The 58157-nt window shown below is 36.5% G+C and overlaps 6 protein-coding genes and 2 long non-coding RNA genes across 9 annotated transcripts; 5 read left to right on the plus strand and 3 right to left on the minus strand.

The window, feature by feature from the left end:
- Window positions 1-588: 588 nt before the first annotated feature.
- LOC147563990 (uncharacterized) lies at window positions 589-1518 on the plus strand. The gene has a single exon (XM_086662723.1). The coding sequence runs from the start codon at window positions 589-591 to the stop codon at window positions 1516-1518; it is 930 nt and encodes a 309-aa protein (XP_086518849.1).
- A 2329-nt stretch (window positions 1519-3847) lies between these two features.
- LOC147563991 (uncharacterized) lies at window positions 3848-5053 on the minus strand. Its single transcript, XM_086662827.1, has 5 exons — window positions 5012-5053; window positions 4550-4775; window positions 4295-4444; window positions 4013-4207; window positions 3848-3915 (listed from the first exon to the last, which is right to left on the minus strand). The coding sequence occupies exons 1-5, from the start codon at window positions 5051-5053 to the stop codon at window positions 3848-3850; spliced, it is 681 nt and encodes a 226-aa protein (XP_086518953.1).
- Window positions 5054-11696: 6643 nt separating this feature from the next.
- Window positions 11697-16987, minus strand: LOC147563992 (uncharacterized). The gene is made up of 2 exons (XR_015225866.1): window positions 12232-16987; window positions 11697-12160 (listed from the first exon to the last, which is right to left on the minus strand). It is a non-coding gene; the product is annotated as an uncharacterized LOC147563992 (long non-coding RNA).
- Window positions 16988-19598: 2611 nt separating this feature from the next.
- LOC147563993 (zinc finger BED domain-containing protein RICESLEEPER 2-like) lies at window positions 19599-24312 on the plus strand. The gene is made up of 4 exons (XM_086662928.1): window positions 19599-19670; window positions 22070-23328; window positions 23469-24168; window positions 24259-24312. The coding sequence occupies exons 1-4, from the start codon at window positions 19599-19601 to the stop codon at window positions 24310-24312; spliced, it is 2085 nt and encodes a 694-aa protein (XP_086519054.1).
- A 967-nt stretch (window positions 24313-25279) lies between these two features.
- LOC147563994 (uncharacterized) lies at window positions 25280-26407 on the plus strand. The gene is made up of 3 exons (XR_015236736.1): window positions 25280-25489; window positions 25642-25681; window positions 26145-26407. It is a non-coding gene; the product is annotated as an uncharacterized LOC147563994 (long non-coding RNA).
- Window positions 26408-29294: 2887 nt separating this feature from the next.
- Window positions 29295-30773, plus strand: LOC147563995 (GDSL esterase/lipase At5g45910-like). Its single transcript, XM_086665334.1, has one exon. The coding sequence runs from the start codon at window positions 29332-29334 to the stop codon at window positions 30625-30627; it is 1296 nt and encodes a 431-aa protein (XP_086521460.1). The 5' UTR covers window positions 29295-29331; the 3' UTR covers window positions 30628-30773.
- A 9612-nt stretch (window positions 30774-40385) lies between these two features.
- LOC147563996 (uncharacterized) lies at window positions 40386-49141 on the plus strand. Of its 2 annotated transcripts, none has more exons than XM_086642718.1 (9): window positions 40386-41075; window positions 41267-41881; window positions 43116-43215; window positions 44723-44788; window positions 45892-46006; window positions 46628-46710; window positions 47588-47649; window positions 47781-47877; window positions 48671-49141. In XM_086642718.1, exons 2-9 carry the CDS (start codon window positions 41565-41567, stop codon window positions 48731-48733), a joined length of 903 nt encoding a protein of 300 aa, XP_086498844.1. In that variant the 5' UTR covers window positions 40386-41075; window positions 41267-41564; the 3' UTR covers window positions 48734-49141. The 2 variants fall into 2 exon arrangements, 1 of the variants encoding a protein (XP_086498844.1); XR_015225867.1 differs by having other exon boundaries at window positions 40483-41075; window positions 47781-48151; window positions 48209-49141.
- Window positions 49142-49456: 315 nt separating this feature from the next.
- PQL3 (PsbQ-like 3) lies at window positions 49457-50925 on the minus strand. The gene is made up of 2 exons (XM_086642722.1): window positions 50347-50925; window positions 49457-49701 (listed from the first exon to the last, which is right to left on the minus strand). The coding sequence occupies exons 1-2, from the start codon at window positions 50815-50817 to the stop codon at window positions 49606-49608; spliced, it is 567 nt and encodes a 188-aa protein (XP_086498848.1). The 5' UTR covers window positions 50818-50925; the 3' UTR covers window positions 49457-49605.
- Window positions 50926-58157: the final 7232 nt, after the last annotated feature.

The raw sequence follows: 58157 nt of genomic DNA on the forward strand, positions 1-58157 counted from the left end.
TCGATGACATTAGGGAGAATCCGACCAAAAGTACTAAAGACATTGTCAGATCTTTCAAGAAAGACTATGGAATTCAACTCAGCTACTACTATTCATATAAGGCTCGAAACAGGAGTATTTCTTTGGCCTATGGGGAGGAAGCTGATTCTTATGCCAAACTCAATTGGTATGTTGATGCCCTATCCCGTTCTAACCCTAATAGTTTAATTGATCTTCAAGTTGATAAAGATTCCCACCGTTTTGTTCGAATATTTATTGCTCTTGGAGCATGCATCCAAGGTTTCAAGCACTGTCGCCCATTGATATTTGTTGATGGTACTTTTGCGAAAACGAAATACAATGGGTGCATTCTTGCAGCTGTAGCGAAGAATGGCAATGATGGTAAGTATTTTACCAATATTTTCTGTCCGGTACACAATTTTATTTACTTGTTTTTTTTTTATTTCCTGTTCTAACTACTGCCATATGTACTTTGCAGGTTTTTTTGTTATCGCCTATGCTGTCGTTGACGTAGAAAATGATCTAAACTGGACCTGGTTTTTTTGTAACTTGGCGAAAATGGTTGATAATAGTGAGTCTTTGACTTTTATGTCGGACAGGCACAATGGTATTATAAATGCAGTTTCCAACATTTTCCCAACCGCGCACCATTCATTCTGCGTTTGGCATCTAAGAAACAATTTGAATGTACGTGTAAAGAATGGTGCGAAGAAGTCGGACTATTTCCAATCCCTCATGTTTAAGGCGGCTAGAGCCCTTACTATATCGGATTTTCAGAAGTACACTTCTGAACTTGTAGTCATGGGTGGCAATGCTGTGGATGCATTTCTTCACTCTGTAAATCCGGAACATTGGGCTGATGTTTTCTTCCCAGGAAAAAGGTACGGTTTAATATGTTCTTCGCTCTCGGAATCCTTCAATTCGTGGATAAGGGATGAGAGAGTTCTTCCAATAACCGTAATGCTAGATATGTTGAGGATCAAAATTATGAACATGATGAATGCCAGAAGAACTGAGTCGGCAACTTGGGACTCTTTCTTGTGCCCTAAGGTCAACGAAAAAATGCAGTCTAGATTCAACGTTGCCTGTAGCTGGAAGGTAATACAATCAGGTAAATTTGTGTATGAAGTAATGTCCATGCCGAGTCACTCTGTGGACCTTGGGGCTCTTACATGCACATGTCGTAAGTGGCAAGTCCAAGGTATCCCTTGTGAGCATGCCATATTGTGTATTAAAGTGCATGGAGGTGATTCATCATCCTTTTTTGATCCCGCTGTTACAACGGATGCATACTGTAAGACTTATAGTCATTCCATAAATCCTGTCCCATCTTTCGATCAACCAACAACGTTTGAGGAAGCCAGCAAGATACTTCCTCCTTTAACCAAGAAACGTCCGGGCAGACCACGTTCTGTAAGAATTGAAAGTTCTGGAAACTTTAGAAAGAGGCAGCGGATATGCGGTAGGTGTAAGAAGCTCTCTTATCACAACCGTGCTTCGTGCAACGAAGCGATTTAGTGATTGAAATGGTTTTTATATCAGCAGCAAAAACTAGGGGCACTCTACAACTTTGAAAAGCATTTACAGTGTTGGGAGCTTTTCAAATTTTTGAAGAGAGTCACATTTTAGCCTTGTGCTGCTTTGATTTTTTTTGTATCTTTTGTCGAACTTAATGTATTTGTGTTTAAAGTCAATGTATTATCTTATATTTTGTTAGTGTGTATTGTGCTTGAACATAATGCATGATATGAAACTTTTAGTTTTATCCAGTACATTTTTCTATTTACCAGAAAGTTTAAGTTTTGTCCAGTAAATTTTTTTATTTACCGGAAAGTTTAAATTTTTCCAGTGTGGTGATTTTATTTTTTCTAAGTCAAGTCGAGTACATATTTTTATTTACCGGAAATTATTTTATGTTTTGAGAATATATTTTCTCGAAGGCATTTTTTCCAAGTTTTGTCTAGAACATTTTTTTATTTACCGGAAATTATTTTTTTTCCCCGGTTTTTTTTGGGACAAAACTTCTAAGTTTTGTCCAGTACATGTGGATTTTCCGTAAAATTTCTAAGTTTTTTTGGGAGAAATTTCTAAGTTGTTGTGTCTAGTACAATAATAGAGTTTTGTCCAGTACATGTGGATTTTACTCAAAAATATATTCAGTACAATTTGTTCTAAGTTGTGTTTAGTAAATTTTTTTATTTACCAGAAATAATTTGTTTTCCCGGGATTTTTTCCGAAAAATTTCTAAGTTTGGTCGAGTACATATTTTTATTTACCGGAAAGTTAAATTTTTCCCGGATTTTTGGATATTTTTTCCTAAGTTATGTGAAGTACATAATTTTGTTTACCGGAAATTTTTTGTTTTCCCGGCATATTTTATGGAAAATTATCAAGTTTTTTCGAGTGAAAACATATTTTTTTCCAATACAAATTTTCACAATAACAAAACCTTCCAAGTTTTCACAATAACAAAACTTACAAATTGTCACAATAACAAAACCTTCCAAGTTTTTTCCAGTACTTAGTAACAGTTAACAAACACAAACATAATTTTCACATAAACTATTTATGACCCTTCATTTATCACCCTTCTCCATACCTCCTTTGATTCATCCAAAATTTTGAAAGTTACTTCTACCCTCTTTCTTCTTGTTTTGTCTGCATAAGTTTCCACCTGCGTGCAGGACCCCGGGAAATTGGACTGGTTGCTTATGTTGAAGATATCCTCCAACTGGAGCATTACGTACAGTCCACAGTCTGGACTGTTTGATTCAAAAATAAAATGTGAGTTTAAAGAAACTCAATAAACTCAATAACTACTAAAGTAAGGAAGCAAAATTTAGACTCACCTATCCCCTTGCTGAGGGCAGTCAACCTCCTTTACATAGGATATCTTTTTCGTCATCCTTTCTTTAGCGTATTGCCCACTTCGTTTGCGCGTGCACTTCATCTTTATCAATGTCTCTGCCAGCTGCGATGCAAATTTCTTTGCATTATTGTTGCATTGCTTAGTCAGGTTAGTGTCACGCTGCAAAGAGTTGTAGTGCTTCCATTCATTTTCTTCAAATTCATAGACAAGCAGAGTCCAATGATGACCCTCGAATGAGTCATCAGTGTACGGCGTATTCAGTGGCGCACACAACGTTGTAGTATGATCTTTGATGTATTGCGCTTCCAGTCGTTGATTTAAATTGGCCTCAATACTTGCCTGACTCCGCTCTTGTTTTATCAAGGTCTGCAAACCATTTAAATTCAGTGACTACTATTTAAATTAAGTGACTACTATTTACTCAACACTCCGCTGATTTAAATTCAGTATTGGCCTCAATACTCCGCTGATTTAAATTCAGTGACTACTATTTACTCAACACCATTTAAAAATGAATTATATGTTTGACAAGGAAACTTACAAAAAGCAATGAAGATAGGAAAACAACTTCTTTGTTCACGTCTCGGGCGTCCTGTGCAAGGTGGTCCTCAAACCAGTCTATGATTTGCGAGTCACATCCCCGAACCATCATAAGTTCATCCAAATCTTTTGCTTTCAGGCAATGTTCTTTATCCTTGTTCCAGACTTCGAGGCTGTACATAGAATCCAATCCAGCCACACAATTATTTTCCAGAAAGATATACATTTACTATACAAATTGTTTACCATACATTTTTTTTTTACCAGACATTTAATTATTTACCAGTTACTGAGTTATTTACCTTGTCCACCCGTATGTCATGAATTCTAGCATTAGTGATTTTTCTTTCTCCTGGACGTAGGGCCATAACCCTCCCTGTCTCCAGTTACTTATTGGTTCTTTCACTTGTTTCTTCACTGTGATCGACTCTATATCAATCACAGGGAATTTAATGGCAGCTGCTGCTCTGGATGTTTGTTTTCGGGTTCTGGGGTTATCCTTGACCCTTTTGATAAGAGATGTTGGTTTAGCAATTGACCCTTTCTGTGTCTTCGATACTACTCGTTTTGGGGGGCTCACGTGTGGTGATTTAATTTTTCTACTTGTTCCAACATGATCCAATTTTTTGGATACTTCTTCCACCGATGCTCTCCCCATTTCTGCAATATCGGCGAAATTCTCTTCAGCTGTTTGGCAAACATCATCTCCCTGCTGTGGTGGTGGAGTCCACACAATAATTTGCGTCCCCAAGTTAAGATCAAAACTTGGGAAATCATTGCTGTCATCCTTCATAATATCTGTCAAATAATGTATATTCAGAAAAATAATGTTTTTAACAAACTAGGAAACTTAAATTATTTCACCACATAATTTGGCAACATTACCTCTCTTGGGAGGCATCTCTTTTTCATAAGTATCATCCACCCACCCTGCATGCTCACTAGACAAATTGATATGAACCTCATCTTCATCATCCATCTCATCATTTCCTTCTTCATCCAGCTTGGCTTTCTTTTTTTCCTCTCCCTCATTGCCTTCATCATTTAGCATGCTTATTATACTTTCTCAGAAAAAGAATAAAACTGAAAAAGAATAATATTTACTGAGAATATAAAATAAAATAGAAACTATTTCATTACCATCTTCATTGCCATCGCTATCATCTTCGTCACTGTCTTTAAGTTGATACTTATTACTCCGATCATTTTTCTTGTCCTTCCTTTCATCTTTCTCCTCTTTCTCATCTTTGTCACTTCCATCCTCGCTTCCATCTTTCTCCTTTTCATTTTCGTCACTGTCATCATCTTGTTCCTCATTATCATCTTTCTCCTCATCTTCCTCATTATCATCTTTATCATCATCTTCCTCATTATCATCTTTCTCATCATCTTCCTCATCATCTTTTTCTCCCTCTTCATCATCTTTTTCTCCCTCACTTTCTTCTCCTTCATCATCTTCTTCTCCCTCTTCATCATCTTTTTCTACACCCTTTCCCCCCTCATCTTTCTTGTCTTTCTCTTTCTCCTCTGTCTTCCCTTTCTCCTCTTTCTTCTGTTTCTCTTCTTTCTCTTTCTCTCCATCTTTTGGATCTTCCATCTTACTTTTTCCCTTACAATAACGTGTGCGTAGCTCCTCCACACCATCCGTAACCTCGATTAGGCCATCTTCTCCTCTAACCTGTTCTTCTACAGGAACTAAAAAGGTTTGAAGGAGTGCCTCATATGCTTTGTAAGAATCATCCCTATCCTCGCACGCTTCTCGCAGTTTTTCTTTAAGTTCATCATTTTCCTTTTGTAGCTGTTCAATCCTTCGAAGCAATTCATCTACCACTTCTGTGTTCTTTGGTGCTGACAACAACTCTTTTTCTTGATCAGTTGGGGGGTACACAAATGATTCACTGACCTGGTTTAATGTACAGTAAACCAAATTATTTACCAGGAACTAAACATTTACTAGGAAATAATTTTATTTACCAAGAACAAAACAATTTAATGGTTCCTTTTCTATTTACCAGAACAAAACAGTTTCACATTAACACTGATCAAATGTATACCTGTTCTGCAGTAAGATTTGCAAGCTTCTGGTCAAATGTCTCATCTATATTGGTCAAAGACCACCTCACGATCCTAGGCACCTCATCCCTAAACCTCTCTTGTCGATCAAAACATGTAGTATGCTCGCAAAACCACACCTATAAAAAACATAGAGTATGAGACACATGAAGTTAAGTTTGAATTTAAATGATAAAAAACATACTCACAGGAAGTAATACTAGGCACCCTGAAGCTTTCAGTGGGTCGTTGGGATACTTATTGATGTGATCAATTAGGAATGAGTGCACCGCTGTTGGCCAACACAAAGTTTGAATTTCTTCCATTGTATGCAAGTTGAAGAGAATACGCATTGGAACCTTGTAACCTGTTAGGGGAGCAAATAAAACACTCGCACAAATATACATGATGATCAGCCTGATGACATCCATGTCATCTACCTCTCCGTTGACAGCATCTCTCAGTGCTTTGGATATTTGTATGCATGATATCATTCCAGGGATTTCACCAAAGTACTTCATACAAAAATCTATTTCAGGCTGCTTTACTGATCGATTTTTAGGGAAGACTTCTCTCGCCTCTCTTGACAATGGCATACCTAGAATTAGGGCCACATCTTCAGGTTTCAGTTCCATTTCTTTCCCCGCCAACGTAAACCTTTCTGTCGAACTAGAATAGAGGCAGAGAATTTCAAAGATAGCCTTGTTGGGTTTGTTTATGTTATCCCAATCTATTTTGTCCTCAACAAAAGCCATCACCAGATTTTTAAATGGAGTCGCGGCTAACAACTCTTTCTGTGTAGTCGACATCTTTGGATATGTGTTCTTCATTTGTCTCCACGTATTTCGAAGGGCATACTTGTAAGCCTTCGGCACCAGTGCTGCCAGGTTGGGTGGTCTATTTTTCCGTTCACCCGTTGAGTTTCCACCTTCTGTTTTTGTTTTCTTTCCTTTTTTTTTTTGGCTGCTTTCTTCTCTCTCTGGTGCAGCTTTTCTCTTGCCTTTCCTTTCTCTCTCTGCATTGTCTTCTCTCTCTGGTGCAGCTTTTCTCTTGCCTTTCCTTTCTCTCTCTGCATTGTCTTTTACTTCTCTCTCTGGTGCAGCTTTTCTCTTGCCTTTCCTTTCTCTCTCTGCATTGTCTTTTACTTCAATGCTCTCAGTACTTTTTACCTGTAAAAAATGTAACCAGGAAAGAATGTTGTGTCACACATTACAACAAACACTTGAAATGCATGGTCATCTTTACAATAAAACAATTTACTGAACATATTACTGAACATATTTTTATTCTCATGAAGAAATCCATATCACTTGGAACAACATAATTCCAGTACAATAAAATATTTTCAAGGAACAAAACATTTTACAGTGAACAAAATTATTTACCAGGAATAAAACAACTTACGGTGCAAAATATTATTCCCATGAACACTAGACAAATCTAAATCACAGTAAAACAAAATATTTTCAAGAAAAAAATACATTTACCAGAATTTAATTTATTTACCAGGAATATTTTCAACAATAACATTTTTTTTACCAGAATATGGAACATTTACCAGAATAAAAAACATTTACCAGAAACATTTCAAGAACAAATGATTTTTTGTTCAGTTTCATACCTTCTTCTTTCTAGGACTAGTTCTTCTAGCCAGAATTTCTGCTATCGGTCTTTCCTTTACTGATATCTCTCTACTGGAAGTTGGTTCTATGATAGTCACACCCTTTGATTTCTTGTTCGTATCTTTACTTTTCACCATATCTGCGTCAAAGAAATGTAAGATTATACACAAATTTTATGGTTTCTAAAAACTTCTAGTGTTTCTAAAATCTTCCAGGGTTTCAAACAAACCATAAGAGATCATTTGTATAAACTTTAAAGGTTTCTAAAATATTGCGTCCCTAAAGAAAGATCAATCACCATATCTGCGTCAGAAAGTAAAGTTTTTCACAAATTTTAGGGTTTTAAAAATCTTTTATGAAAGAAACTTTTATCAAACAAGTTTAGGTGGATGAGATAGAAGTAAAACATACTTGAATCCCTTCACAAACTTGTAAGTTATTTCTCCAAACAGACTTGAATCCCTTCCTTTTCTTCAAAAAAACTTGAATCACTTTAGAAGTAAAAGTTGAAAGAGGAAGATGCAGGAGGAAGATGACGGATGAAGAAAAATTTGGAGAGAGAGTTTTCTTGAGAAGGAGCAAAGTTACCTGGGAAGAGGGACTCGGCGTGGGCAGAAGTTAATGTGGAAGTGACCGTTTGCAGGAAACGTCACTTCCGTCCCTCGAATCAGTCAGAAATCGCGCCAAAAAATTCGCCAAATCCCGGTTGATTTTCAATGGCAGGGGGCGTAAATTCGACGAACTTTAGGGTTGTTTCCGTCATTTTAAGTCCCGGCCTGACATTTTGGACCTCTCGTTTATTTATGGGCAACCGTGGACGCCCAGCCCATTTTGGGCCTCATTTTGGACGTCCAGCCCAATCCCTCATTCATGTTTCGTCACTTTACATTGGAGTAACAGTAATTATCTTGTTCCTTAGAAAAATCAATATGAAATCAACTACCTAATTCATTGACAGGATATTAATTGGTCAGAAATCTTATCTCCTGTCCAAACAAAAGAGATATGTCGAGTAAACTTGAGTCCAAAACTTCAAGGAAAAGGTTAAGTTACTATACCTGCGACCAAATCTTTAGAAAAACAATAGTTGATACAACTGAGATGGGTATGAAATGCTCCATTCTCTCCGAACCGACATACTGAACTTAGTCAAAATCCTTTACGTCTTTTTTGTTTTGTGATAAGTCATTCAGAGTTTCAGAAATATTTTGTTTCATAACAACCTACCTTCCAGAGGGTTACCTGCTAAATCAAATAAAGAAGCAACTTTGAAAGTCCCCGATCACGGGATGGTAACACGTCCTCATGGCAGCTTTTGCCAAAGCAATGAACCGCTTTCACCGACCAGCTGTTTTATAAATATAAGAAGGTATCCTCCTCATTTTAAGAAGCCCGTACTTCTCAACCTGCTCCAACATATATAATAGGGTCTCAACCAAAAACCAAACTCAACTACGAGAAACGAGAAGTAATAACTCCAAAATTTCTTGTCTCGATTGATTCATCAACACAGCCTCTGGTTGTCGTCTTCCTGACATAGATGTCATTCAAGGCCTCAATCGTAGCGAAGGCATTGCTCCAACAATGTATAATTTCACAAGAGGCAATTGGCCGGCAACCACCCAGAACACAAGACCGCTTAATCAAAATGAAGAGCGAGAACATTGGAATAGCAACAAATTATATTTTAACTAGTAGTAATTAAATAAGTACAAATGACTCGGTCACTCCTGTTAACATGTCAAACTCAGACAAGATTCATTGGATTCAGGTGAATCATTTTCAGATGATAAGAGAGAGACACCACCGTATTCTGTTGCGTATAAAATAAACTTCATGTAAACCAAGGAAAGTAAATCATAAAATATGCGAGATGCTGAGATCTAAGCACAAGCCTCCTAAAATATGTGCATGTCAGCAACCATAACAAACAAAGAGGATTTACAGAATCACAACAAACACACAGGCATTAAGTAAACCACTCCTTTTGACCCCGAATGAGCATCAAACAAGACAGCAAGTTGTTCTTATAGAAACAAGCAACTCCTCTGAAAGTCCATGATCATGACCAGACTGATCAGAAGTCGTCACATGGCATCTTTGAAATGACCATCTTTCTTAGGTACAAGCAACTATCCTCCTCGTTTTAAGATGCTCATGCTTATCAACCTGCTCCATCAGAAAGTATTAGGTCTCAACAATAAAACAGACTCCACTAGGAGAAACGAGAAGCAATTGGTAATTTGAACAATAACCACATGGCTTCTCAAGGCAATTCAAAGCCTGAAACGCATAAGATAATCAAAACTGTGAATCTCTTGATTAATGCTTCACCAAATTGGATGACATTTCCACTTCAACTGCCAATTACCTAAAGGTTCTAACTGAAAATATAATGCTTCACCAAATACAATTAAGTTCTGAACATAGTTTGGTAGGCAACTAGGCATAAGCTTGCACAACAAAACATTCAATTCATACTCGATGTTGCTGATGTATAAGCTATTGGTCATGTTTGGCCTTTTATCAGTTTGGAACAAAACCGTAAAACGATGTATGACAAGATTGACGCTAAATGTTTAAAATGTCATGAACATCACAGCAAAAAAGATCAAACATGAAATAAGCATCTCCATACATCAAAGGGGAAAGGGTACACCCACAAACATAAACCAGCTCTAGTCATTATTCGTACTTCAATTTGTCGCCTGTACCAACCGAATCTCGAATGAGACCACATTTATTTACTAGAAAAAACAACTTTCTCTGACATGACGGTCATAAATAAAGAACCATAAACCAATTGTTGAAACTTATCAAGAGTAAACTAACGTCAAGCTTAATCTGACTAAAACCCACAATAGCTGGTAGAAAGATGTGATGTCAAAATCTCGAATGTAATTGGAGTCAAAGATGAAGAGGAACGCACCAAATCTCCACATATCGTGGTGCCATACCACAAATGTATGAAGATGCTTAAACAATAACATAGTAGTAAAGATTATGACTACATATAGAAAAAAGCATCTCCACACATCATATGTATAAACACAATAGTTAGTCAACTCCGAGCCAGTATTTGAGTTAAATCGGTTCCAACCTTTATCTCGAATTAGTCCCAACATCTCTTGGTTCCATACCATGATGCATGAAGATACTTAAAACTAATATACTATATTATAATTATATAATATCATTAAAAAATAAAACAAAAAAAAATAAGCATCTCTACACATCATCATATGTAAAAGCACAAGAGTAAACCTACCCCCAACAATTGTCTGTAATTAAATCGAAATAGTCCCCACATCTCTCAGTGCGAAGATACTTATGACACTTATAAAGTAGTAAAGATTATTACTAATATAAAATAACAAAATAGAGAAAGCATCTACACACATCATATGCATAAACACGAGAGTAAATCACGACCCAACTAGTATTTGTCATTAAATAGATTCCAACCTTTATCTCGAAATAGCCCCACATCTCTTGGTTCCGCACCTTGATGTGTGAAGATACTTACAGAACTTGTACACTAGCAAATATGATTATAAAAATAAAATAAGTAAGAAAGCATAAAGAGCCTATGCACACAGAAGTAGACACCAAGATAATAGAGTGCAATCATAATATAATAGTCTGTTGTCAAAATTAATCTTGCCTTGGCGCATAATAGAGTCAATTGTGAAACTTAATCCTGTGAATTATGTTCTCGAAAACACCTACGTATCTTGGTGTACTACGGCACAGGAGGAGAGCCAACTTTAAAACTTGTAAAATACAATAAAGTAAAATATAAAATAAATAATATTAGTACAAAATAAAAATATTCATCATATCAAAACTATAACCACAAAAGTTATATCGAACGACCAATAACCAAGATGAAACTGTACGAGAGATAGTGCCCACTGAAATATCAAATAAAGCACATTTTGATGCATACCCGCAATTAAGCATTACTTGTAATGGTCATAAGTAATAGGCTTTTTAATAGTTATAGACTTTGGACATCACAGAGAAAGCTTATTTAAGTGTTCCCAATTATTGTTCCAAATATATCTTACTGCCAATCTTAAGCTTTTCTCAAATACCCATTTCCCAAGGGTACTACTTTTGATTCAAATTCCTATTTTAACCAACAGTAAGGCACTCCTACAACTAGAAAACGAAAATATAAGGCAAGAGGACTATGTACTCATACCATATTTGTTTCAAACTCTGTTGTCAAGTCGTTACGAACAACAGACCATCATTTCCTTCCACACTTTTATTCTCAACTGAATACTCTTCAACTTGATTCTCAGGCACCTTTGCAACAGCAGCAATGAGCCAATGACAAAAGAAAAAAAAATTAGTTGCCTCACTGCTGTTCGGTGTGATAATTGAGATGGCAAAGATAGATCCCTAAAGGTCGAGCTACAGATCCGAAAGGCAGTAAGCACACAGAACCGAAACTAAAGTTCTAATAATTCAAAGGTTGTACAGATACAACAACGGACTAACAAGAACCATGCCACTCTTTGTGGCGGCTCGGGTGTTCATGCCATTAATTTGTACTTCTACGCATATTTGATTGTTGCGGCTCATACAAATAAATGATAATAACCTTTTAACCAATGATGATGACATGTGGTTATATTGGGTCAGAAATGTTTTGGACGCACAAAGTTTGTGAAAATAGACATATGGAAGCAATCTTACATCAAATGAGTTCAATTGCAGGTCTTTTACTGGAGTTGAAGATCCTACGCCTTCCACAAATACATTTTTGAAATAACACGCCCGCAGTTGGTGTTTCTTTCACAATATCTTCATCATCCATTTGTCATCTTTTGGGTTGATTGTTATTGATGAAATCTAGCTAAGCAACATGAAAATATACAAACCAAACATTTTATTTTATTTAAAACTTACAAGGCACTTTTCTTAGTAACCCCCACATGTGAGATGCGTGAGAAAGACCTCATCTTTGTGAGTGAACATGAGGCTTCAATCAGCTATTCGTGTTGCCTAACAGTAATTATCTTGTTCCTTAGAGAAACCAATATGAATTGGTCAGAAATCTTATCTCCTGTCCAGATAAAAGAGATATCTTGAGTAAACTTGAGTCGAAAACTTTAAGGAAAAGGTTAATTACCATACCTTCGACCAAATCTTTGGATAAACAATCGTTGATACAACTGAGATGGGTATGAAATGCTCCATTCTCTTCAAACAGACATACCGAGCTTAGTCAAAATACTTTACGACTTCTTTGTTTTGTGACAAGAAGTCATTCAGAGTTTCAGACATCTTTTGTTTCGTAAGCTACCTTTCGGAGGTTTACCTGCTAAATCAAATAAAGAAGCAACTTTGAAAGTGCCCAATCACGGGAGGGTAACACATCCTAATGACGGCTTTTACCAAAGCAATGAACTGCTTTCACCGACCAGCTGTTTTATAAATATAAGAAGGTATCCTCCTCATTTTAAGAAGCTCGTACTTCTCAACCTGCTCAAACAGATATTATTGGGCCTCAACCAAAAACCAAACTCAAGTACGAGAAACGAGAAGTAATAACTCTAAAATTGCTTGTGGCTCGAATGATTCATCAACACAACCTTTGGTTGTCGTCTTCCTGGGATAGATGTCATTCAAAGCCTCAATTAACCTGCTCCAACAGAAATTATCAGGTCTCAACAATAAAACAGACTCCACTAGGAGGAACGAGAAGGCATTGGTCGACAACCACATTTGACTTCACAAGAGGAAATTCAAAGCCTGAAACACATAAGATAATCAAAACTGTGAATCTCTTGATTAATGCGTCACAAAGTTGGGTGACATTTCCACTTCAACTGCCGATTGGCTAAAGGTTCTAACTGAAAATATAATGCTTCACCAATTACAGTTAAGTTCTGAAAATAGTTTGGTAGGCAACTAGGCATAAAAGCTTGCACAACAAATTGCATTATGAATACAGTGGTAGGACTTGTTAGTTTCTTCAACAAGCATTTAATTCATACTCGATGTTGCTGATGTATAAGCTATTGGCCATGTTTGGCCTTTTATCAGTTTGGAATAAAACCGTAAAACGATGTATGACGAGATTGACACTAAATGTTTAAAATGTTATGAACATCATAAAAAAGAAGATCAAATATAAAATAAGCATCTCCATACATCAAAGGGAAAGGGGTATAACCACAAACATAAACCAGCTATAGTCATTATTCGTACTTCAATTTGTCGCCTGCACCAACCGAATATTGAATGAGCCAAAATTTATTTACTAAAACATAACAGCTTTCTCTGGCATGACGGGCATAAATAAATAAACTTAAACCAATTGCTGAAAATTATCAAGAATGAACTAACGTCGAGCTAAATCTGAATAAAACCAATAATCATTGGTAGAAAGATGTGATGTCAAATCTCGAGTGTAATTGAAGTCAAAGATAAAGAGAAATGTACCAAATCCCAGCCAGTATTTATAATTACATTGATCCCAACATTTATTTCGCAATTGCCCCCGCATCTCTCTTTACCATACCACAATGTGAGTACGTACTTACAGACCTTTAAAGTCATAAGGATTATTACTAAAAATTAAAATAACAAACATAGAAAGAGTATCTTCACACCTCATGCGACATACATCGGCACAAGATCCGTTGCAACCTGTATCTCGAAATAACCCACACATCTCTTGGTGCCATACCACTATGTATGAAAATACTCACAGAACTTATAAATTAGTTAATATTATTGGTAAAAACTAGAATAGCGTCTCCAGACATCATATGTATAAGCACAAGAGTTAACCAATTGCCAGCCTGTTTTTTGTAATTAAATCGATTCCAAACTGTATCTCGAAATAGTCCCCAAATCTGTTGGTGCTATACAACAACGTATGAAAAGACTCGCAAAAATTTATAAATTGGTAAATATTAATGGTAAAAATTAGAATAAGCATCTCCAAACATCATATGTATAAGCACACGGGGTAAACCGTTCCCAGCCTGTATTTGTAACTAAATAAATTCCAATTTTTACATCGAAATAACCCCCACAGCTCTTGGCGCGATGCCACGATTTGTGAAAATACTTACAAAACTTTTACGTTATTAGATATTGTTGATTACATATAGAATAAGCATCACATCATATGTATAAGCGTAAGAGTCCCAACTACCAACAACTACTTGTACTGAAACCGACACCAACATTTATGTTGAATAGTCCCCACATCTCTCAGTGCCATACGACAATATATGAAGATACTTGTACACTTATAAAGTAGTAAAGATTATTACTATATATAAATCAACAAAAATAGAATAGGCATCTCCACACGTCATAAGTATAAACACAAGAGTTAACCAACTCCCAACCAATATTTGTAATTAAATCGGTTCCAACCTTTTATCTCGAGATGATCCCACATCTCTTGGTTACATACCATGACGCATGAAGATACTTATGAAACTAATAAACTGGAATTTATTATTATTAAAAGTTAAAATAACAAAAATAGAATAAGCATCCACACACATCATATATAAGGCACTAGAGTAAACCAACTGCCAACCACCGTTTGTGATAAATTGATCCCAACTTTTGTGCAAAATATCTCCTACATCTCTTGGTGCCATACCATAATGTATGAAGATGCTTAAACACTAATATAGTAATAAAGATTATTACAAAATATAGAATAAGCAACTCCACACATCATATGTATAAACACAAGAGTCAGCCAGTTTTTGTACTTAAATCAGTTCCATCCTTGATCTCGAAATAGTTCCCACATCTCTTGGTTCCATACAATGATGCATGGAGTTACTTAAAACTAATATACTAGAATATAATTTTTATAATATTGTTAACAACTAACAAAACAAAATAGAATAGGGATCTCCACATATCATATGTAAAAGCACCAGAGTAAACCAACTGCCAACCAGAGTTTGTGATAAAATCGATCCCAACCTTTACTTCAAGATATCCCCCACATCTCTTGGTGTCATACCACAATGTATGAAAATGCTTAAACACTAAAGTAGTAGTAAAAATTATGACTAAATATAGAAAAAAGCATCTCCACACATCATATGTATAAATACAAGAGTTAGTCCCAACATCTCTTGGTTCCATACCATGATGCGTGAAGATACTTAAAACTAATGTACTAGTATATAATTATAGAATATTATTAAAAACTAAAACAACGAAAATAAAATAAGCATCTCTACACATCATATGTAAAACCACAAGGGTAAACCAACTCCCAACCATTGTCTGTAATTAAATCGATTCCATCCTTCATCTCGAAATAGTCCCCACATCTTTGGGTCATACCACAATGTACGAAGATACTTATGACACTTATAAAGTAGTAAAGATTATTACTATATATAGAATAACAAAATAGAGAAAGCATCTCCACACATCATATGCATAAACACAAGAGTAAACAACGCCCCAACTAGTATGTGTCATTAAACCGATTCCAACCTTTATCTCGAAATAGCCCCACATTTCTTGGTTCCGCACCTTGATGTGTGAAGATACTTACAAAACTTGTACACTAGCAAATATTATTATTAGAAAATAAAATAAGTAAGAAAGCATAAAGAGCCTACGCACACAGCAGTAGCCACCAAGATAATAGAGTGCAGTCAGAATAGAGTCTGTTGCCAAACATAATCTTGCCTTAGCGCATAATAGAGTCAACTGTGAAACTTAATCCTGCGAATGATATTCCCGAAAGCACCTATGTATCTTGGTGTACTATGGCACAGGAGGAGAGCTAACTTCAAAACTTGTAAAATACAATTAAAGTAAAATATAAAATAATTAATAATATAAAATAAAAACATTTATAGTATCAAAACTATAACCCCAAAAGTGAGATCGAATGACCGAGAACCAACATGAAACTGTATCGAATGCACATTTTGATGCATACGCGCAATTAAGCATTACTTGCGATGGTCATAAGTAATAGGCTTTTTAATCGTTATAGACTTTGGACATGACAAAAAAAGCTTACATACGTGTTCCCAATTGTTGGTCGAATATATAGCTTACTGCCAATATTAAGCTTTCCTGAATCCCCCATTTCCCAAGAGTACCAATCTCAGATATAATTCTTACTAACCCTCATTATATGTTGTTTATAAGGTTAAAACAATCTTCCATGGACAGAATCCAGTTTACCAAAAAAACCCTTAGACCTGGTGCATTATGCTCTCTAATGGGCTATTTCTAGATTGATTAAAAGAAACAACAACTAGTAATTACATCCAAATACCAGTATGAATTGTCGCAGAGATATACTTACAGAAAAATAAAAGATATTGATGAGGTGAATAACATTGATCAATCATCTTTTGTTTGAACCGCAGAGAAATTAAGGTTTCTAGGTGCCGAGATTTAATAGCTAATAACCTGACTTCTTTATGAACGATTGTCGTTCTTGAACAGGAAAGAACGAAAATAAGCACAAGAAACATCGTTGTTCTTGATCGGGAGGGAAGGAGATAGAATAACCACAAAATTCATCATCACCGACGCCTTTCTGAACAAGATTGTCGTTCTTGATCTATTTTCTCTCGATATCCATCGTTGCATTAAGTTAGGGCGTTGCATGAAGTTAGGGTTTCTGAACAGGATTTTCGTTCTTGATTTATTTTCTCTCGATATCCATCGTTCCATGGAGTTAGGGTTTCTGAACAAGATTGTCGTTCTTGATCTATTTTCTCTTGATATCACTCCATGGAGTTACGGTTTCCGAACAAGATTATCGTTCCATGGAATTAGGCTTTCCACTCTTGATCTATTTTTCTCGATAATTATCGTTCCATGTAGTTAGGGTTTTGTGGCAAGCAAGTCTGGCAGATGATTATCAATCGACCCCTTACAGCATCTCCAATGGGACACTCAATCTCCAACACTTAGAGTGCCACATATGATTCTTTGGAGTTTTTGTTAAAAAATCATCTCTAATGGAACACTTTGTTACACACTCTATTATGAGTTGGACACATTTATTATAGAGTGTCTAGAGAGAGAATCTCTAAAATGAGAGTGTCTACTTGAGACTCTCTAAGTGTTACTTTATTATTTCAACCAATAGAAAACTTTGCTTTTCAACTACTTTTTATCTATTGAATTGAAGAGGGACATGTGTATTAAGTAAGAGATTTTAGAGATCTCCATTGGAGACCAAACAAATGTAGAGTGTCTCTATATTGACACTAGGAAAGAGAATCTTTATTTGACACTTGACAACTAGATTTTTAGAGTGTTTATTAGAGTGTCCCATTGGAGATGCTCTTAGCGCGCGAGCTTTTCTTAAAGCAATTCTTGATTAGAGTTTTGTGATCACGGACTTTATTAATGAAAACCAAACCCGCATTTTATTCGGGTCGGTAACGGAGAGACAACCATGTCCATAGTGAATCCCTCAAAACCCCCCAATAATTAAACTCACCTATACTTTAGCCCCAAAATTAACTCCTGGTTTAAATAATAATTCCTTATAGGAAAAAAATATATATATATATAAAATCGGTCCAAAATTGCCGGTTTGCAGCTGAAATTTGATGATGTTACATCTAGAAGTACAGAACACATAAACTACATGTAATGTATATGACTTTGTGTTGCATGGAAAGAAATTTGAAAGTGTTCTGTGAATCGGAGGAATATTGTGTTCTGCACTGTATATTATATGATGTACAGGTGCAAATATGTTAGCGCAATTTTTTATGTCCAAGACAACTTTTTCAAGCGCAATAGTTCACTAAGATCACATTTTTTGTCAGTCTGAATTTGACATTTTGGAGTTGCTACTTATCATTTTTCTGACTCAAACTTCTCTCTTATTCACCATATCTTTTGGACCTTTTGCCCACCACCCTACTTCAGCCCCATCACCCAGAACCTTAACTCAAACTTTTAAAAAATTTCCTCAATCCTAGAACAACCAAACAAACTTTTTTTCTCTTTCAAATTTCATGTGTAGAGTTGCTCCTGTCATTTTTGTGACTCGAAGCAAAATTTATGTATTTTGTATCCTAACATTAACGAAAAAGTGGAAAAAGAGAAAAGGAAGAACAATGGAGAGGAAATTTAAATCTCAATAGACTTCACAGAAACAAAAATGACATAGATCTAGAAAAAAGATCGATCGAGAAAAGTAAAAAAGAAAAAGTAAATAGATTAGTTGATTTATAATTATTTTCATATAAATCTTGTAAGTGTTGTAAAGCAATCCCGCGTCGGAGGTAAGACGGAGTGTGGTGCTCCTTTTAAGAGGTTAAGCATATCACTCCCTAGTGGGGCCTTTTAAAATCGTGAGACCCAGAAGTGTCAAAGCGGACAATATCAGATGCAGCCCAGAAGGCGGGTTCGCACCATTCTATAACACGTTATCGACACGATTCGCTCTATTGTGATGTGGTTTTGGGAGGGTGTGTTGTAAAGCAACCCCAAATCGGTGGTGAGACGGAGCGCGGTGCTCCTCTTAAGAGGTTAAGCCCCCTTCCCTAATAAGGCCTTTTAAAATCGTGAGGTCTAGAAGTGTCAACACGTACAATATCACTAGAAGTCCAGAAGGCTAGTCCGCACCGTTATATAACAGTAAGTTAATTAATTTGTTAGTTTCACCCACCAAAAAGTACAATGATTAAAAAGTGGAAACCCAATCCAAGCACGCCCGACCCACCAAAAACATTGTACTATCGTTGGCTTTACTTAGCTTAGGCCTCATTTGAGTACACATATAGCTTATATTATGAGTTTTTTTATAAGTCCATAAATAAAAAACGCTTCTTAAAAATCTGCCTGAGTCGTGTGGTACGCTACATAAAAAGTTTTTTTGTGTCTTAAAAAACTAGGATGTGACATTTGGTAAAAAAAATGTAATCTTCGTATTGTAGTTATTAAACAATATGCTTATACCATTATTTTAATATATATATATATATAAATATTAAAAACTAAGATAAAATAAGAAATTTTTAAATTTTTCATAAACACGTAAAAATCAAAAGTTGAGAAATTTGAACCTTATGTAGTTGTGACGGTGCTCGATGGTGGTGGACGTGTTGTTGTGGTGCTTAATGGTGGCAAAGTTATTGTAGTGATGGTGGTGGTAGAATGGAGGGGGTGTTGGTGGTTAGGAGATAATGTTGCAATGACGGTAGTGAAAAGGTGTTGGTGTTGGTGTTGGTGTTGGTGTTGGTGTTGGTGGTATAGTGTGGTGGTGGAGTGGTCGATTTGTGGCGATGGTAGTGAAGTGGTTGTGGTGGTGGTGGAGTTGGGGCGAAACTGGAGTGGTGGTGATGGAGTTGCGTTGAAGGTGAAGTTACGTCGGAGGTCGTGGGATTGCGAAGAACATTAAAAGTGTTGGTGATGGTAGAAAAGTGGTGGCGAAGGTGGTGGAGTGGTTGTAAAAAAGTTTGATGGTTGTAAAATAGTTGTGGTGGTGGTGGAATTGCAACGAAAGTGGTGGATTGGTGATGGAGTTGTGCCGGAAGTGGTATGGAAGTGGTGAAGTGTTGGTGATGGCTGGCAGAGGTGGTGGGGTGATGGTCAGAGGTGGTGGAGTGATTGTGGTGGCAGAGGTGGTGGGGTGGTTGTGATGGTGGTGGATGTTTATTGATGGTGACAAAAAAGATAAATATTTTATTTGAACGCAGATATATAACAGCCACAAAATCGTGGCTCCTGATTTTTTTTTTTTTTTGGAGAAAATGGGTTATTTGTAGCTTAAAATAAGCAGGGTCGGCCCTAACATTTTGGGGGCCCCAAGCGACATCAAAAATTGGGGCCCCATGGCTTAGAAAAAAAAGTGTAAAAAAAAGCTTATGGGTGGAATTGAACCCTTGACCTCTTAGAGATAAACCAAAGCCTTAACCATTGAGCTACAACTTAAATTATAATGCAAAACAGTAAAGAATGTTATTATTATTTCACAACTGACATAAAAATAGAAACACATTAAGCCCTCCGTCACGTTGGGGCCAAAGCGGCCGCTTTGGCTGCTTTGGGCCCAGGCCGCCCCTGAAAATAAGCTATAATTTTTTTGAGCCAAAGACGGAAAGTTTCCAATAAGCGTTTAAAATATGTTAAAAGCTGGCTTTTAATTTTTTCAAAACGGAACCTTAGGCCTTACGATAATCCAAACCCAACATTTTTTTTTGATGAAGATCCAAACCCACATTTTTCTTTATGTTGGAACTTTTTTTTGTTGAACTAATCTATGTTGGAACTTGGAAGGCAACCGAATATAAAACTTTATTCTCACAATTTGATATTAAACAAATTCAAATACAAAAAAATCAGAACCCCAAACTCTTAGTCAAAAGAATAATTAGTTCACAGTAGCACAATGTTTCCTAATTTCACCGGCTTTCCTAATAACGACTCCAATATTTTCGTCTTTTGCATTGACGCCATAAAATCATGGAAAAAACGAGAAGCTTTTGGTGATGTATGTTGATAAACATATAGCACATATATGACTAAACCAAAATAATCACTTACAGATGATGACTGGACAACCACGCAGACATATGACTAGGACAACCACTTCTTCCAACCATGGTTGTAAGACAGGGTTATGCATGTATAGCGGTTGCAATCTATAAGATATTTTTTTCCCTTGACTAATTGTAAGTTCATAAAATACTATGAAATAGGTGATTAAACAACTTTTCACTTTGTTTTTTTGACGATTTAGGTGTCCTAACTAGGAGTTATTACGCTTCTAATAAAAGCTCTTTTGCTTTAAGAAGTAATTAATTATTTAACATCTATTATATAAAACACAATCTTTTTTGCTGACTAGGACAAACTCGGAGATAAATCCGGCCGTCCGTTGTGTTTTTGATAAGATCCGCACCTTCTGATCTATTACCCACCCTGAAAATATAAAACTTAATCACCCACTAGAGGGAAAGTAAACAAGAGGATGAATGAGGACCGTCTGAACTAGGGGTGTACTCGAACCGAGCCTATAACGAGCTGCTCGAGCTTGGCTCGACAATTACTCGTGCTCGACTCGAAAATTAACGAGCCCGAGCTTAATTCGAGCCCAAAATCATGCTCTTTTATATAAACGAGCCGAGCTTGATCATTCTTTAGTGTATCACGAGCTACTCGTGAACAGCTCGTCTAGTACATAATTATGATATGTATTGAAACTTGTACAGTTGTACATGGAATACAGACCATCATCAACAATTAATTGTGTCTATACAATTACTGAAGCATCCAGAGATTAAAATGAAGGGGGTTCAAAGTAACTTGTTCATCTTCTTCATTTCCTCCATCGAAGAAAAGTCTGTGTTATTCTCCTTTTGTGCAAGCTGCAACATCAAGGAAAAGTAAGTGAATCCTAAAAAAGCTAAGTCTTCTTTAAGAAACAGATAATCTTTTAATCCTCATTCATTTTATTTTTATTATAAGTAATTGAATTTGCTCCATCGAAGAAAAGTCAGTGTTATTCTCCTTATTTGCAAGGTGCAAAATTAAAGAATAGTAAGTGAGTCCTAAAAAAGGTAAGTCTTCTTTCAGAAACAAATATTCTTTTAATCTTCTTTCATTTTTATTTTGGTTAATAAGTAATTGAGTGGAAGAAAGTCTGATGACATCTAAGTGTTTGTTTAAATGTCTAAGTGAATTTTTGAATGTTAGATGTTAAATCTACCACTTTAGCAAGATATGTGAATATATTTTTCTGCCTAATACTTAGTAATCGTGCATATTAATTTCGTTTATAAGCTAAATAATCTTGAATTTGTAATGTCTCTGTTACTTTAAGGGGGTAATTTCTAACTATGATTAGTATCTATAGTATTATTCTAGTTAGTCATTTTTTTTGATGAAATATATTTGTTAGTCCTTAGTAATTTAGTATTCAGTTTATAAGTTTTACACATACATAATGGATGGTGAGTAATATAATAAATATTTATGTTAACATCAGGTAGTGAATTCAGTTCAAGCTTCTTCAAGTGATGCCATGGTTGATGAGACTTGTAACGGAAATCATGGAATCCTTGAGGGTGATTCAGGAGTTAGCGCTATGGCTGGTAATGCAACACAACCAACAGAGGAAACCATCAATGTGTCCAATGTTGGAACCGAGGGAAATATTGGAGCGAATGAAAAAGAAGATATATTTCAAAAAAAGAAGAGAAAGAAGACATCATCTGTGTGGACTGAGTTCACAGAGATTGAAAAATCAGGAATAAAAAAGCTGAAATGTAACCATTGTCAAATTCTTATAGCGACTACTAAGTCGGGGTGCACTACTACTATGCAAAGGCATTTAAGAACTTGCCCAAGACGGATGCAAATTCTTCAAAAGCAGCAATTGCTGAACTTTCCAACTGAAACATCAAACGGCGTGGATGCATCTTTGGTGAGTGCTCTAACAGACGGGAAATATGATCATTCGAAAATGAGAAAGGCAGCTGCTAATTGGATACTAATGCACGAGCATCCTTTTTCAGTCTTTGAAGAAGAGGGCTTCAATATATTAATGAGATGTGGTAATCCTCAATGGGAGAAAATTAGTCGAAACCAGATAAAAAACGATTGTGTTGCAACATATGAGTTGGAGAAGAAGAAGTTGAGAAATATGTTAAGCAAGGTTGGTCGAATTAGTTTAACAACAGACTTGTGGAAGTCAAAAAATCAGAAGATTGAATATATGGTTATCACCGGACACTTCATTGATTCCGAGTGGAAGTTACAGAAAAGGGTTCTTAACTTTGTGCACATTCCTCCTCCACGACGTGGCGTACACATTGTTGCTGCCATATTCAAGTGTTTAAAAGAATGGGGTATTGAGAACAAAGTATACTCCATATCTGTTGATAACGCTTCGGCCAATGATGTAGCAATCAAGAACTTGGCAGAAACATTCTCGAAGATCCAAAAGTTACCTTGCCGTGGAAAATTGTTCCATGTGCGCTGTTGTGCGCATATCTTGAATCTTATGGTTCAAGATGGAATTTCTCAAATTCAAAAAATTATTGAGAAGGTTCGTGACACTATTGTATTTATTAACCAAAGTGAAGCAAGATTACAGAGTTTTGCAGAAATTGTGCAACAATGTCCTTTACCATCGAGGAAACTTATTCTTGATTGTAAAACTCGCTGGAATTCTACTTATGATATGCTGGCATGTGCATTAAAATTCAGGGAAGCATTTCCACTATATGCAGAAGCGGAGACATCGTATGATTGTTGCCCAACACCGAAGAGTGGGATAGGGTGCAGAAAGTTTGCGAAATTTTGGAACCATTTAGCACAATTACTAATATCATTTCAGGAAGTGATTATCCTACTTCTAATTTGTTTCTTGGTGAAGTTTACAGGGTAAAAATGGTGTTGGACAGAAATACAAATGACGAGAATGTGTTCATTCGGGACATGGTCGCGAAGATGAAGCTTAAATTTGACAAGTATTGGGGTGAATGTAATTTATTGATGGCCATAGCTAGTGTTCTGGACCCAAGGTATAAGATGAGAATGATAGAATTTTGCTTCCCTAAAATTTACCCTTACAATGTAAGCGAACAAATTGCAAACGTTCGTGAGGCTTTGAATGAGCTTTATTCACATTACATGGAGATGCATAAGGATGAAAATACAAGTCAAAGTGTAGGAACTAGCTCAACAATAGCCAACATAAGTAGCGTTTCGGACGCTAGTGACCGGAACACTAGTTGGAATGAATTTAACAACTATATGAGGAGTGTTGAAACTATCCAACCAGAGAAATCTGATTTAGAAGTTTATTTAGAAGAGTGTTGTTTTGTTTATAATGGGGAACCATCCGCCTTCAGTGCCTTGGAGTGGTGGAAGGTAAACCAATTGAAGTATCGCACATTGTCAAGAATAGCTTCGGATGTTTTGGCAATTCCTATCAGCACTGTGGCTTCCGAATCTACTTTTAGTGCTGGAAGTAGGGTAATTAGCACTTACCGTGCTTCATTAGCTGCAGATACTGTGCAGACTTTGCTTTGTGGTGGGGATTGGGTGCGTAATCTTTATGGCGTCAAGAAGAAGAACAAAGTAAGTGTCTAATTAATAAAAACAGTACTTTAATTTTGCGTTCAAGATACGTCAATGAATGTTTAACATATCTTTTATAAATAATTGCAGACGGAAAAGACAATAACTGTGGTGAATTTGCCTATTACCGATAGTAAAAAGTAGTGATCGTTTCGGGTATGAATGGTTCAATTGCTCTTCCCACTTGGTTTTGAATTTTTTATATTGTTCAATTGCTCATCCTACTTGACATAAAACATTTTATTCCATGTATATGTCAGAATACTAATATTGTTGTTTCTTGTGTAGGTATTTTTGGATAATTTTGGCATTGGCAATGACAACTAGCAAAGAGAGGGACTGACGACATTTTCGCAACATACAATTGATTATGATATTTTTTTTAATGAACAATTGGTTATCATTTATATTGACGAAACAAATATTAAGAAGTTTAAAGTGAACATCTTTACTTTTTTGGTTGTGTTCGTTAACAATTATTGTTGTATGTGACAAATGATCGGACGTTGTTTTGATTTGAAGTACTTTAATAAACGAGCTTAAAACGATCCGAGCTCGAGCTCTTTCAAACTTATACGAGTCGAGCTCGAGCAAGTCGAGAATTACTCGAACGAGCTCGAGCTCGAGCTCGAGCTCGGCAGTCAAATACACGAACCGAGCTTGAACATCTTACTACTCGGCTCGGGTCGACTCGAGTACACCCCTAGTCTGAACTGCCCGGACTGTTTCAATTAACTAGAGATTTCATCCTCATTAAAGTAAAAAAGTTGTCCGATTGACTCTCTCTAAAACGTCCAAACTCCTTAATGAGATTTTATTCTCACTGGTTTATTATTAATGAGTAATGACGTGAGTCAATGGTGGTTACTCTCCATTTTGTAACGGACCTCTCCAACTCCTCCATTTTCAATTCTTCGGTTACTCTCATTAATCCTTTTTATCTCCATAAAATGGTTCTCCATCTTTCATCCTCATCTTCATCTTTCCAGGTATTTTCTGGACACACACACTCTGTCTCTCTATAAATTTTATCATAGGTAATTTAATTTGATTGTGTTGTCTTATTGATGATGAATTTCATTAAGTTGATTATGAATTTATTCTACTACAACTTATGAAAGGATTTTTTTTCATGTAGAAATTTGTTTGGAATGATTAGGGTTTTAACCATTTTTCTCTGTTTTCATAACAATTATTTCATGTAGAAATTTGTTTGGAACCATTAGGGTTTTAACCATTTTCCTCTGTTTCCATAACAATTATTTCAGTAGGAAGAGAAATTATGAAAGAAGAACAATTGGTGAGGCTCACTTAACCAATGGTGAGGCTGACTGCTGATTTGTTACCTGTCAAAACCCGAATCCTTCTTATTCTTTAACCTTTTATGTCAAGCACTGATAATCATTTTCTATTTCAGTTTCTTCTTTAGCCTTAACTTTCTTGTTAATTTCCTTCTTTATTTGTTTTTGGCAGGAAAAATGATTGTTGTAGTTGAGACCTTGAGAGCATCTGAGTGAATTACTATTATACTTTAAAATCTAATTTCAATTATTTCGCATCATGCCCTAATATTAATAAGAAATCATAAGCTTTAACATCTCTATCCTATTTGAAATATATTATTGGCTTATTTGAAATCTTTTGGAGTTGTTTTAGATTATTGAATCAATTCCAAATTCCGCATGACAAATTGTTATTAGATATTTAAAGTGCTATTCGTTTACTATCTAAGTTTCTATTTGAAGATTGCAAAAGCGAAAATAAGTAAAACAAAAATGGGCTGAAAATTGGATCCCTCAACCTGATTTTATGATGTTTTCTGGAACTGGATGCATCGCATTCGTCTTATCCAGCTTCACGCCTTTCTCGTATAAGTAAAATTACAAAGTAAAATTTGGTTTTAGTTCAAAAGTTCATATTATTTTTTGTGTAAGTTATATGGGTTCTTCTTTTTTTTCCTTTGAATTGTGTTTCAGGAGTAATAGGAAGAAGATGACAAAGAATGCATCTTCGGTTAATCTTCATTTGCGAGTTTGAGGTGTTTGATGTAATGCCCGAATGAATTTGTTTTATTGTTTTTTTTTTCTCATTCTCATGGTGTTCTTCACTAATAGTTTGTTCTTCATTGAGGTTGCTCTCTGTGATTGAAGCTTATCAAATCTTATCATGGTGTTTAACTTTGCCGCAGAACCTTTTGTTGAAATTACGGAATGAAAATGATTTCTCATTTTTGAGCTATTTAGACCTATTTAAACTTCTTTCGCTTTTTCTCACCATCTACCTCTCATTCATTTTCTATTTGCAGGATTTTTTAAAATAAAAATTAATTGCTGATGTAGGAGATGCTAGAACAGTGAACAACAAGGTTAGTATGTAAGATTTTTCAAGTTTTATATTTAACTACTAAATTGCTAAGGTGCAGTGAAGTATTTTATGCAATTCTGTACTTTCTTCTTCGTTTCTATTTCATTCTTCAAAAGTAATTTATCTATGGGGATAACTTGATATGTGCCCATCATTGGGATTTGCTGCTTCGAAAGAAAACGAGGCTGGTACGCTTGGTGCAAGTTTATTATCCGTATCAGGTGGAGGGTCATTGGTGCAGTTGCTATTTAAGAAACCGATACCTACTCGGTTTCCTTCTGCAAAAGAAGGAGAAAACCGAGAAGTAAGTTTTGTTATCGTGTATCTTGAAAGGCTATTCGATGACATACTTTTTATTCCTATGAGGATCGTTTATCTTGGGAGTCGAGTCCACCTCTCAATACGGTTCGTGCTCTAGATGGGCCAGTATCGTCAGGGTCAACACAGATTTCCTAGCAGCAGCACTCGAAGGTAATATGTCGCTTGGTTCGGTAGTCAGATTTTTGTGCCAGCGTCGATTCAGGAGGTAAAGTCAGAGCCTTGAAAGAAATTTGGTAAAGGATTAAGAAGCTATGAATGAATGGAATCTGACCATTTCTTTGCTTGAAAGAGGTGGCCCTGAAGCCATGGGATTTGTAGCAGAGATTACATTTGTTTTTTGTTCCCGGGAATTATATTACCATGCACTAAAACTTGGTGGGTAGGCTATAGAATTAAACAATGTTAAATTAACTTCAGCCTGCCATCAACCTTGACTTCAATTATTTTCATTTGAGTAATTGGGAATTGAGAAATTGGAAGTACTGGAATGATGTATAGTGTTAAACAAGTGTTTGTAATAGTTGATAACTTGAGCCCCCCATCAACCTTGACTTTAAGTTATTCTCATTCATGTCCTTCATTTGATCGGTATAGGGAACTTATGTTTACAAGAACCACGTCCAGAAATATTGACTAGAATACGATCATTGTCACTAAGAATCAAAGGCCAAAGGAAAAACATTATTGTCCTCATCAATGGATTGCAATTTACCTGTTAAATACATTCAGTTTCTCAATTTGTTTGAATAAGAAAGAGCAGTACTACTACTTAAGTCTATAAAACTTGGTTCTTTTATTTATTCATTTGGTTTGTGCGAGAAGTACCAGAAATTTTGTTTCAAATCAATATTGTTTCCTTATTGTTGTAAATTAAGTAGTTGTTTTGTCTTCAGAATTATGTTCATGGGAATTTTTTATCTTGTATATTTTCAAATCCATAGTGGAGAATGCAAACCATTCTTGAAGGCAAAGAACTCGTTTAGTGCAGACCGTAAGGTCGACGAAGTTGCAGAGTGGAACAAGAGGAATTATTCTTCTTTGTGCTATTGCCACTGAACACAAGCTGAAGTGATATATCGGTTAAGTACGTATCAGGTAGCCAACATTGTTACTCGAATATATTTCATAGGTTCTCATGTAATTTGGATAGACCCTGAAATGAAATTAAAACTCCACAAATTCAGGCAACATGAAAAAAATTTCAACCAACACATTTATTTGCCTCTACTAGCGTTGTAACATTACGTATTGTTAATGTTATAGGTTTATACATCATTTGATAAAAACACATATTTTTTTTTACGACCTCCAAAGTTGATTGAGCACATACGAGTCTTTAATGATTTAAAAAAACATACGAGTCTTTAAGATGATCAGTGTTTGGTCACAAGAAAGAGGCAACAATGAACAATCACATCACCTAAATCCTTTGCATCCTTGAAAATATGAAATGATTTTAAACTTTCTGTTCTTCTGTCAAAATAACTGTATGTGATATATGAAAAAAACAATTAAAAATGAAAAAGAAAAAGTTGTAAGGAGAGAACGAGGATGTACCAAAAACAATAATGATCAATATCAACTTAAAAACACTCGTCAATGACATGGTTAAATTCTCTATCTATGCTTACATTTGATCTTTCCGTGCCGGAGGCACGGGTTATACCTAGTATATTTGATAAAATAGCTACTTATAAGTCGAAAAATTATTAAGTTAGTTCCATGATATGTTTTCTAATTCTATTTTTGTAGAGGTATTTGATTTAATTAAATTATGATTTTGGTGATGATTAGAGTGGTGATATAGTTTCAACAAAAAAGAATGCTGATGTAGTGGTGGCAGCGTGGTCTTGAGGTCGCAGTCAAGGTGATGGTTGTGACAGTACTTTCGTATTAGTGATGGAAGTACAGTAGTGGCTCACATGATAATAAAAACAGTAATAGTGTCAAATATGGTGGTGGTTAAAGAGTGGTAGCTAAAATGCAGTTATTGAGGTGTGATTGTGGTCGTAGTTGAAGTGTGGCGGTAGAGTGGTTAAAGTGCCGAAAGAGACCATTACGCACTCAGGCAGGCCATGTGTGAGGAATAATCAAGTTTATTTTGTAAACAGTGAAATTGGCAACTTTTTGTATATATTTTTTTCTGCAAAACTTTTTCTATGTTTAATAATCAAGTATTATCAAATGGTTGCAAATTGTAAAAAAAAAGTTTATGGCAAATCCGCCACATGAGTAGTGTGTTTACCTAATGCATTCGGGTCGGTGCCCACATAGTAAGCTGATGGGATATCAGACTCCCATTTGGATTAGTATTACTCAAAATTGTTTCTAATTGTGAACTTAGAAAGTAGTGTTCTAATCCTTTTGAAAACAGGAATCCCATCTTACCCCCAATTTCACTTCCATAAATACCCTCCTCACTTCACTTCTTATCTGACACATCTATCATCTCTCTTTCTCTCTCGCTCTCCAAGCATTATGGCACTAAGAAGATTAATGATCAAGGGGAGTATCTTCTCTTTGTTTTTGCTACTGTCAATAGCAAGTGGTGTAATGATCATGACTGCTGCTGAGAACACTAATGAAGGAAAAAGGTCATGTATAACTTCAATTTTCAATTTCGGTGATGATATATCGGATACGGGTAATTATGTATTACAAAATCAAGAATTAATTGTGAATTCTGCATCATCATCTCCTCCTCGCCCTACTAACCTCACATGGGAACAAGTTAATCACAGTCATAATGGTGTCCAAGACATGAGTTTTCTTCATGGTTATATTCGTCCCAATCGAACTTATGGGGACGTTCATTCTCTTCCTTATGGCATCACTTTCTTCAACAAATCCTCTGGACGTTTCTCTAATGGTCGTCTTATCATAGACTTCATGGCTGAAGCTTTAGGTCTCCCACTCCTACCACCCTATTTGGCCACAGATAACTCTACAGATTTCAAGAAAGGTGTAAACTTCGCAGTCATTGGAGCTACTGTCCTTGACGATGAAGTTGTCAACTCGTCGTTACCCACTCCTGCAATTAAGAATTCACTGGGTGTTCAAATGGAATGGTTCAAAACTCTACTCCCATCTTTGTGTTCTGACTCTCAAGACTGTCAACAATATTTTGCAAGTTCATTATTTCACGTTGGAGGAATTGGTACTTACGATTACACGTTAGACAAAGACAGTAGTCAACTCCAAGATATGGTACCCAAGGTGGTTATCGAAATTGCTAGCACCGTTAACGAATTAATATCTCTAGGAGCAACTCAAGTAATGGTGGCAGGATTAATCCCAATTGGGTGTCTTCGTAGAGCTCAAAATAACTACCCTCATGAACATGTCTATGATCGGAATGGGTGTATTTATGAATTGAACGAAGTTGTTGCTCATCACAATGCATTCCTCCAATCTACTATCCAACAACTTCGAGAGCTATACCCTCATGTCAACATAATTTACGCCGATTATGCTTCTGCAACCATGCGTTTCATCAACTCGCGACGTGACGAATTTGGATTTATAGAGAATAAAGACACACTTTCAGTAGTTTGTTGTGAAGCAAGAGGGTTGGACGCTTACCTCTATGAAGATAATGCAGAGACGTGTGAGATTACCAATGTCTGTAAGAATCCAGATAGTTACATAATGTGGGATGAAACACATATGACTGAAGCTGCTTATCGAGTAATGGCTTCTAGTGTTATTTCAGGCAACTTTACACTCCCATCTTTCGACATGTCAGCTAGGAAGTGTTCTTCGTCACATCAATAGATTTATTTAATTTATCTTCGCTGTAGAAACAATAGATTTCAGCACATGTTCAATTAGTTAATTTTATGTTTTTTCAAGACTTGCATAACCAATTTGGATTAATATATAGAAGTTATTTTTTATAATAGATTCTTTATTGTTTTCAATTTAAGCTATCTATCCAGAAGTAAGTTTAGCCTTACTACTGTTTAAACCAAGTATTACTGGACTAGACACAGTATCAATGGACTAGAAAGCCTAATATTCGCGTGGGCATGCTAAGTGTAAGTGTGAACTCGAGATGACTCAGAGTGTTCATCACATCAATAGTTCATGTTTAGGGTGTTCTATGGGGTTAGAGATGGTATGGTTGTTCAAGCCGTAAACTGCAAAGTATTGCAAATATCTGAAAACCTTGTCATAGTAAAAAAAAACTAAGAAGAGACATCCTCTCTGCATAAGTGTGAACTCGAGATGATTGTTCATCACCTCAATAGTTCATTTTTAGTACTGCAGAGATCTGAAAACCTGGTCAAAGCAAAAAGAAGAGAGATCCTGTCTGTAGATTATGATATCAAAATGCACTTTCACATTTATTTTCTAAAATCTGTATACATATAGTTTTCGCAACTTGCTGAAACCATGTACCTGTTGATTGTTGATCATCTCATTCAGAATTTATGTTTGGGTATCGCATGCTCGTTTTTCATCAACCTGTTCGCATAAAACAATGTGTTTTGTCATAAACTCATAACTTGATGCAACCACTAAGACGTCCAACGTCGTATCACGAGAAAGAAAAAAGCCCAAAGTTCTCTATACGCATTTAAGTTTCGAACTACAGTATAGGTACTAGAACTAAATGCACCTTTTGTCCTTCCAAGTTTATATCAGTTAGAGGTCTTTTCAAAAGTTTCTCTAGAATACCCAACTCAAAGAGAAAGCTCTAAGTATTCAAACTTAGTAACTAACTACCTCCAGGTAAGTTCAGCAGTGTCTGACCTATATATAGCCCATAATGTGAAATCTTGACATTAACTACACAAGCAATGTATAAACTAACTAAATGTATATACGACTAACTAAACCATCTTCTCTATTTCCTGGAAGATGCTCCATAAAATACAAAGCATGGAACCATTAGTTTAAGAAGGAAGTCTGAAATCCCAAGAATTTGAGGGATAAAGGAAACTCGGATAAGTATGAATCTGACGAGAAACAGAAGGTTCATGAGCAAGGCACGTACTCTCACATTGCTTAGCCCCTTGTCTAACCTATCGGCTGGACATCTTGGGTCGGTTTGGCGCCTATATTTGGTCGAAGCTCGGGAAACCGAGGGCCAGGGAAGACATGAATACATAGCCATGAAAGTAAGAGATGAGCATATAATTTAGTCGACAAGCATCCCCATCATAAAATATACAATTTAAAGCAACCTTACTTCATGCTTAGAGTTGTCAAAGAAGAGTTGTCAACAAACTGCTGAACTCCTGAGATGTCTCTCTTCAAGCCTACCAATTGTGTATACCCCATAGAAAGAAAAGAGTTAAATGAAAAGGATCGGCTCTATACCATAATCTGTGAATGGTCTATCTTTGAGAACACCGTCGTGATTCCTCACAAACTCGGGGATTCCAACTCCATCTTTTTATACGCCTTTGCAAAGATACTATAATCAGCTAACTTACTTCACCTTCTAAAATTAACTGTAGAAAATAACTCAAAAAAAAAAAAATCTAATTGACTTAGAGCATCTCCAATGCAAGACCCAATTTGAGAAACTCAGTTCCACCTAGGATTTATTTTGATTTTAGAAAATAACTCTTTGATTTAGCACTCCATTAGGATTTCCAAATGATGTGGCATCCTTACATTTTGAGATATCTCAAGAAGAAACTCAACATTTGAATTTTTTTGAGTAACTTAAGATGGCTAGAATACTTAAGATGCACAAAAGAGATCTCAAAAATAGATTGTGACTGAGACATCTTAAAAGTTAAATGCTTGTACATCATCTAAAGATCTCAATTGAATTTCGCATCGGAGAGGTTTCTAAAAAGAAACTTTAAAGTCTTAGGTGACACTTGAGATTTTAAGAAACTCTAAAATCTTGCAATAGAGATGCTCCGAGAAGTTTTTAATTTTTGTTTATTTGAGTTGCAGAGAAGTTGAGAGAGAGAGGTAGTGAGAAAAAAGAACATTAACGAGGAGATGGTGTTCGCTAGTTGGTTGTCTATTGGTCCTCTGTGCCCACTGTTTTTTAGAATATTAATAGAAACTGAAAAGATAGGAGGGAAATAATTTCTAAATCGAGGAGAATAAAGAAATAATTTATACACAAAGGATAATAAAGGGGGATCCCAAAACCGGACTGACTTGGGGATTCTTCCAAACCAGATCGACTTTCCGACGAAGTAGAAAGAAGATGGAAAAGTAGAAAGAGAGAGGAGAGGGATAAATAGAGAGAATATGGAGAAGTTGAGAGAGATGAAAGGGAGAAGTTGAGAGAAGAGGGAAAGTTGAGAGAGAAATCGACAGGGATGAGTAGAGAGAAGAAAGATAAATGGAGGTTTTAGTTTTATTAGAAGGAGAGAAGAGGAAGTAGAAGAAAAGGAAAAAAATGGTGGTGGTCGGAGTTAGAGGAGGTGACCGGAGTTGGTGGTAAGAGGCGAGGAAGAAGAAGATGACTTATTACCCTTTAAAATTTTGCACCCACAAAATTCGTCAAGATTCACATCTTCCTTTAAAAAAAATTTACCCCGGATATGTTTCTTGTTTCCTCAGATCACCCACCTTAAACAAACACAGTAGACTGATTTTAGAGAGAGAGAGAGACTGGAAAACTAGTTCTTAACGATACTATACAATAAGGAGAACATTCCTCGGTAAAAGGAGTGCATCATTATAAGGAGATACCTTTGGTATAGGTCCATAAGTAGAGTTGTTGTAAGTTTTTTTGTGGAGCGGCTAAAGGCGTCCTTTAAAATTGTTTTTCGCGCTGCAAAAAAGTGATTGACTCTGGTCAATCTCGCTTGACCTTCGACATTTATAAACGGCTTTTTTTTTGTAGGTATACTCCCGAACCCGTACCGTCCAAAAGTCTCGGGTTGGGCAATCCAGAGGTCATATTTGAGAGAACCGATTCTTACTTACAAATTAACAAACTAGAGATTTAGAGACATTGGATTAACCAACTATAGATGCAAATCGGACGACCGTGAATACCCAAGAGATAAATCAACGAATCACCTTAAAAAATACCGTTGCGTTTTATATGTATATCGTAAGTAGGAATTTTACTAAGTAGTAATTTTAAGCTAGGCCAGCTTGATTTAAAATCCTAGTTCGTTCTTCGAGTGTAACGGTGATATAATAGAATATCTAAGTTTAACTGTGAGAATGTCCCACATGGGAGAAGGGTAACTAGCAACTAAGAATATAATGTATAGGTCATCTCCACTCATTGTCAATTGGTTTTGAGTTGGATTACCACAAACTTAACATGGTATCAGAGATAGGCCCACACGTAATAGGCTTAAAAGCCACACGTGCTCCAGGGGTAATTAACAACCGAGAGTATAATGTATAGGTCCTCCCTACTCATTGTCAATTAGTTTTGATCAGTTGGATGACCACAAACTAAACATTTAACAAATTATTGTCTCTTATGTAGTAATTGTAAAATTGTTAACATATCTTGAAGTGAAGCTTGAAAAGAAAAGATACCTAACAATGTTCTGGTTGTGTTTGTGAAACCACATAGTTGTAAACCCCACTGTACGGTTACCACTTCCACATAAAATGGAGAAGTCTTTATGCCCAGCTTTGATTATAAATCTTGTGCAAGAAAACACTTATTCTTTGATTTGTTAATAATGGTGGAATGTTGGACCCATTCACAACCACCAAAATCATATTTCTTCCTGATTTTTCTTGAAGTGGATTCAAGTACCTTTAAAGGTGGTGAAAGAATATCCATCCATGAATTTTTAGTCCATCTTGGTTCAAGAACAAGCTTTAGTTCCACTGTTAAAGATGTCTGATTAGATTGTGGTCTTCTCACTTTTTCCCAACCTAACCCTGTTTATTTCATGTGGAAAAGGTATAGTTTCAAATGCTTATTATGCTTTAAGCACCCACGATAACGAAATTTTCGAGAACAAACTATTTTTATCCAAATTTGAACTCATGATTCACGATCTGAGTGTGTTGTCCAAATGTAATACATAAGATGACTTTGATAGTAAGTCAAAACCAGAATTACTTTTTCTGTTAGCGCGAGAACTACGTTATATGTAGAAGTATGCCAATAAACTAATGAACAAAATGAATGTTATCGTTATATGTTTAATAAATTAAATTCAGAATCAACCATATAATATAAGTATAAAATCAAATTATAAGGACATTAGGTATTATAAAGGTTGAGCAAGAAAATTCAATATGACTGGATCTATATGTTTAATACTTAATGAAGTTTTAGTACAAACAAAAGATGCTACAATGATGACAAATAGACTTTCCAAAGAGAAATAGAGAACTTAACCTACCTTGACCCGCCAGCTTTTGTGACCTACAAAAATTAAAGACCGATAACTATCTTCCTTTTTTCTAACCTCGTAATGTCAATAATCAATAGTAAAGTAGTTCTTAACTAATCCACAATTTATTAATAACTATAAGAATCAATAAGGGTCAAAGTTAGTTGTTCTCTATGCTAGATGATCATGTTTCCAATATATAAAAAGATGCAATATTATACACAAATGAGAATGAACTGATTTGGCCTACAGCCCTACACACATTCTCCTCTTAAAACACAAATAAACATGCATAGAAGATATGCAAATTGGAGTAATAGTTAGGTTTGAACCTAACCTACCTAACTCTAACATGATGCAAGGTTCAAAGCCTTTGGGCTTCTTACCGACCCATGTCTTCATTGGCCCACCATGTTGGTAGGGCCACACTTTAAGTCCAAGTTGATTGGTAGATTTTGACATTCTTTCTGACAGAAGTAGGTCCTACCAAACAAAGTGATCATCCATCGATTGGTAAGAATATAAAAGCAAAGCTTACCTTGTTGGCACCTTTTGTATGGGGTAGGGTATCAATACTTCGATCCTCCACTTGGTGATGAAAAACTTTTCTTTTTTCTCATTGTCAACAAAATAAAGTAGTCTCTTTGAGATTTTTTTGGGCTTATACAAAGGTTCGTAAATGGGCACAATGGGAGATGACCATTTGAATAGTAAAAAATTTCAGAATAACTAAAAAAGTCCAAATCTTTTACTATTAGTCATTTTCTATCAAAATATTATGGCTAATTAGAGGTCAGATTTGAAATAATATTGATAGTTACTATTGAGGTCATTTTCTAATATTTTAGTTCCCAAAATGCCTTTCATATCAAAACTCACTTTCCCTATCAAAAAATCAGAATTTTTTTAGGGTTCTTCTTCTTCCATGCTTCTTCTCTAAATCTTCTTCTTCGAAATATTCTCTTCTGCTTTTTAGGGTTTCTTTCGTTCTTATCTAATCCTTCTTCTTCATTGATCTTTCTTCTTCTTTAATCGTTCTTCTTCGTCTTCTTTTTGCGCCACCTCAATTGATCTCGAAATCATGAGTGGAATCCTTGCAATGGCGATTTTCTTGAAGAAATGAATTCCCCTATTCCCAATAACATCGACAACAATCCTAACCCTGATTCTTTCCCCAATCTCGTTTCCATTTCAACTAAATGAGTTTGGCGAAGCGGTTGTCGATCGCTTCGGGAAAACGACGTATGAAGATGCAGGGGATGCACTAACAAAATTATGACAAACAAACCCTGCTATGAATATCAAGAAAAATTTGATTGTCTTTCAAATATGGTTAAGGAGCCCGAAAAAGATAAGGAGAAGACAGAGAGAAAAACAACCAAAGTAGAGGAGAAGGAAGCTCACAAAGAGAACACAAAAATGTCAGAGGAAGATGACATTGATGCCATTCTGATGTTATACTAAAAGAATCCAAAAAGAAATTCACATTGAAGAAAATGTTCCTAGACCTTCTCCTCGATCAAACTGTTCGATGAACATCAATCCACTAAAGGAAACAAAACTGATCATATATGGAGGATATTCCAAACAAGTAGCATTTAATAAGAGTAGTTGCTCTGAGAAGGGAAATTCTACAGTAAGAAGGGCGTCTCTGAAGTTATCTCCAAACTACTATGGTCCATACAAAATCCTGGAAAAAAATCAGTCCAATAGTGTATCGTTTGGAATTACTAGAGGAAACTAAAATTCATCTTGTTTTTCATGTGTCTGTTTTGAAGAAGGCACTTATCCTCAATATTGCGATTGATGACGAAATATCAATTGTCGAAGATGAGGGAGACCCGATGTTAACTATGATCAAGAACATCCTTGAGGGCAAGGATGCTGTCAAGGGAGGATGGATGATAGAAAAAGATATTCTCTATATTTAAAATTACGAGTTTCTATATTTTAGAAGATATTTTCTAGTTATTTAATACTAGGAGTTTCTATATTTTAGAGTTCTAAGTAATTTAGGGGTTTCTATATTTCTAAATATTGAGTCATTGTTGATGTCTAATTAGGAGTCCTAGGAGTTTCTATATTTCTATATTTAAACATTGAGTCTTAGTTGATGTCTAATTACGAGTCCTAGTTAGAGTCTAATTTGTTTGGTTTTATCCTATATATATATATATATATATATATATATATATATGGTTGAGTTCATAGTAGTTAGGATATGAATATGAGTCTTGAAGTTATTAATAAAGTTTTATATTAGTATTACGTTTATCTTTGGTTGACCTAGAGAAGGACTTAGGTTTTTATCAATGAGCTATAAGCTCGACCACTGGTAGACAAATAGTTAATCTAGTGTAGGAGATCTCATATTAAAAGTAAAATAATCAAAGATTAGATAAAACTTCCCTGGTTTGACTGGTCTTTTTGTAGATTTGTACTCTTCCTTGAGTTGATTTGGCGAAACGCTGCTTTCTTTTTTAGTAAGTTCAAGGTGTATAGTGCTTCTTTGTTGAGAGATAAACTGACTTGTGATTCGATATTACGCTGACCATTTCAGGATTTCATATGGTTCCTGATGATGAACCTTTGATCTTGAGTTTGATAGATAGGTAGACAGTCCCGTACTCCCGTAGTTGCAAAAGTCAGTTATGATGATTTAGATCCCATGAGGTAATCAACTTGCATGAGGAGGTAAGTAGCTGAGTGGATTATGGGTATGAACTGAGTGAGACTACGGGAAAAAGGAAGAGCGTAAACACCTCAGCAAGTGAGACCTACTTTATCCCTAAAAACCCCACTCGAGTTTTTTGTTGGGTTGGAATTTGTGGTGGAAAAGATCGATATCTAGGGTTACAGGAACAAAATTGTGCAGATTGGATGAAAGAATTGATTTGCTGAAATGAGGATTAGGGTTTGACTGAAAAAGGAGGAGGGGAAATCGCCCTAAGGGCTGACGTCATGGCAGACCCTCTCTCTTGTCAAATATTATCTTATATATTTGTGGTGAAACTCCCTTGTCCCAACTCTTTCTTCTATATTCTCGTTGAAACTAGATCGTCGCGGTCTCTTCTCTCCCCAATAGACCTTCATTAATATAGGTGCTTCTTTGTGGAAGAAAAAAAATATAAAATGATAGGAAGGAGAGAGCAAGGGAGCTCATGCTTCTAGGAGCTTCCTTGCTCCACAAATAAACCGTGAATAAAAGAAAAAATCTGGAGGAATTTGAGAATCCATAAAAAAAAAAACTTACCAAGTGAAAGTTTGAAATTTATCTTTTTTCGTTATTTTTTATGTATTTCAATTTGACTTCCGAGAGCTCCTGATTTCCACTGGTGTGGCTCCTTAAAATAGGTACATAGAGGCGAAACTTGATAAGAATAACCAGTATTGTCACGAATGAATGAAGTCAAGGTATTTTTTATTGTCCATTTGTCCCAATTTGAATCGATCATTTGAACCAAATGGGCCGAAAAACATTGCAAATCAACCATTAAGACGATTAAACATCACATGTTAGTCAAAAGCAAATGCACAAGAGTTGGTATACTAAAGTCAAAATTGGAGACCCCCAATAATATAAAAGAGGAAGTAGGTTTGTAAACGGTAGCTTATCGGATCAGTTATAGACATATCAGTATCCAATAAGCTATCCGACGATTATTATATATCAATATCTAAATCCAATCGACGACTATTATATCTAAATAATAAATCTCTACTATCCATTTTATATATTATTATTATTATTAAAATATATATTTTTGTTATTTTTATATATTACTTATCGGATACAGATAGTGGTGTAACCGAATCCATGTCTGGAGTTTCAGATGTTTTTAAAAAATTGAATACAAGTGCAGATCAGATGTCGAATATTCAGATATTTATTGCCAGGCTTATGGAAAAAGAAATCGAACATAGATAGATCAAGAGGAGAAAATAAGTTAATTTATGTGTATTTCATACAAGTGGAGATTTACAAGATAAATAAAAGAGGAGAAAAGGTACATGATAGGTACAACAAATTATATCTTGATCATTGCTAATCTTTCAACTGGCTGACTGGAGGGAGGTAATCGCACAGTTATGATTGTCGTTGATAATTATGTCATCGACATAAACAAAGACAAAAAGTCGATGTAGAGTCAGTCTCATAGAAAAATAAAGAATAGTCAGAGAGGGACAGAACAAAACCCACAACTGATGAGAACGGAAGAGAATTTGGAGAACCATTAATGCCAGTCTTATTCGAGGCGATAGAGAGATTTGTTGAGGCGACAAACCCATGACTTCCCCTTACTGAATAAATCAAGGCAGTGTTCTCGTAAGAACCTTTTCATATAGATCACTTTGTAAAAAGGAGTTACTGACATCTAGTTGACGGAGGAGCCAACTTTTAGTGGCGTGATGGAAAGAAGCATACAAATGTTACTTGGCAACCAAAGCGAAAGGTATCATGGTAGTCGAGATATCTTAGGCCTACAAAAATTGGTGATCATCTTCATTCCTCTCCGTCACATATCATCTCCGTCAAACACACCACATTTCCATGGAACACTCTTACAATACATTTTCAAAATTTAATTGTTAATAGGACCGTGACTTCCAAATTCAAGAGTAGTTGCACAATCAACTATAGTTGTCCGTAATATTTTTTTTTTGAGAAATCACCGAAATTAAACCATAGAAGAGGCTCTCCCGACAATTTTATCACATAATTTATACTAATAATAAGTTAATGGTGTGTTTGGTTGCAGGAATCCTAAGTAGGATTCCTATCAAAAGTGGGATTTGGTAGGAATCATGAATCCTTGGTCTGTTTGGCTACCAAGAATCCTAGGACTCTTGAATCCTAAGGATTCCTGATTCCAAAATTTGTATTGGACCAAAATCCCACCCTACCCCCTAGGATTTGCTAGGATTTTGGATTAATGAACCTAAATTTCAAACTTAAAATCAACAAAAAAATATTTCCTTCTACGAAATCATTATTTTTTTTCAAAATCATTATTTTTTTCAAAAATCATATTTTTTCTGAAGACGTTTAAAAATACTCAAATAATAATAAATCATAGGATTCTTAGTTGCCAAACAAGCCAAAAAATATTACTTAGATTCATGAATCTGTGGAATCATGAATCCCAAGGACTCATGAATCCGCGGATTCATGATTCCGCCATCCAAACACACCATAAGTTCAATATTTCCCGGATTTGCAGTTCAATAATCCAAGTAGACGCAGTAACCAACCTGACTACTACTTGCTGGCGGTTGTCCATAGTCAACATGTTGTTAATTCCTTAAAATGTCGGCACCACATCCAATAGTTGCTGAGCGTCAGTGCGCGTACGTACCGCGGGTACTTTTATGTGGAAATGGAATATACTGTTCTTCGCCGGGTAAGAAAGTACTTGGTAAAAATAAGGGGAGAAGAAACCGGAAGTTGCAGAAGATAGAGAAAGTAGAGAGAGAAAATGAGGTAGAGAGAGAAAGTGAGTTAGATTTTAAAAAGGAGTAAAAAAAAAGAGAGGAAGGTGATGGTGGGAGAAGGAAGTGGCTACTCTGTCACCACAATAATAATAATAATTGGTATCAAATGCTTTTATGGGGGATTCTCAAACTAATTCTAAGATCTCAACTTCCACCATTACCAAAACCTAACTAATAATACCTCTTTCTATGTTTCTCTATTGGTCGTGAAGAGGAAGAGTTTTCCCTTTACTCCCTCTCCCATTTAGGGGAAAGTTAGAGATAGAGTCATAGAGAGAAAAATATTCCTAAAAGTAAAACAAAAGAGAGAGTAATAAGTTAATTAGATTTGAGAAAAGAGAGAGAGAGAGAGAGTAATAAGAAAAATATTCGGAGAGCTAACTAGGGTTTCGTCTCTCTTCTCTCCCCTCCTCATCCATAAAGTTGCTTAGAAAGGTAAATGCTTACTTTCATCTTTCAATTTTCATTTATGTTTTTTCATATTAAGTTTGTTTTTAGGGATTTGATTCAGGGTTTTAGCCTTACAAACCGAAGAACTTTAGTGTTCGTAGGAGTTGGGGATGCTTGGAGTACGTTTCGGATTAGGTTTTTGAAATGAGTAATTATTGTTGTTTTTGGTGTTTCAGGAATAATTTGATCTGAAAGATCTTATTTTGGGCTTCAGATAATGATTCTGCCATCTGTTTGGTTTGGAAATTGTTTATGGAAAATGATAGAGGATGATATTCAGGGGTATTTGCTTCCAATTAAGGTGTTTAAGATCAAGCTTTGATTTTAAGGTCCAGTTGTTTTGGAATTCTGTGGAAGTCCTAGGGTTTTGGGTGATCTCTGACTGTGTAATTCACTTGGTATTTGCGTGACTTGTCTCTTTTCGAGTATCAGGGGTTTAGGGTGGGAAAGATTTGGGTTTATAGGAGTTTGGTAATGGCAGCTGATTCCAATATGGGTTTTCCCCAAGACGCTTTTCTGGCATCCGCATTAAATCGACATGCCATTTCATTTCAATCAGGTGCAACAAATAGCACATCTACTATGGTTTCTGTTGGGAATCTAGTTAACACGACGGGTATTACTTTCAATGGTAATTCTGGCATGATTAACAACTTAAGTGGAATTGCATCTGTTGGAAATTCTACTAGTGGTTTTCTTCTCGATTCTGTTCCGGATCAAAAGCATGACATTGAGGTAGCTGTGGAGTGGTCTACCGACGAACAAACGAGATTGGAACAAGGCCTTGTCAGGTAGGTAGTGTACGCATTTTTTACAGTCTCCATTTATTTATTGTGTTCCAAGTTTGATGTAGACGCAGCGGAAATATAAAAACGATAAATAAAGTAAACGAAGAACGGTAAAATAACTGAATAAACTTAATAAACTATAAACTTTGATTTGGTTTTCTCTTCAATCTGAATATCAAAATAGACTAGACCTCCTTTTATAGGATAATAGACTTTCCTAGATAGACTCAAACTAGGACTCCTAAATAATAAAAATACTTAAAACATAGAAACTTCTAAATAAAAGAAATACCAATTTACGGTAACTTCCTAATCCTATACTAACTAGGACTACTATTATGGCCGAATGGGATGTGGGCACACGTGGACGTGGGCCCACGTGTTATGCGCCTGCATCAAAGTTTTTCTATTTTATACTTTCATTATATGCTAGTTCTAGAAATCAGAGTAAATTGTTGATGTAGTTTCAATTTAGTTGGCATGATCTAGGTTTGGTATCTCATATTAGTCTAGCAAAGAGGACAAAGAAAAGAGGAAAAAAAGTTTGATAAAATTTTGATGTTCTCAGTAATGAATCTCCGCTTATTTAGGGTATCAAATCTAAAATGATGTCTCAATTGTAATTAAATGTTGGCAATTATTCTAATTCAAAAATTTCAGGCTTTTTACTAGTAAAACGTACCCTTGACCTCTAAGGTGGAAGATTATACCTCTTACCACTCCAACCAAGGATTGTTGGCATACATATATATATATATATATATATGTATGTATGTATATACAGGTAATTGCCGTGGTCCCTAGTCCTAGCTTGGCTTGGGGAGAACATATTGCATAATTTCACATTTCAAAAAGGAATTGACGTGGTTTCTGTAGGAAAATAATTATGATGTCTCTTTAGGTTGTCTGTTCTTATTGTATATCACCGTTTTTCCTTCTTATATATTATATATATATATATATATATATATATATATATATATATATATATATACTTTTGTCCTCCTCGCCAATTTTTTTGTCTGTGTGTATTCTTCTTGACCTAGTCTTTGTGCGCTTCGAGGTTACATAGTCTACAACTAAGTTCCGACCTCTATTTCTGAAAAGCCACTGTTCATTATTTTCAGCCATCTTTTACTCGGAATTGAATATCTTACTTGTTCCATGCGTCCATAGAAGACTAGATTCTTAAAGGACCAGATGTTGACATACTGATTATCTAATGTCAAATCCTTAGGTTTGCTGATGAGCCAACTATTATGAGGTACATTAAGATTGCAGCTACTTTGGGTGACAAGACTGTCCGTGATGTTGCTTTAAGATGTCGATGGATGACGGTGAGAACCTCAAAACTTTGGACCATCTCTTTCTGAGGCAATATTTCTTAACAAAGTGTGTCGCGTATGTGTTGTTTAAGTTTCATATGTTTCGAAATCCCTAGCTAACTACTGTTATTTGTCACATGGATAGTCATTTTAGTATTTTTTGACCGTGTTAGGTACTCGGTAATCCGGGTAGTTGTAAATACCCAAATATTCGTGTTTGACAATCAGTAAGATACTCTTGTTGGATCCTAGCAGTCACTTTAGTTTTTACAAGAGTTTGTCGTATATTGTGTTTGAACAAAAAATAGCGGTTAAAGTCTGTCTATATAATGTAACAATGTTGATTCAGAAGTAGAGGCTAATTAGAATAATGAGCTATAACTAAGACACCAAAATATATCTTTAGCACTTTCCATCTTTTCCTATTTCCGCTCACAGTAATTATCACATGCTAATATGCTATCGATATGGAAATACCCATGCAAGTGTCCACACCACGTGGCTCTAAACTGTTTAACTTACCTCTCCGCTCCCCCTTGGTTGACGTTATGTATACATGCTGACAGTAGCTTGAGGTGAAGCACACTATGTTATTGGGTTTTCAAGGCATAGATCCTCGGGGTATTGGTATTCATGAATGTTCAGGGGTGTTATTGTCACTGTGCTTATCTTAGGGGAACTCTGATTATTAGGATTGTGGTTCATTGTATGAGGGAGTTCTAGGTAATGGTAAAGTTTAAAAAATAGCAAAGTTGTAGGTACTGCAGATGGATGGTTAATGGACTCTCTCTAATTTGACTATATATCATTGTACTTCCTAAATCTTCAGTTCTATCAATTATCAATGAATATCTCCTTTGGTCTTACATGTCAGTTCCATCACATGATTTATTGTTTTGCTGTTCAATTTTCTCCAGGTCCAATTTTTTTTCAATAAACCAGTAATTTAGGAACTAACTAAAAGAAAAGAACTTATGTGAAGTATAATCCTACATATCATGTGGCTTTAAAATTTAAAGGCTATCCTATCTGGTATCTTTATTGCAGCAAAATCAACTTATTGCAACAAGTATCGATGAATGGACACATGGTTCTTTGTTGTTGTTGTTGTTTTTCTAATCTTTATTTGCGTATTTCTTTAATGATTTTCGAGATTAACACCTGTGCTTTTCCCAATAACCAGAGTTATTTGGCCTTCTTAATTTGACCTATTCTTGTTTTGACTTTTTTTTCCCGCTTGCGCTCTGCTAAACTATAAATATAAGCCTTGTCTTCGTGCCCAACTCTGTAACTCATCATAAGTCATAAGGCTTATGTTTATTCTCATCTACTAAATTTATTTTTCTTTTCTTTACAATAATTTTCTCTATATGAAAGTTCTTGGTTCGTCTTGGATATGGCCTCATTTTATAACTGTGTTGTTGACTGGAACGAGTCACTCACCACCAACTTTTAGGATGCTCATGTTTGCAATCTTTTTATTGCTCTAATGTCCTATTTTTGATAAAATTGTTCACAGAATGAGAGAATTGGGAAAAGAAGAAAACCAGAACATCATACTGGGAGGAAGATGAAAGACAGGAAGGTAGATGTTTAATCTATAACTTCTTCATAGAAAAACTTTATATGTTCAATATTGTTGGAGATGTGACATGTTGATTACGCGTGATACTGCTACACACGTTTGACGGTTTACCTCATTAAAGGATTGGCTGGTAGTTGATCATGACGTGTTGAATTTTTATTTCAGAAAATATGAAAACCTAATAGTAAAATACAATGTGCTCATTTGGAATATACAGCCTTTATTTGGAAATTCTGAGCCTTCATCAGTTCTGTCAAGTGAGTGTATGTCTTTTAAGCCCTCGAGGAAATGATATATTGAAATTGCTACTTCTTGAATGTTTGGAGATCATTAACCAAAGGCTTTTCTTTCTTTGTTCTTTTGACCTAGCAGTATAACCTTATTGGGGTCAAATCTTTAACCAAGGTTATACTTACAAAATTAAACTAAACTAGATGTACTTTCATAAGTTTGAAGGCCCAGATGTGATTGGTCACCGGTCATGTCAAATCTTGTATGGATTTGAGTTTCTTGTATCGAGATAAATTTAAAGATTTCGATTAAGAAACAAAATAAAAGGTTCAAGTGCTTTGAGGCAACGGATGACTTTTATTTCTTTATATAATTATAATGTCAAGGACTCAAGCACTCTAGTCTGAAATCTTAGCACATGATATCCTTGTGCATTGTTTTTCTTTTCTATCTGACATATTAGCATAGAAAGCTGACTAGTCCTCTTTACTATTTGCAGTCAGTAGTCTATATCCCCTGGAATATTTTGCAGCTGTTTGAATTATGATGCTACTAGAATTTTTTACCCCAAACACCTTATGAATGTAACAAAAAATGGCAATGCTTGATAAGTTGATATACTGCTTGTTTCATACGATGCGAGCTAATCTTGAGGATAAATAATTAAATGCTAATCTATTTTTAAGTACGTGTACAATTGTCAGTATGGATTAGATCATTAGAATGTTCTGTCTATTTTTTATGATTTTCTTCACTAAGTACCACATAGTCACTTAATTAGCATCAGTCATAAGCTTTTCTTGTATAGTTGGTAGTTTCTAAATCAGGGTGGATTTAATTAAGAACGGAATCTGAAAATGTTGCTTATTCAGGAAATGACAATGGAGTCCTCGAAGGCTAGTATAACGCTACCTCCAACAGCAAGCCTGTCTGTGTTTTCTCCTGTAGTTCAACATACAAACTATAATGATCGGATGTCATGTGAAGGTTGGTTGGTCATGCATCTTTTACTTGAAAAACCCATTACTCATATATGTGAAAAGGTAGCAATTTTGTCCAGCCATAATTGATATTTCGCCAGAAGCTTAGATACATTTTTATGGATTGGTGAACGAATGTATCGGAACTTGAAAAAATGCTAAAGATACATTCGGGAAGGAAACACATAAAAGGCGAGAAAAAGTCACAAAAAGAGAAGTACAAAAGGATAACGTGCGTACCTTACCAAGCAAATCCAAGAAAACACAAAATGACCATCTCAAGAGATTATTCAAATTCTTACTAAACCGGACAACCCCCTTAAAACTCTTTTATTCAAATTTCAGACATCTTCTGGAATTACGCAGCCTGAATAAGTCTTTGTCTGCAAGTAGTATTTAGGGGTTTTCATTGTTATTACATTTCTTTGTGTTCGTGAATCGTGAATACCAACCATGCTTAACGGGAATACCTCACTTGTGATCTCTGTTGCCACAGGGCACCTTTTAGGCTTTTATGGTAGAATTAACTTATCCATGTCGATTGATATCATTCTCTTTCAGGTTTTACTTGATTTTCAGTTATTTGTGGATGTTATGTTGATCAACCTGTTTCTTTGGCTGCTCTCAGCATTAGGCAGCACCACCAGGCGTCTTCTGGATGAGAACACTGAAGTATTTAACCAGATCATGACTAATCTTTCAATGTATAAGGTGAATACCTATGCTGATTTTCCTTAGCTTGATGCTTATTTTGTTTTCTATGTTCACCATAAATATTTTATAAGCTGGAACATATTCCAGCAATGTGAGATGATGTGAATATTAGCAATCTTATTATATTTGGAACTGGGTTATTTTCTTCTGTCTTGGTGATTCTAAGTATCTAATCTAAAGTAGGATTATATTAGCTTTATAATATTAAATCAAGCTCTAAGGGAAATTTCATAATAAAAGTCAGTAAGAAGTATTCAAGCATAATAGATAGCCTATGTTAGACAATTATTGAACATTATAGTCCTCTGAAGTCTAAACAGAGTAACATAGTATCATTAACATTATAGCATGTAGACCATTAACCAGATATCTTGTTGAAGTCCACTCTGAGATCGCTGGTGTTTGATTTGCAAATCCACTTATGTCTCTTGCAATCTAGGAATGCAACAAGTAACTAGAGAACAAGTAAAAGAAAGTAAGCAGTAAGAAGAAAATGAAAATTGGATGAGTCATTGAGTCGCTGGGTATTTTGGGGTTCACATCTGCTAATTCAGTTGGATTGTTGTTATTCGATGTTCATTGCTTTTAGCAATCAACTTCCCTACTTCATTGGGGGCTTCCAATTTCCTTCATTGCATTCTTTTCTATCCCAGAAAATGAACAGCGAAATTGGTGATATCAACAAATGGAACCTGAATTTTGGTACTTGTTCATATTGAGTGTTGGACTCGGAGATATCTCCATTTTCTGTTGGACCTGCTCTGTTTTGAGAGATTTAAAATGTTGCTTCCCTGTCAATATCCATGTTTTAACTTTTAAATATGAATATTCACATATGATCATGGAAGTCGAAACCGTTACCTTTTTCTTGCAGATACAGGAAAATATTGATCTCTTTTGTCACACTCGGAACAATATCACAACCATATTGAACAAGTATGTAAAAAGTGCTCGTTAATGATTAGTGATTATGACGTTGTTGTTTTCTGCTAAGCTTTTATAGGTTTCTGGTCCTTCGGTGCTTACATTTGATTTGTGCAATTTCCTTCTTTCTCCACTTTTTGCAGCATGAGAGAGATGCCTGGGATAATGAGCCAAATGCCACCACTGCCTGTATCAATCAATCAGGAAGTTGCAAATAGTATACTACCCAATACAGTTCAGGTGAATCGAGTTATATGTCTAATTATAGGGACTTGGTCTCAACTCTCAACTAAGCTAGGATGTGCACCAAAAATAGTTTTCTATTTTGAGTTGTCTTTTGTCTAAAAAGAGTTCTAAGGTTGATAGTTATCTTCTTAGCAAGCTTTGGATTTTTAGTACGACTTCAAGCCCTTCAATGGAATCATCTATATAGACAAGAGCATTTGAACTTCTGTTCAGAGCAAGGCTCCACAAGCCCGCCAAATGGTACCCCCCTAAGCTCGAGGTTCCATCTATAATAAGGCTATATCTTATGCTCCAAAGGCTCCCATAAGCAATGTGTGACTATCACACACATGCCCAATCCATGTACAAGCTGTCCAGGGCTCGAATACCATGTGCAATGATCAGATATTCTGATCCCTTCACTCTCAACATTTGTCAGTATAGTCTCTGCTTTTGCCACCCAGACCCAAGATCAACAAGCAAATGGTTTCAGCCCTGGCGGATGATTTCCTATCCCACTCAGGAGGGCTCAACATTCTCTTGGGTCTGAGGTTATAATTGTCTCTTAAATAGATGGTGGGCATGAATGAAATCCAGCAAGCATGACCAATGTAATTGAAAGTCGTAAATGATCCTCCTAATTTTTTTCCGTTCGTTTTGCTTGTATAGTTCCTTGTCTTTGGTTGACTTATGCCTCAGAAAAAGAGAAAGAAGAGGCGTAGTTGTCATTGAATTTCATAAGAATAATATCTGATATGCATGACCTAATAACGTTTCTATTTGTTTTGTATCACGGCTGATGTAACAGAATCAGACAATTATGTTCAACTCAGCTAGTAGGATGCATATGAAGCAAGAGCCAAGATGTTAAGTCAAGAGGAATGCCCGTGGTTCAAGAGATGGTTTATCGTTTTGTATGTGCGAGTACATGAATTCTATTGTCTAAATGCATCAAGAGATTGGAGCTATCGACCCTTCTTGCTTTTGCCTACACAATACACGCAGTAAACAGAACGCACTGATAATCATGTCTAAATTGTGTTTCTGTTCCACGAAACTGAAAATTGTAAATGCCAAAAAAAAGTATGGGGAAGAAAACCCATTTTGGAATAGGAACAGTTTGATCACTAGTTTTTGTTGTAAACCAAATCTCAACTTTTGCTTTTCTACTAGGGTTTCCTTTTGGGTGAGGGTTTGAATCTTGATTTGTAACTGTGTATAAGTTTATGAGACGGAAGCCCTTTTGAAACATGAAAAAAAAAATCCCTTTTTGGGTGAATTTTGCTTGCTTTCTCTCTCGTTGTCTGAAATTTCTTTCTTTCACGCTCTGTTACCATTGTTTTTATTTATTTACTCCTGGTCTCAGTCTAGACATTGCTTCGCTTGTGAAGTACATGTTTATCATTTTATATTCGTATTGTAAGAAACATTTTAAACACTTAAATCACATCAATTAAACCCTGTAATTTCAACTTAAAATGCTCGAAATGAGCTTGTAGATGTTTATCATGTACACAGGGAGAGGGATAGTTTTAGTAGAGATGAAACAAACCTATAGAAATGGTTGACTTGAGATGTTTAGTAGTAGTTAGTGAATTAAAAGTGTTAATTGGAAATTGAACACTGATTAACGAGGTTCATTGTTTACACTGATTAGGGCACATAATGTACGACACATTCTTCTCCTGTAACAAATTTCAATTTATAATAACGGAATGTTTCATCGTATGAAGTCTAAGTAGTTCATAGTTTGGACAAGATATCATCAAGGGTAGTAACGATATTGGTGTAACACTCTTGAACAAGTTTGGCGTCCTTGCTCCTAGCTGCATAATCTAACTGCAAATTGTCATTAAGAAACAACAGTCAAGAGTTGAGACATAAAGTTGTTGTTTTATAAGATAGTAGGCAATGAAATCTGAAAAGACCATTCAGATTCAGATCAAATTCAGATACTAGACGATGAGAAGAAACCCCACATACAAGAAAGTACTTAATTAAACCACATATTTTGTGGAAACCCCAGGCTTAGTTATAAACTTAGGCGGTGTTTGGTTCGGGAGATGGGAGATGGAAATGCGATTACCAGAAACACTAATCTTGTGATGTAATTTCCTGTAAAATATTTTGTTATATTGTTTTTGATCAAGAAAGTGAATGATAGAGGTAGTTTTTGTCGTAGATTTTGTTCTGAAAGAAAATTACAAACCCACCATCCCCTCGGTTATGAGAATTCGTTTCCGCGGGAAATGGCAGTTCTTGATATATTAGCATGTACCATCATTGCAGAATGTGGTTTCCCGTTTCTGGTAAACACATTTCATTCGTACACGACAAACATGACCTCATGCTTAACCAAGAAGCATCTAGGGGACAGATTGGCGGCCCTTGAATATGAGGAGATAAGATATAACCAGGAAAACTCAGAGTAATAGTCAAGTAAAAAAACTTGACAATCAAGGAGATTAGGTCAGATTTACTTACATTTGTGACATTATTAAAGAGTTGAGAGTAGAGTTTTCTGAGAAGTGGTCTTTGATTCCCTGGTTGAGCTTGGATTAAAGTATATATATCTTGTTTCAATAAAGATGAACTCTTTCTCAATGCCTTTTGTGCTTCTCTCCATGACTCCAATTCAATTAATTCTTTAATGCTTAGTAAATCTTGAGCATGGGTTTTGATTCCACTCTCTGCTTCTTCAACTGTTTGATCTGGAACTGTCATTCTTAAATCAAAACAAAACCCTTCTTCTGGTTTAAAAATGGCTTCTCTAACTACCAACAGAATGCTACTCACTGTTGCTATTGTTATTGTTCTTCTGCTATTACTACTTATAATGTCATTTTTGGATTGAGTAACAAGTTTTTGAGAAATTTTAGAAGGGTTTAGAGTTGGGTGTTTAGATTGGTTGCAGGGTTTTACCAATGGAGATGGAGATGCCATTGATTCTAACATTCTATTCTCTCTCTCTCTCTCTGTTTCTCTAGGGTTTTTATTTGCAATGTGTGTATATGAGGCTAAAATATGTTGTGAGTGGTTATGGTTTGATAATAGTGGATAAGGTTTTTGTGTACTTAGTGGACTCATAGTAGTTATATACACTGACAGAGGGTGGTAGTAGTATTCTAGTACACCCAGTTTTGGGGATTGATTGAGAAGTGTGGGGACAGTTGCTTTCAGTAGAACACTGTTACAACATAAGAGCGACGGTAAAGACACTGTCGCTGTTGCGGCAGAACAGAGACTGTTCAAGGAACGTTGTTGTTCTAGCCAAAACAATGACGGCAACGTTACTGTTTCTTTTGTGTTGTTTATATTTGTCAAGGCACTACAAAAATGGAGATTTTTAGCGACGGCATAAAACCGTCGTAATATTGGAAAACCTTCACAGAAACTATTTAGTAACGGATCAGAATCCGTCGTAGATACTATTCGCGACAGTTAGTAGCGGCATTTTTGTATGTCCGCCTCTAATAATGATTATTAGTGACGATTCCTGTACAGAAAAACCGCCGCTAGTGCAAACTTGGCAAAAAAAAATTACGTATTTCAAAACAATAAATTGACCCTCCGATTTCGAATGGAACGACCTATCTAAAAAATTTAGATATATGTCAAAATACTATAATATCATTCATACATCTATTTTAATACAATACTCCAAATATTCGTCAATTTCAAACAAAATCGTCAATTTCAAAAGATGCTCTGAAAAATGAATTATCTTCTCATACACCCTGTCATAGCTCTTCAACCTCCCTTCTAAAATCTCCCTTAGGATGTTTGTTGGATTCAGATTGTGCAAGAAATCCTCGAGATGCATGATCGATCTATTAGTGGTTATTTTGTCACCATTGGTCGTACACCTATCTCTTGGTAATGAAGAAGCAGCGCACAACTTATAGGAGCTTCACTGAGGTTGAGTTGCTTATGCGATGTTGAAACCATATGGGGTCACCACATTATTCAAAGAATTATACATTTTTCTTCATCAGATCCTGCGACTATGGTTTGATAATCGAAGTGCAATTACTGTAGCTTAAAAACCTTTTTTTTCACTCCAGAATGAAGCACGTTCTTATTGATTTCTACTTAGAGGGTTTACACCAAAAAATTACTTTTTGAACAATTTTGTGGGTTCGGGTTTCTAGATAACTATATAATAATTCATAGATTAAAAGAACAAGTGATTAAAATACAAATACTTATTGGGTTGAAAATTGATATTGTGATATTCGAGATATTGATTTAATAGAAATCATAATGGAGTCAAAAGAGAGACTAAACTGCAAACTATGAAAAGGTTATGGAGTCTTTACCACTGTCGTCAAAATGTGAGGAGCAAAATGGAATTTCGTGAGGGTTTTGTAAAACGACAAGATTCAAAAAGAAATTTGGGAGAATTACTGAAACCCCCGACTTTTGATAATGCGTTTACTGAAACCCCCTACTTTTATTAGTAATTACTGAAACCTCCGACTTCCGCTAGATTGAAACCCCCGAATTTCGTGGGCGCCTACGTTTTCTGATCCCTCAACGGGTCCGGTTTTAGTAAATGGCCATTTGGTCATTTCTCTCCCTCTAACGGCATATGACCGTTAAATCTAACGGAAGTCGGGGGTTTCAGTAATTACTAATAAAAGTTGGGGATTTCAGTAATTCTCTCTTTTTCGATTTTTTCAGCTAGGAAGGATTAGGGTTTGGAAGGGAGGATTTTGAGTGGATTTCAAAGGAGAAATTAGATTTCCTTTGGAAGTAAGCGACATTGAGAGTTATTATCATGGTTTTGACATAACTTTGTAAGAACTTTTAGATGCTATCTCTAAAATGTTAGTTCAATAGTTTTGGGTTTTAATAAAATATTTCACTAGATATCTGAAGAATCCAGCCAATTTAAGAAGGAACTAGAAGAGGTTAATCAGAGGAAAGCTATCTTAAGTGGTATACGTCCAAATCAATGTAAGCAATAGATGATTATTGTAGTAGTTATGATTTTAAGGGTTTGAAAATTTTAGCATTTCCTTGTTATATGCATAAAAGGGTGGGTTTTTACTAGTATTATGGAGTATGTGTTTAAGGTAAAATTGATACGGTGTTTAGTTAAGTTAAAGATTTCTTAACTCTTACATAAAAAATTATAGTGCTAGAGTATCTAGGACTTGGAAAAAGAAAAGTTTACATGCTTCACACAAGAAACTGTGTAATGTTTTAGTAATTAGTAAGTCATAGAGGTCTCAATAGCTTTTAACGTCTTCTACAATTTAGTAGTTCGTCGTGAGAGACTTTCAGAAAGGTATAATAATAGTCAATTTGGAGTTCGGAGCATTAGAGTACACAGTGCACCGTTAGGCAAACTAATGCATTGTTGCACGTATTTGTGTTTTTTTCGTAGATGTTGTATTTGAATTTAGAGGAAACCAATAAAGAATAAGAACTAGAAATGGAATAACATTTCCAATGATGTAAGAATGGATTGAACTATAAAGCACGGAGCTATAATAAGCTTTTCGAAATCCTCTGAAAGAGATTTGAAGTGTATTGGAAAGTTTAGTCTTAGGTCGTTGTCGTTTTATTTAATCAGCACGATGTGTATAAAAATCGATTCATGATGTGTAAAAGTTGTGCTTGTCCATTATCAATACCTATAACGTGATATTTCCGGAAGTTTTCTTAAATTGATTTCAACAATTATGTTGTAAGCCGGGAAAAAAAGTGTATTGAATAATTTTGTTGTGTTCACGCCAGGTAACTCATCAAATGGCAAAAAGAGTTGCTACAAAGTGAGAGCCTAAAAACGGGGAGTACATACAGCTTCTTTAATAGAGCCTCAGTTAGCCAGACACAAATCAAAGTGCCACAAATTTTGCTTTAGAGAACATTTCAGCGGAAGGTTATCGACGGATTGGAAGGCATCGCTATCCGGTATGTAATTTTTATTTTATATCTGAAATCATTTATCTCATTCAAATTTTGTCTCATCTTGAAATTTTGATGAATGCATCACACTATATTTTCTTAAACAAAAAATGTGATCTTAACTATGATTCCAAATTCAAATTTCTCAAGGAAGATAAACCTCGAGTTGTCCTATATTACATTGACAAGATTGATTGATATACATTTAGCACTCTTCGTTAAGTTGAACCAAAGAAAATAAGGGAAGAAATTACATATATTTTAATAGCACTCTTTTTAGGCATTTTGCAGGTTTGTCTTTTGAGAAACACAACTCCTCCTGTTGAGGCAAAACATACATATTATTCCACACAATCTTCGATTTAATCTGGTACTCCATGGAGATATAGAAGTTTTAGGTTTTAACTCAAGGGTGAGACATACAGAAAAGAGGAAGGAAAGTGGTATCAGACCTCCTCAATTCCTGCCTGTAACCCTATTCCTGCCGCCGGCCTCCTCAACTCTTTCTGCCGCCGGCAGCCTCTCACCCACTACCCTTCCGCCTTTCTCCTCCATTCTGCCCTCATTTTCTGCACCATGTCTGACCTCTTGGATACTAAAATACACCCAGCCATGACCGTCACCAATATCAAGAATGTCATACCCTTGATTCTGGAAGACGAATCAGCCCACTACACCACCTGGACAGCTCTCTTCGAGGTCCACTGTCGTGCCTACCAGGTGTACCATCATCTGCAGCCTCGTCCCCTTGCAGCCGCTACACCCACCTCCTCGTCTGACGCTGATGCGGCCAGGATTATTGCAGCCAAGGCAGAAGCCGATGCCTTATGGTCTCGCCTTGACGCCTTGGTCTTGCAATGGATCTATGGCACAATATCCAAACCTCTTCTCCATACCATTCTCGTCCCCGGACAGACGGCTCACGAAGCCTGGGCAGCCATCGCTGAACACTTCAATGACAACAAACTTGCCCGCCAAATCCATCTTCAGCAACAGTTCTCGAACATTCACCTAGACGCTTTTCCAAATATGGCTGCCTACTGTCAACAAGTGAAGCACCTTGCGGAACAATTGAACAGCGTTGGTGCTCCCGTAGACAACCAACGCCTTGTTACTCAGCTTCTGTCCGGTCTAACCGAGGCCTATGAAAGCATCTCCACAGTTCTTCAAAACCGGGACCCTCTTCCCGCGTTCAGCGAATGTCGCTCCCGCCTCACCATGGCCGAATCTAACAAGAAAACCCTCTCTGCTCGAGCTGCAGCCACATCGGCTACTGCCCTAGCCGCTACCACCTTGACCAGCGACTCTGCTGCTGCTGCCTCCAACCGTTCCAGCAATCGCAGCAGGTCCAGGGCTCCTGTTCGTGGCAAAGGCACCTCTCGTGGCGGCCGCTCTGTCAACAACTCCACTCAACACCCCTACATCGTGTTCCCTAATTCTTGGACCGCAAATCAGTGGAGTTCACTTATGCAGGCCAGCAGCAATAACTCGGCCGCACACTCCGGAGTGCCGCCCTGTCCCTACCCGTCTGCACCTAGGACCGGCAACAGTTCAGCAGGCATCCTTGGCCCAGCTCCTGATCAGGCCTACACGGCCACGCTGACCCCCAACGATATCCAACAGGCCCTCTATGCCTTATCTCTCCAACAGCAGGACCCTCATGGCGTCATGGACACTGGTGCATCCGGTCACATGCAATCCCCACAAGGTAACCGCTTCCCGTCTTCTTTTAATTTTTGCACTAACAAACACATTGTAGTTGGTAATGGGATGACCATTCCCGTGATTGGTCAAGGCAACCTCACCCTACCGCCCCCATTCCCACCCTTTAAATTAAACAATGTCCTTTATGCCCCAAACCTTGTTAAAAACCTTATCTCTGTCCGTAAACTTACAACTGACAATTCATTATCCATTGAATTTGACCCTTTCGGTTTTACTGTGAAGGATCTCAAGACCAAGGCCCACCTCCTCCGATGCAATAGCTCGGGAGATCTGTACCCGCTGACAGCACCGCTTCCTTCCACCACCTCCTCTGCTTTCGTGGCCACCACTCAAGAACGTTGACATCAACGCCTTGGGCACACGAGTTCCTCCATTTTAAATACTTTACCTTTATCTGTTTCGAGTTCATCTAATAAACATGACAAACCATTATGTCAAGCTTGTGTTTTTGGTAAAAGTGTGCGCATGCCATTTTATGATTCTTGTAATCGTACTTCTTTACCTTTTGATATTATTCACAGCGATCTTTGGACGTCTCCCGTGCCTAGCACCGGGGGTCACCGGTATTATGTCTTGTTTTTCGATGACTTTACAAACTTTCTTTGGACCTTCCCTCTCACTAATAAATCCAATGTGTTTTCTATTTTCACCATTTTTCACAATTACATCACCACTCAATTTGGTAACAAAATCAAACAATTTCAATGCGATAATGGTAAAGAATATGATAACACCGCCTTCCATAATTTTTGCCGTACCAACGGCATGCACTTCCGTTTTTCCTGCCCCTATACCTCTTCCCAAAACGGTAAAGCTGAGCGCAAAATTAGAACAATTAATAATATGATACGCTCTCTGCTTGCCCAGTCCTCATTGCCACCATCATTTTGGCAATACGCCCTTGAAACCGCAACTTACCTCCTTAACATCATCCCCAACAAACATACCCAATTTCTCTCCCCCACCTCACGTTTATATAAATGTGACCCCACCTATGACCACCTTCGTGTGTTCGGGTGTCTATGCTACCCCCTCCACCACCATTAACAAGCTTGCCAACCGATCCAAACCTTGTGTCTTCATCGGTTACCCTCCGAACCATCGCGGTTACCGATGCTTAGACCTCACCACAAATTCTATCTTCATCTCTCGACACGTTCAATTCGAAGAGACAATCTTTCCCTACTCCACCACACTACCAACCCAACCCGACTCTTACAACTTCCTCTCCCACGGCCTAAACCCCCTCCTTTGGGACCACCTTAGCCCGTCTCCCGCTCCACAGCCCACTGCCATACCCGACCCCTCTCCTCAAAATTCACATCAGCCCACCACTCAAACTTGGCCCAACACCCAGCCCCCAACCGGCCTACCCTGCCTCCTCCACTCACTTACTCCCGTCGCCCCAAACGGGCTCAGCCCACTCCTGGCCAGCCCACTGGCCCGGCACCTACTTCTCCACCCGGCTTTCCCACTCGCCCTCCCTCTCCTTCCCGTACACCCGAACCAGATCCGACCCACATTCCCCCACCTCATACGGCCCAACCCACCGAACCACCTCTACAGGCCCACCACCACCCAAACCCACCACCACCGACCCGCATGAAGGATATGGTGCCTGAAGTCTGAAGGAATGGTATCCTTCCGAAGGAGTGTCCTTCGACCAAGGATGCAATGCGTGCAATTTGGCTATTAGGATCTTAATGACCTTATTCGGAAGATCATTAGTCCGGTCCAATTAGGGGTCGTAATGCTTAGCTAGAAGCCAACTACGATCGTCGAATCAAGAGTTGATTCGCGGCTAACATAGACCGGATCCTACAAGGGTTACACAACAGAATAATGATTTGAACGGAGAGAATTGACTAGATGGGAAATGGCAAATAAGTGGATTGGATCCGTTATTGGTAAGTCCAGAAAGATTCGGAGAAGTCCGAAAGGGATAAACATGTCCGGGCCCAAAAGGGAGGCCCGGAATGGCTTTAGGAAAGCCGGCCATGTGATGGCCGGCCAAGGCAATAGGGCCGGCCATGTGATGGCCGGCTAGGCCCTAAGTGGGCCGGCCAAGGAAGCCCATAAAGGGCTATGTTGGCCGGCCACACTTAAGTGACCCAATGGAGGGTATTTTGGGTGTTGCCTGTTAATTAGGTTTATGGAATCCTAGTTTGAGTCTAATACCTCTTCTAGGGAATTCTATATATACCTAATTATACAACCTAAAGCTAAAGGCAATTTCAAGAGAGAAATTTCCCAAGTCTGAAAGAGTTTCAGAATATACATCTCAGAGAGAGAGAGAGAAAAGGAGTTTTCTCAAGTATCTAGTCAAGAAGAAGGAGTTCTTCATCTCAACCTTCAAGAAGGTCCTAGCTGACTGAAAGGAGGGAGTTCAAGTCATTATTCGGTGTCTCAAGTAGAGGAGCTACACTTGGAGCTCTTATCTTCCGAATACTGATCGGAATTTAGTTCGTGGGAAAGCGATTAAGAGGTAATCTTCTTTCCAATCTAGTTCATTGGTATGTTCATGTATAGATCCTGGATTAGTGTTAAACATATGATGTTTGAGATTCCGCTACCAACACTAATAGACAATTAGGTGTATGAGATACACTAGGTGAAAACCCTTCAGTGGCATCACGAGCCGTTTGCATGAACTA

The sequence above is a fragment of the Eschscholzia californica genome, unplaced genomic scaffold (genome assembly GCF_041429995.1).
Source record: "Eschscholzia californica isolate CP2 unplaced genomic scaffold, dmEscCali1.0.p SCAF_1, whole genome shotgun sequence".
Lineage (NCBI taxonomy): Eukaryota > Viridiplantae > Streptophyta > Magnoliopsida > Ranunculales > Papaveraceae > Eschscholzia > Eschscholzia californica.

Coding starts and splice junctions, on each gene's coding strand:
- LOC147563990 (XM_086662723.1), top strand. CDS start 589: ATGTCGGACAGGCACAATGGTATTATAAATGCAGTTTCCAACATTTTC.
- LOC147563991 (XM_086662827.1), bottom strand. CDS start 5,053: ATGGTGTGGAGGAGCTACGCACACGTTATTGTAAGGGAAAAA. Junction 4,776..5,011: donor ACGTTATTGTAAGGGAAAAA/GTAAGATGGAAG, acceptor GATGATAATGAG/GAAGATGATGATAAAGATGA. Junction 3,916..4,012: donor ATTGGATCATGTTGGAACAA/GTAGAAAAATTA, acceptor TCTTATCAAAAG/GGTCAAGGATAACCCCAGAA.
- LOC147563993 (XM_086662928.1), top strand. CDS start 19,599: ATGGAGTTGTGCCGGAAGTGGTATGGAAGTGGTGAAGTGTTGGTGATG. Junction 19,671..22,069: donor GCAGAGGTGGTGGGGTGATG/GTCAGAGGTGGT, acceptor TGTTAACATCAG/GTAGTGAATTCAGTTCAAGC. Junction 24,169..24,258: donor GCGTCAAGAAGAAGAACAAA/GTAAGTGTCTAA, acceptor AAATAATTGCAG/ACGGAAAAGACAATAACTGT.
- LOC147563995 (XM_086665334.1), top strand. CDS start 29,332: ATGGCACTAAGAAGATTAATGATCAAGGGGAGTATCTTCTCTTTGTTT.
- LOC147563996 (XM_086642718.1), top strand. CDS start 41,565: ATGGCAGCTGATTCCAATATGGGTTTTCCCCAAGACGCTTTTCTGGCA. Junction 46,711..47,587: donor CTAATCTTTCAATGTATAAG/GTGAATACCTAT, acceptor TTTTTCTTGCAG/ATACAGGAAAATATTGATCT. Junction 47,878..48,670: donor TACTACCCAATACAGTTCAG/GTGAATCGAGTT, acceptor CTGATGTAACAG/AATCAGACAATTATGTTCAA.
- PQL3 (XM_086642722.1), bottom strand. CDS start 50,817: ATGTTAGAATCAATGGCATCTCCATCTCCATTGGTAAAACCCTGCAAC. Junction 49,702..50,346: donor TCTTTAATAATGTCACAAAT/GTAAGTAAATCT, acceptor GACAATTTGCAG/TTAGATTATGCAGCTAGGAG.